At 36.5% G+C, this 72,089-nt stretch overlaps 1 pseudogene; it reads right to left on the bottom strand.

Annotated features, from left to right (window-relative positions):
• Positions 1 to 17,479: 17,479 nt before the first annotated feature.
• Positions 17,480 to 64,414, bottom strand: LOC101967406 (elongation factor 1-alpha 1-like; annotated as a pseudogene).
• Between the last annotated feature and the right edge of the window lie 7,675 nt (positions 64,415 to 72,089).

Genomic DNA, 72,089 nt, shown 5'->3' with positions numbered 1-72,089 from the left:
GTCTGTTGATTGTGCTTGACATTTATTATTTAATTATTTGTTTATTTATTGTTTATCCTTATTCAGGTTTTGAACTTAGAATATCTGCTGTCAGAACCAATCGGTAAAGTATATGTTTCCTTAATAACCTGGCTACCACACACTTCTTCCAGTTTTAATTGATTGTACTGAGGTCTTACTGTATATCAAGCCCTGTTTTAAGTATGTTAATCTTTTTCTGATTTCACCAATCTGTTTTATTATATTTTGACATAGTAGTTTTTAGTTGAACTTGTGTTTAGAGCTTCTTTCAGATATAATCTTTTCTTTTTAAAGATTTTTTTGGGGGAAATGCCTTTTACTTTAGTTATTGGTTTTCATGTGGTGCTGGATTTTATGGAACCCCGTGTCCCGTAAGTGCTAGGCAAGTGCTCTACCCCTGGCTATAGCCCCACCCCTCAGATATACTCTTAAAGTTTGGCATTTTTAATGCATTCAGTACCTAAAAGTGGAGATTGCTTCATGACAAGGGAAATATATTGTAAAGATGTTTATTAGAAACTTTAAATATTTAATATGTATAAATTAATGTACACCCAAGTATGAAACAAAGGAAATTTAACATAAGGTTCTATTTTGAAACCATTTATAAATTTCCAAATTTCTAAGTTAACATAAGATTGATTTTGTTCCGTTGGTTTATGTACAAAATATCCTGTGGAACATGTGTGGCTTATGATTTTGGACAGCATATATTAGGAATAAAATTGAGGCATGAAGTGATCCAACATGTTTAATCAAGGTAAGTAGTTCAAATTTCATGTAAGTTTTGTACTTGTATTAGAAAAATGAATAATTATAGACTTTCTCACTGATAACAGAGATTCTTTAAAAACATAGCATTTATTGTGAAATAGTTTATTAATACAACACAGTAGTAAGGTACAAAATATTCCAACCAAAGAGGCAAACCACCAAAAAATCTGGTTAAACTATAAGGCATAAAAAACACATTAGTGGTGTCCATTAGAGTCCGTAGAACCTGTGACATCTCTTTGTGAGTGTGTGTTACATAGAATGGATACTTAATAAATAGTGCTCTTTGATTAACATTTTCCTGCTTATGAGTATTTAAAAAATATACTATGTATACTCCATTTAGGGAGGCATTTGTTGAAATATCTGTTGAAACATTGGTTAGTCAGTAGTATATCTGTGACACACTTATTCATTTAGGAATATTTATTAGTCACTTTAGACAAAGGTGGTTTAGAACAGAGCTTCTAAGCCCTGAGCTAATGACGTTTGGGGCTGGATCCTTCTTTGCCGTGGGTGGCTGTGCTCTGCAGCCACAGATGTTAGCAGAACTGCCCAGTGATGGTGCTGATGGGGGCACAGGAGCCCACCTCTCTCTTTCCGGTTTAGAGCCCCTGCTTGACTTGACAAGGATATGGAAAGATGAAAGTGCCTTTTCTATGGTTTCTGGCATGCAGAGGATGCATGAGCAGATAGGACAGGACACACCAGGGAAGGCATTCCAGTGATTTCCTCTGCCATCAGAAAAGTCCACACACATTTCAATTTGTTTGAAAACTGTACAAACCTAAAGAACATGCTTTGTAACTCTACCCGTCTCTGCTACATGACAGAGGTCTAGTATCTCTGCTAGCAGAAAGTGGGTCAACTAGTTCTTTACAGAAGATGTTTTTGCGACGAGTAAATTATTGTTCTCCAAGAACATTTTTCTAAAGTGCTTCAGTGAAAACAAATCCACAAAATAGCAGAGCAGGGAGTAAGTGTGGGAATTATTTTGAGAGTGGCTCTTTGATGCCTAAGGTACATTTTCTGTAAATAAGGATGGGCAGAAGCAGCAAACAGCCCCGTGGACGCTCAAGTCATGGATGATAGTTGTTCATAAATTTCTTAAACGCCAGTGTAGTTGAGAATCACCTACTGGAAATTGTAAGACAACCCTGTGTTTTACTTTTAAATCTAATTAGATGAACACCAAAAGGACATCTGGTGGAAGTTTGAACCTGAGGCTAAGGCCAGCACCTTCGTCTTCACTTGAGGGATTCTGGTGGGTATTTAAGTACCACCTGTCTCCTCTGAATGGCGCCAATGAGAATAAAGATATGCCAGTGAGAATCGCTAACTGTGTAAATCTGCCATTTCAGGATGAGTTTTAAAAAGAGTTTGTTGTTATTTAAAGTCACTAAGTTTGGGGTGATCTGTAATGCTGCGATATGTAAGTGAAAGAGAGTGATTTCAGCAATGACTTCTGATATAATACTACAAAGCACTTTGCTTTTGTTTGAGTTGTGAGTGGGTTAAGGCTGAAAGAAGGAGTGATATCTAACTCTGAGCCATTAACAGAAGCTGGGGAATTGGAGGTCTGTGTCATGTGATGACAGGGAGATTAGCCAGTCTCTCACTTTCAGATACAAAATGCCCTGATGAACTACTGCATTTGGCTAAGGAGATATTCAGCCAGACTATCAGAAGTTATCAGTTGGCTCATTTTAGATGTAAATTATGACATTGCAAAAGAGAAATGAATTTTAAAAAGTCACCGGCCCATTTCTTAGTAAAACTTACAGGATACATAGAGGGTATAGAATAATCTCTTTGGTCAGAAAAACATTCTTTAAGTAAGAATTGGACTCTGACTCAAAATCAAGAGTATGTCACAGAGCAATTTAAGACAGTACATAAAAGAACCTCACAGTTACACAAAGGAGAGTTTGAGGATTTTAAGGGTATCATTCTCTAGTACCAGGCCACAGCTATCAAACTACAACATGGTCTGACTCCAAAAGAATTGTGGGTGAGGCTTTTTGTTTAAGTGTGGATTCCAAACTTAAAACTTTTTTAAAAAGGAGAATTATAACAGTGTGGAATAAAAGGGATTGAGATAGTTCAGTCTCTCGACCTACACTTCTAAAGGAAGGAAACAGATTGAATCATGAGAACAAGGAACATTTCTTAAGAAGAAGGAAAGATAACTCAGACATCAGAGTTGAGAGCCCAGGCAGAAGATCCAAGGGCCTCAAAGAATAAAAACAGAACTGCACCCGTGGAGCAGAGCCAGGTCCACATAAGGGGGCTGATACTTGGCAAGAGCCTGAGGTCCGCCAGGCGTCAGGGACAGGTGTGTTTCCCAGCCCCTTCCCCACTTCATTTTGAAGGGACAATCTCTTGCAATCACCCCGTTCCCATCTCACAATTATGTTTAGTGTGGGAGGATCAGGCAATTTTTAATTTTTAAGTTTCCAGGTCACTGGACCCACATGAAGTATACCTAAGGGGCCACCCCTAGAAACTAGAGTCAGCAGACCTCATCTGCATCTGGAGCTGAGTTAGGATAATGAAATCCAGAGCACCGAGCAGGTCTGGAGAGAGGTGGTTCATTCTTCACCGGGAACCAAGACTGACTATAACAGATACTTACAGTTCTCCACAATGAATTCTGCTTGTCCAAAGGCCTATACAACGTGGCGCTCACATTCCACTCACTGGCAGATAGTACCTGCTTCTCCACCTGCTTCTCTAATATGTGCTGGGTTTGGGATTCGGTTTGGCCCACAGAATGGGGTGGAGACATCACTGTGTGATTCAGATCTCTGCCTCGAAAAAGCTGTTTCCTTCCCAATTCTCAGAACTCTGAGACAACCACATTATAAACAAATCCTACTAAGCCCGCTAGAAGAGAACGGGGGCTCCCAAGCAGATAGCAGGCACAGGCTTCAGACAGGTAGGTGGGGTCGTCGGGAAACTTCTGCCACTCTCCAGGTACCAGCTGAGCAAAGCTGCCTTAATGAGCTTCAGTGGGACAAGCAGAGCCAGTGAGTATAAGTCCACAAAATGGTGTTGCCAAGTAACATTGTTACTTTAAACCACCCAGTGTGGGATAGTTTTCCAAGCAATGGTACATAATGAGAATATATTCAAGACTTAACAAATTGAGAATCAATATTGTAATTTTTAGGTTGGCACCAAAAGAGGGTAAGAATGTGTAATAGGTAACTACCCCAAACATGTAGTACACGTCTAGGTTTTGATAAGTGTACTGCAAAGGCCTGTGTGTTAGGGGATTGGACTCCAGTGTGGCACTAATGGAGGTGGTAAAACCTTCCGGAAGGCCCTAGTGGGAGGACCTTAGGTCATTGAGGTAAGCCCTCAAAGGAATTTTCCCTTTGTTCCTTGGCTTGTGATGTAAATGGTTTTGTTCCACCATACTCTCCTTGTCATTGCCATTGAATGCACTCAGACAAAGCCAAAAGCAATTTGTCTACACAGTTTTGGACCAGAAGCTTCAAAATTGTGAGATAAGACAAACCTTTTCTCTTTTTAAGTTATTTATGTCAGGTATTTGGTCATAGTGATGGAAAGCTAACAATTACACCATTAGTTTCCTAAAGTGCACTTAGATAAACTTAATTATTAAGGCTCCAAATAATGTTGGCTTGTTATATCACCAGTATTGAAATATGTTCTGTTGACTACTATATGGATTAATTCCAAGTACTAAAAGGAGTCACTGTCAGAAAATTTGGGAAAGTGGTGGACTTTGCACAATTATCTTAATTTTGTTGGGGACATAATTATTTATTTGACATGAATTTTCAGTTTTTTGTGAATTCTAATTTGTATTAGTTGTAACTAATAAAAGTACATAAAGTAAGATGATAAAACTTGGAATCTCAGAAAATGGAAGGAATACATGTGAATTGATTATTCAAATTAACATATGATTTTTTTACTATTTATAGATGATGAGGGAAAATAGAGTAGTTTTAAAGATACTTTCTCATCAGATAATCTTTATCAGAAAAATGTAACTACTTTAAACTAATAATTGACTATGAAGAAGGAAAATATTAAATATCTTTAAATTCATGACCATTTCTATCCTGTTTATGTGGTATTACATACAATTTCATCTCATCCTGTTTAAAGGAGAGTTAGAAAGTTGGCATAAGTTATATAATCAGCCTCCCTCTACTGGCACCTTTCTAAGGATAAGATGTTGGCTTTAAAAAAATAAACTTTGTAGGGTATTGGTTTAACAGACCTTCAGATGCTAATACAACGTTAGAGTTTTTAAATTTGATGGTTATCAGAGAGACAGGGCAGAATTTTTGTGTAATTTTTAAAAATTTTTTATATTTTTATTTTTTGATACTAGATATTGAACCCAGGGGTGCTTCGTCTCCATCCCTCACCCCTCCCTTCCGTGTGTGTGTGTGTGTGTGTGTGTGTGTGTGTGTGTGTGTGTGTTACTGGGAATTGAACCCAGGGGCACTTAACCATGAATCACATTCCCCAGTGTTATTTTAAATGAGAAAGGGTTTGGCTAAGTTGCTTAGGGCCTCACTAAGTTGTTGAGGCTGGCTTTGAACTTGTGGCCCTCCTGCCTCAGCCTCCATAGCTGCTGGGATTACCACCTAAACTGGCTCTTTGTGTAGTTTTTGAAGAAAGACATCTGAGAGGAATATTTAAATTTGGTTATGCAATGATACAAAGAACACTGACTTTATTGTGCATTTTCGTTTATATAAGCATGAACATATGAAATGTTTGCATAAACCAAATGCTTTCCATACCCCTCACCTTAGGTTTGTCCTTAATATATTGATGACAGAAGACTTTAAAGACTTTGGCAGCTATTCACAATTCTTTGTTATACAGTGTTCAGAAATGAAGATGAACTTCTTGGTTTCACAGTACATACACATGGTGAAGTGAATTGAAAATTGTGTTCAACTGCATTATAATGTTATTCAACACTTTTAATGTATGACTTGGACAAATGATTTCCTTAATTATTTACCTTTTGGTGTTTAGTTTTAGTGAAATATTGGTACTGTCAATACATTAAAAATTGAAAAAATACTGTTAGTGGCATTAATCCACTCTCATTTTAGGAAATGATTCAACCTTATATATTTAAGGATAGCTTAAATAAACTCCTCTTGCCCTTGTAAGTTGCAAGTTTAGAATCTGAGGCCCAGCGGAAGGGATTATGGCCTACTCTCTATAAAAAAGTGTTTTGTTATTGTCCACCCAATGTACAGTTTCATTTTCAGGAATGGCTGGAGGTGAGGAAGCGAGGCATTAGGCCTCAGAAACCACACACACATAGACCAAACTTCAGCGTGGCAGATTTCCTAACAGCTGTGATGTTTGTGAAGGAAATTCTGCTGGGAGCCCCAGACATGGAACTCAAAGGCAGTCACAGATCCCATTTAAAAAGCAATCTAAATACGAATAATTTTCTCTGAAGAGTAGAGCATGGAAGAGAAATTCTCTCTCGCCTGAAATTCTCAATAGTACAATGACGCATATTCCATCCTTGAGGGAAATTTGATGTATTGACTTGTGTACCTTGATATTATGTTTTTCTCTTAGCAGATAGCACTCATTCCCAAGACAATTTCTAAATAAAAGATCATTGGGAACCTGTTAATTAATTACCCCTTGAATCAAAGAGCTTCATTATCCCTAATTTATGTTCATTTGACCTACATTCCCACTTTTATTTTTTATAGAAACACTAAAAATGAAAACTTAAAGAAGTAGCTTTTCAATTCTTGATTAACCTTCAAATCAAGGAACACTAAATTTGTGATGAGTGTTTAAATGGCACATCTTCATTTGGTTCAAATAGAAAACTTTATCCACTATTAGAATCCAATTTCTTCTCATCTTTCACAAGTTTATAATCCATTTTTTGCATTGTCTATTTTGAAAGTATATGATTCAATCTAGCATTTTTTCAATCACCCATAAATAATTTCTCACTCAAATACCCTGATGCAAATTTGTATGTCTTACCTGTCAGGATTCCTTATATCCATATATGTGTTTGTGTGTGTAAAAGCATTAAAAATCTGTTCATTAATTACACCTCAAGCTAAAGTGCTTCATTATTCTTAATTTTTATTCATTTGATCTACATTCCTAGTTTTTACAGAAACATGGAAAACTAAAGTGCATATATATATATATATATATATATATATATATGCCCATATATATAGTGTGTATGTGTTTGTGTGTGTACCCACTCACATATATAAAGGGTTATCTTATTTTCATCTTTGTAATAACAGATAAAATATATCATTCATTTCCTTTTGTGTGTGTGTGTGGAGGGGGGTACCGGGATTGAACTCAGGGACACTCAACCGCTCAGCTCAGCATCATCCCAGCCCTTTTTTGTATTTTATTTAGAGACATGGTCTCGCTGAGTTGCTTAGTACCTCGCTATTGGTGAGGCTGACTTTTAATTTGAGATCTTCCTGCCTCAGCCTTCTGAGCCACTCCCAGCTCATTCATTTCTGTAACTCACTTCTTGGTTATTGTCTGAAGTATGTTCATTTCTTTCTTTGGTGAACACTTGCTGAGCAACTAATGTCTAACATATAAATGAAACATTTATTTACATTGTCCTTTACTTGTTATTAATTTGTTGAGGGTCACAGAATTTTGAAGAGTTTAAATAAAAAAATACAGCAGAGTGAACTAAAAGAATAGCTGAGCTGTGGGAAGATAACAATAAGCATAAAGACATAATTGAATGTCACCAATTCACCTTTTAAACCAGAGTCAGTACTTAACAAATATATACATAAGTTAAGTGGCACACACCTATAATCCCAGTGACATGAAAGACTGAGGCAGAGGACAAATCAGAGGCAGCCTTAGCAACTTACAAGACCTATGTTGAAGAAGAAAGAGAACGAGAAGAGGAGGAGGAGGAGGAGGAGGAGAGAGAAGAGAAAGGGAAGAAAAGAAGTAGTGGGAAAGATCTGGGTATGTGGCTTAGTGATACAGCATCCTTATATGTCCACATAGATAAGCACACACACACAACAGATGATTTTAGGGGAAAAAAAATCTAAAAAATTGACTTAATTAGTTACCATTCCGATTTTAGTCACAGTGTTATATGATCTTTTAACTTAAAGGGATTTTAGAAATAATGGAGTCCAACAGCCTGAATTTATTATACACCACAAATTATACACACACATAAATTATAAGTAATTATTAACTAATATATAATTATTAATAACTATTACTATGTGTATAATAATTAATCCTTTCCATACATTTTAATCTAGTGCCTATTCTGTGCCAGGTGTTGGGTTAAGTATACTCGAAGAGTCAAAGTTTAACAAAACAACTATGTTCTTGTATTTCTTGAACCAAAATATACTAAACATACTAATAAAAGGAAATTATGAGTGTACAGCAAGAATTACAAAGAAAATGAGTGGTGGTGGGCAAAGTGGTTCTTTTAGGATATAGTTTTAAGAGAGCCAATTTTGAGATCTGGATTCAAAAAGCAATTTTCAATATTATCTGTCTCCTAGTAGCTAAGTCAGGAATGCAATCCCAGTTTCTTTACTCAAATTGATTTATACAAAAATTTTTATTTCTCTTTGATTTGTGATACTAAAACTTAAAATGGATAGTAGTGGTAGGACATCTGATATTCTATACTGTCAATTCAACTTAAGTCAATATTAGAACATAAAGATTCAGAAAAAAGAAAATCCCAATTCTAGTCTGCCTTCCTTGTGAATGAACAGAGGTGTCTGTGCAGTGTGGATAAGATTTTTAGCCCCATGACTACAGAGAGTTGATGAGATATTTGTTCAAATTAAAATCTTTTTGGTAATCTTAATACATTGTCTCTTTCAATTTAGACTACTTTTTTTTTTCTTTTGTGTTTCCAATAGTATATTACCACGGCCCTCAATTTCAGAAATTCTCTTGATATAAAGTTCAAAATGCCAGAGCATTTGGTGCCATTATCTTGAAACCAGGAATTCATGACTTTCATTTGGGTTTCCTATAGCTATTTTCTTTTCTCCTTTTAACAATATAGCAACAAAGAAATTATGAAAAGAAAGATTATGAAAGGGATATTTCCATTATCACATATTTCTTTGTTGCTCTTCTTGAAGAATACCCTTCCCGGTACTCCTTTGACTTCTGTTTCCTTAGTCCAATTAGATTAGAGGCAATACAATAGGATGTCTTTAAGCCAGACAGATTAAGTTAAAAAAAATCATTTTCTTCTTAAGTGTACCCCATATGGTTTGTATTTTCACCATACATTCTCAAGGATGATCTTCCTTAATGCCTATCAAGACCATTAACACACTAGGTACAGAGTAATTGAGAGAGAGAGAAATCAGAAAGTTAACAAAAGATTGGATGAAGTACAGAAATTCATTTCATCCTACCAGGAAAAACAGGACCCTCAGGAAATTTGAAGCTATGCACCAAGGCAACGTTGTCTATATTCGTAGCATACCTCCTTATTTTCTCAGAGGGAAGATCAGTCATTTTGATTTTTTTCAAAGGAGAAGGGAAATGCAGACTGGAGAATAAGTTTTGGAACATGAATAACAGTACCAAAATAAAGTCATACATATTTAAGATGACTTATATTAGTAATGCTTGCTCATATACATTGTATATAACACTAATGCAAGACTGATTTTTTTTCCTCATGAGTCCTACTCTCCCAGAGTGGGATTATTACTTCATTAAATTATTTGAAGTTTGTCAAATTCCGTATAGAATGGCATCATAACCAAAAGTAGTATCTCAATTCTGGGGAGAAGTGAAGGGTAACGCTGCTATGATTCATACTTAGCCGTGGGTAATGCCCTGAGATGCATCATGCATACGTCTATTCGAGAGCTGGAATTACTCCACAGAGAATAAAGAACATTTGAAGAAGTGTGGAAAGCATGCTGAACTTTATAGGTAGGTAGCTAGAGTTAAGATTTGGCTGATTTCCATTATCAACATTTATTTTTCTGGAACTTATCACAGCTCTACCAATAAACCCAGCAGGAAAAAAAAAGTCTCTAAGAAACTTTAAAAGAAGTAACTTTTTAAGCGAACTTAGATAAATTTAATTTAAAGTGAGATTCTCAAAGAGAGACAAACCCATATTTGAGTTCTGTATGTGTGTGAAAGAATAGGCCAGACTGAAAATAGAGGCTCTGGTTCTAAGAGATTGAGGACTCCAACTCTGTTACGGAGCTTTCTAGTTGGTATATTAACAGATCCCACAAGCAGAGTAAGGAATGTAGTCGAGAAAATAGATAGTGTGAGTTGGCAGTGCTTTCCTTCCCAAACACTCTATGGTTGTTCATTGAAATCTGATGATCAACGCAACCCAACCAGGGTGAGATTCCTTCTAGGACAGAGAATTCGGAGCCAAACAGGCAGGGGATGAAGAAAGTGGGTATGGAAACTTTCATCTTCTTCTTCTTTTTTTTTTTTTTTTTTTGTACCAGGGATTGACTCAGTGGAGTTTATCCACTGAGTAATCACTGAACCACACCCCCATCCCTTTAAAAAATATTTTATTTTGAGATAGGGTCTCATTAAGTTGCTGAGGCTGGCTTTGAACTTGCAACTCTCCATCCTCAGCCTCCCTAATGACTGGGATTACAGGCGTGTGCCACTGTGCTCAGCAGAAACTTCCATCTTCTAAGGTGGCGCTCTTTGACACACTAGCCTCTAGCCACAAGCCCCATGTGGCTAATTCAATTCAAATAGATTAATACTAATAAAATTTCACATTGAGTTCCTGAGTTTCACTAGCTGAATTTCAAATGCTCAGTGGTTACGATAGCTAGTAAGCTACCCTCTGATTAGCACAGAGAGAAGAGCACCACCATCACAGAAAGTCCTGTTGGACATTTCTGTTCTAATGTAGGGCACTTCTTGCTCACCTACGAGATAGTTTCTGTGTTTTGTTTTTTGTTATTTGGCCATCATGTCTTCATTTCCTACTATGGATAATTATAAAAATGTAATACCAATGAATGTATCAAATTTATGCATATTATTTAAAATGTTTGTGGGCAGCACATACTTATTTATCCTTTGTAAACAGAGAGCAAAGTGATTCTTCTAACGAGCCAGAATCAAAAACAGGAGAATGGTAAAAATTAAGAGCCAATATGGGGATGAGAGGAGTCTACTTATACTCAACTCAGAAGAAATTTCTGAGTGTCACAGGAGTTCAAGCAGATTGTCACAGGTGATTTGTCTTATCTGAATTGACTCAATTTCCAATATATGTTGTATGGGTATTTCTCTTTGTTATTTGTCTTCCTACTAGGCAAAAATTAATTCTGTCTACAAGGGGAGAACTCTACATTTAAAAAACATTTGAGTTAGATTTTTAAATGAGATAGCATAAAGAAAAGCAGAATAAGGGACATTAAATATGCAAATTGTGATAGGGTAAATGATGACCCTCCAAGGGTGTTCACATGATAACCAATGGATCCTGTGAATGTGTTATGATACATGGCAAAAGGGACTTTGGTTGGTGTAATTAATGACACATACCTAAAGCAAGGCTTTATCCTGGATTTCGTGGGTGGGCCACACTAACCAAATCCTTCAAGCAGAGATGCTTCTCCAGTAGTAGACACTTCTCCAACAGAAAAGACGAAGAGGGACAGGCGGGGAGTCACAGATACTCCAAGTGCGAGGATGTGATTGATGGATGTGGTTGAAGAGGGAGATAGGAAACCAGGATCCAAAACTGAGAGTGACACAATAAAGCTGAAAATAAGATCTCACCATCCTCCAGCAAGGAAATAGGAACCTAAGTCAAACAGGTGTATGAAACTGAGCTCTGTCAACACCCTAAATAAGGCAGGAAACGGATTCCCTCATACAACTACCTGACAGCAGTCCAAGCTTGATTTTAGCTTGGTGAGCCCATAAGCAGTACGCGCAGACACATGGATTTCTAACCCACTGCCCTCAAAAATAATATGTGGATGTTGTTCTAAGCTGCAAATTTTGTAATAATTTCATATGATGACAAAAGAAATCTAATGCATAGGTAAGTGTGAAGTCCACTATCATATTTCTCTTGAATGCTCTCAAGTATGACAACCTGCCAGATTCACCATGAAGAAGGGCAGGGGACAGTAGAGAATTGTGCCACTCCTGGTCTGTCATCCATCTGTTGATTTGCAAATTCTTCTGTAACTGCTTTGTGTTTCCACTGAACTTGAAGGAGTCAATTCTTCTTATTCAAACATCGCCTTCCTCATGAATATTAGTGAGCATGAAGAATGTCCTAATATTTTACAGGGAAATGAACTTTTCTCCTATACCCATGAGAGCGCATCTCTTAGTTCCCTGCCCGCACGAGCAGCCTGCCTGTCTGGAGAGAGCCACATGCCAATTCACCTTCTTTGTTGATTTTTGTCACATGCCACTTTCCCTCCTGGGGGCAGAACTCCCTGCTCTTTGTCTTGGCACCAACCTCTCCACTTCTCCTTCTTTCTAGCTCAGAGATTTTCATCTGTCTCATTTGTTGTTTTTGGAAGAGCCTATTGTGAGAGAGAGTGAAGGACAAGACACTGCAAAGTCGAGAATTTTCTTGGTGATGCTCCTTTGTCTTCCTTTGCCATGGCTTTTTCTCTCCACCTCTCTTGAATGTGACTCTAAGTTCTACCTGTTCCTTTCCACCACTCTTGATGAAATTCAGCTCGCCCCTAAGTTGGCTGTTAATCTGCAAGTGCAATTCCCTGATTCCTACACCTTCCTTAACTCCTTCTTGCTAAAACCCTGAAAATATTCTACCTTTTCCCCAAGTTAGAGTATTGCTCTGGAGTTTCTGGTGCCTGGAATTAGTTTTGTCGGAGTTTTAACACCATGGGCTCCCTAGAAGGTCCCAGAAATCTCTAATACCTAATGCTTAGATAAATCCTGGGACTGCGAGTGAAACACAGGAGGAGCAGGAATGAGACTGAGCACTGTGCAGCAGTGTCCGGCCAAGTCCACAGCATCCAGCACATAGGACTGCTTTGGTGGTGGCTGGTGGCTGGTGCTATGCACGTAGCCATGGACCTTGAAGGTTGGGAGTTTAAGAGAAGCTCAAGTGGTGTTTCTGTGTCTGCCTTAGGTTCCTGCTAAGGGAATGTCTTACTGAAGTCTGGTCTTTATTAGCCTTTTCTTGTTGTTGTTCCGGGAATTGAATTCACAAGTGCTTAACCACTGAGCCACATCCCAGTCCCTTTTTTAAAAAAAATTATTTTGAGACAGGGTCTTGCTGAGTTTCTTAGGGCCTCGTTAAGTTGCTGAGGCTGACCTGGTACTTGCCATCCTTCTGCCTCAGCCTCCTGAACTGCTGGGATCACATGTGCCACCATGCCTGGCTCTTGTTGGTCTCTGAGTATGTTCTAGAGAGCAGGATTTTTATGTCTACTCATCTGCCTTATATTTCTGGCTTATTCTTTCTTTTTTAAAGGTTCTTAGAGGTTGCCTGGGGGAAATGACACAGCTCTTTGCTTGCATAACAAATTGACTTGGAATAAAGCTAAGGTGGGATCTATATGATATTTCACTTCAGCTATCTGAGCAATTTTAATGATGCAGGATGGTTGCTGAATCATTGGATTAGCAGTAGCAATTAATATAAAAAATCATAGACCAAGCTGTAGGGGATGTAAGGGCCTGTTTTGATTTAGTGGCCACGTATACATTTGACATTTATTGTAATGGTTTCCTCATAGCATCTTCTATCTTTCAACTCTGTCCCACTGCTTTTGATGTGATAATGCCATCTCCTATTCAGTTATTTATGTGTGAACACGAGCTTTTCATTCAAATTGGGGTATTTTTATGAAAACAAGGAGGCTCTAGTCATAATTAGTCTGAACCAACAGACATAAGACAGGATGAACTGGGAACACAAGAACGAGGGTCCTCTGACTGCCAACACATTCAAATCCTAATCCAGACCCTTGTTTAACCAGTTTAAGAAGCAGAAACTACAAGGCTGTTTCTAACAAGTGAAAATGTAATGTCATTAACTTCAAATTTAAAAAAATGCTTTGTATTTAGGATAAGTAGCAGGGAGACTAACCACAGGTGAGGTGTGACATCTTACATTGCAGGAAGGGGCAGAAGGGCCAGCCACCTGGTACAGGGTGGCAGTCTAGGTGAGAGTGGAAGGCTGTACTGGTCAAAGTTTCCTTTAAGTGAATAAAAAATTAATGGGCATGTTCTGGCAGACTTTGTGTATTTCTAATAGGAACGTCAAATATGGGTAATACTTGAATGTGTCTGATAATCACCAACTAATATTAAACTGACCATTTAAATTATGTGAATACAAATAAATGGAGTCAGCATTCATAAAAGGGTAAAGGTGGAAATAAGTGGTGACTACTTTGCTTGTCAGAGCATAGCTGGAATAACTGTTTCCGTGAAAATACTGAAACAGGTGTGACAGATGGGCCTCATTTTCTCACTTGCCTTCTACTTTTTCCCATTCTCTTTCCTTCCTTCCTTTATTTTTTCTTTTATTTATTTATATTTATTATTCTAATTTGTTACACAAGACAGCAGAATGCATTACAATTCATATTACACATACAGAACACAATTTTTCATATCTTTGGTTGTATGCAAAGTATACACACACCATTCATGTCTTCACACATGTACTTAGGTAATGTGTCCAGCTCATTCCGCCATCATTTCTACCCCCATGCACACTCCCTTCCCTCCCAACCCTTTGCCCTATCTAGAGTTCCTCTATTCCTCCCATGCTCCCCCTCCCTACCCCACCATGTATCAGGCTCCTTATATCAGAGAACACATTTGGCATTTGTTTTTTTGGGGGGATTGGAACACTTTACTTAGCATTATCTTCTCCAATGCCATCCATTTACCTGCAAATGTCATGATTTTATTCTCTTTTAATGACGAATAAAATTCCATTGTGTATATATGCTGCATTTTTTTAATCCATTCATCTACTGAAGGGCATCTAGGTTGGCTCCACAGTTTAGCAGTTGTGAATTGTGCTTCTATAAACATTGATGTGGCTGTGTCCCTGTAGTATGCTGTTTTTAAGTCCTTTGGGTATACACCAAGGAGAGGGATAGCTGGGTCAAATGGTGGTTCCATTCCCAGATTTCCAAGGAATCTCTATACTGCTTTCCATATTGGCTGCACCAATTTTCAGTCCCACCAGCAATGTATGAGTGTACCTTTTTCCCCACATCCTCACCAACACTTACTGTTGTTTGTGTTCTTAATATCTGCCATTCTAACTGAAGTGAGATGAAATCTTAAAGTAGTTTTGATTTACATTTCTATAATTGCTGGAGATGTTGAACATTTTTTCATATATTTGTTTATTGATTGTTTATCATCTTTTGAGAGGTGTCTGTTCAGTTCCTTGGTGCACTTACTGATTGGGCTATTTATTGTTTTTGGGTTTTAGCTTTTTGAGTTCTTTATATACCCTACAGATTAGTGCTCTGATGTGTGAGTGGTAAAAATTTGCTTCCAAGAGGTGTGCTCTCTTTTATTGTCAAAATGACTGTATTACCAAAAGCACTATACAGATTTAATGCAATTAAATCAAAATCCCAATGACATTCCTCATAGAAATAGAAAAATCAGTCATGAAATTCATCTGGAAAAATGAGAGACCCAGAATAACTAAAGTAATCCTTAGCAAGAAGAGTGAAGCAGGTGACATCACTATATCAGACCTTAAACTATACTACAGAGCAATAGTAACAAAAACAGCATGATATTGACACCAAAATAGACTGGTAGACCAATGGTTCAGAATGGAGGACACAGAGACTAACCCACATAATTACAGTTACCTTATATTAGATAAAGGCACCAAAAACATACACTGGAGAAAAGACAGCATCTTCAACAAGTGGTGCTGGGAAAACTGGAAATCCATATGTAACAAAATGAAATTAAACCCCTATCTCTCACCATACACAAAACTCAACTCAAAGTGGATCAAAGATCTAGAAATTAAACCAGAGACACTGTACCTATAAGAAGAAAAAGTAGGCCCTAATCTCAAACATGTTGGATTAGGCCCCAACTTCCTTAATAAGACTCGTATAGCACAAGAATTTAAATCAAGAATCAATAAATGAGATGGATTCAAACTAAAAAGTTTCTTCTAGGCAGAATAAAAAATCAGTGAGGTGACTAGAGAGCCTACATCTTGGGAGCAATCCTTCTTTTCTTTTCTTTTTTCTTTTTTTGTCATTTACCTCCCTAGTTGCATAAACTGACTGGGCAGAAAAACCACAAGTATTCCAAGAACAGTTCTTAGGAAATGGAGATCTGATAGTTACTGTAGTTACTGCAGTTACTGAAACATCAAGCATGGGACATGATGGGCAAAAACCCCTCACCTGAGTTTCAGATGAATTCCAAATGTGTCACCCAAGCCACACCCACCAGCATGTGAGCTAGAGAACCCTGACCCTGTTTCATCCTGGTCTCTCAGGCACCCTCATGCATATTAGCTTGCTAAAGCCTTTACCCTTCATCAATGACTGAGGTTCTGTTTTAAAACATTATGATAGGCTATCAGCCGTGTTTCCAATTAAACAGCTACTGGGACAGCCATCCTGAGATAGTGGAAGAAACTCCAACATTAATCTTTAGATGGGAACATATGTTGAAGAGCACAGAGTTGATTTGTTTTTTACTCTACAGATTAAAAACAAGAGAAACATCATAGAGATAAAAGCTCAATTGTAAGGCTGATTGAATATAGAAATTTCTTTGGAAGCAGCCAACTTTCCTTTTCTGTGAATGTTGGAGATGAGGTTGAATGACTAATTTTCAAAAAATATTATTGAATTGCTGCATTAGGAATGAGACAAAGTTTTCATAGCCATCGACAGACTCGTTTCTCTCCTATTATGTTCCTGTCATGTGATTTTTTAAAAAATAAGGACTTACTACTTCCTTTGAGAATGTTTACACACTTTTTCATTAATTAAGGAATAATTATTAAACATTTGCATGTATATAAATTTGGTGAGGATTTTTCAACTCAGGAAGTTGTTCTCATTTACTGCTAAAGAATTTTATAATGAGACACAAAACTCACAACTACATTCATTCTTGGGATATGATTTATGAATAAACATTACTTGAGGCACACAAAGACTGGTGACATCTGAGTCAGTGAAATTTTGTCTGTCTCTCCTTGTTTTTTGAGAGATGACAAAAGAGCAATCTTTTGGAGCTTTATAATGTTAAAAATTATCTAGACGTATTTTCCCCGGGGAACAACTGTGTTAGAACCCACTCTAATTCTCAGTCCTCGAAATGTATTTGCTCTTTTTTCAGGCTAGGTGATTGTGCATCCCTGGTGGACTATTAACCTAGTACAACAAATTACTGTAGATGAAACACTATGATTATTTCATTTAAGATTCCATATATATGCCTTTAATTAATTCCCATTCATTAGAAAACACTAATAACTCAAAACTGCCACAAACCAAAAACAAATGGTCCACAAAGCATTTTCTTTTTCTTCTGAAGCTCTTACAATGCACTGTTACCATTAACCAGCCTCTCTCTATTAAACTTAAGTGGCCAATTGAGATAATCCATTCTGAGTCTGTTCTTCCACCACTGATGAAGACTAGGGTGTCAGGGTTAGGGGTAATATCCCTTTAGCCTTCTGAGCTCTCTGGGCAGACTTGGGGACCTTGCCATCTCCAGCAGCTCTCCTGACCACTGCTTTGATGACACCCACAGCAACTGTCTGCCTCATATCCTGAATAGCAAAATGACTCAGAGGATGGTGGACAGAGAAGCCCTCAACACGCTTGTGCTTTTCTGGAACCTATTGATGATGGCAGAATCACCAGATTTTAAGAATTTAGGACCATCTTCCAGCTTCTTACCAGAAGGGTGATTAGTTTTTTCTTTCAGCTCAGCAAACTTACGAGCAATGTGAGCTGTGTGACAACCCAGGACAGGGGCGTAGCCAGCACTGATGTGGCCTGGGTGGGTCAGGATAATCACTGAGCAGTGAGACCAGCTGCGTCCATTGATGGGTAATTTCTGCCATCACCAGCAACTTTGCCACGGCAAACATCTTTGACGGATATGTTCTTGACATGGAAGCCCAGGAAGAGCTTCATGGTGCATTTCAACAGACTGTGCTTCAGTTGTGACATCAATGGAGCACAGGTGACCACCATGCCCATTGGCTTGAGAACACCAGTCTCCACTGGGTCCACAGGGACAGTACCAAGGCCACCAATTTTGTAGATATCCTGGAGGAGCAGGTGCAAATGCTTGTTAGTGGGAGGAGTAGGTGGCAGGAAGCAATCTAAAGCTTTGGGCAGCGTGGTTCCACCGGACACTGCCATCTTTATGGGTGACTTTCCATCCGTTGACAAAAGGCACATTAGCACTTGGCTCCAACAGGTTGTCACCATTCCAACAAGAAAGTACATTTTTAAATTCTTGTTTTCACCCCATCCGCCATTCCCCTTATATTTTAATAAAAGCTTAAAAGCATATGTGTGGTTTGAAATCAGGCTCTGTTCCCCATGGGGGACCAAGTTAATGTTGCAGCTAACGTATCTGTCTCTTTGCACATACTCTTTTCCTCACCAAGAATGCCTGTTCTGGTCTTGCTTTGCCTTTTCTATTGCAGTTCATTTTCCACCCCTGAAGTGTTCTTAGACAATGTCACTGAACTTTTATGTCATATAATTTGTGATCTTTTCTTGCCCATTTAGCGTCATATCCTATGCTTGTAGGTTAGCTCTAGTGCTCCATGTTCTCTTTGCATTTGTACATTATTTCCTCTACTAAATGATAGGTTTGCTTGTTTTGTTGTTCCAGGGCCTATAGCTTTTATTTCAATGCATTTCCCCATAGGGATAAGTAGCTGCCTTGACCATGTGAACACTGGGTAAGTGCTTGAAGACTAATTTATTTGAATATGATGGATACGTCAAGTTCAAAATATCTGCAGGAGAGGTTGGTTGAATGGACCTCAGCTTGCCTGGATTCCAGACGTCACTGGAATCCAGTAGGTGGATTCCTTTTGACTGAACTGGGAATGGGCAGGTTAGATGAGTCAGACTGAAATAATAAGTTTGTACTGATAAATTAATGCACTGGATGGGTCAGATTTTTGACTTTTTTTTTTTTTTTTGAGGAAATTCTGCTCCCCCTAGAGATCATTCAGGTCATACCACAGACATGTGCTCTTTATGTCTACACGGCTGAATGAGCCCATGTGACTGGCATAGTCTATCTTTAGTTGAATCAGTATGTTATCTCCTCAATTCTAAATTATTAGTACTGTAAGAGACACCAAAGTTTGAAAAATATCTTTTGTGAGTAGGGAAGGTAAATAAAAAAGGGAAAAAAGGAAGAGAGACATGATATATATGTAGTAATTTTAAATTAAAAAAAATGATTGTTGAACCCTATTAGTTGATATCTCCACAAATAGAACTCTAAAGTTTCCATCATAAAGTATTACTATAGCTTATTTTCACTAGTAGTCCTTTCCTATATTAAAGTTTCCTAATTTTTAAATAAAAGAATTTATACTTTTCAGATAATAAAAATTTTCATTTTGAAAGTAGACATTAGAATCTGTACAGTATTTCCTCAGATTCAGCTATCATTTTGTCTAGGTTTAGAATTCTACATGACTTCAAAAGAGAAGAGAACTTCTTTATATTACTTACACTCTCCCTAGAGAGTCTATTTGTAGCATTTAACTTAGTAGGTCTTTTTTTAAAAAAATATTCCCTTATAATCTATATTAATTTAAACAATCTCTCAAATAATGGTACAGTTATATATAAAACCTATGAAAACAGCCCTTCTGGCTGTCACAAATATTACTTTTAAGTTTTATGTTCTATAGAATATTATTTGAGCAAAATTTTCAGTTTTATACATAATGTGAAAAAAAGGAGCTGGTCTGGTGTCACCACCTGGCACATGAGTCAGAAGGTGCAAACCATGCTTGCAAGACTTTATGAAGACACTGACCCACTTACAAGGGCAGAGTCTTATTACCAAGACTTCCAACCCCATTCGTGGGAAGTAAGTTCCCATCTATAAATTTTCAGAGAGGACATCTTCAATCACAGTAATGAATTTGCAAAATTTACCTCTAGTTCTATCTTTACATTTATCTATCTATAGATTTATCTATCTGTCTGTCTATCTATCTATCTATCTATCTATCTATCTATCTATCACCTATATAGACTTGCTTTCTGGACATTAACAGTCAGGAACAACCTGATCTATTCCCCGCCCCTATTTTTGGACTTTTGGCTTTTGTATTTCAAAAGTCACATTTTTTAGATTGTGTTCTTTGCTCTGTCATTAAGAAGTACAGGCTTGTTTGTAGTAGAGTTAAATCTACAACCTATATTTATCTTTAAAGATAACCATTGGTTTATCATCCTTAGCAACTTAGTGAGACCCTCAGAATATAGTGAGACCCTGTTTAAAAATGAAAAATAAAATGGGCTGAGGATGTAGCTCAGTCATAAAGTGTCCTGGGGTTCAATCCCCAATACCAAAATTTATAAAATAAGTCAAAAAATAAAAGTAGATTAAAATAAAACAACCATTGAAATATATTGCAACATCTAAAGAAATCTTTATGTTCAAGATAACTTTCTGTAGTGATTTTTTCTCTTTGTTATAGAGTTAATGCCATTTCTTGTTCCACTAGAAAAAAGTCTCAATCCGCATATTTATTTTTCATATGTAAGAATTTTGCAATGACATATTACTAAACCAGGTTTCCTGACAGTGCAAAGAAAACGTGGTGTTTGATCATTACCAAGTGTGTTCTGAGGATCAATCTAGATTTAGGGCAGTGCCGCAGCAGAAAACAAATGTTCTTTTTATTACTCAACTTTATTAACAGAACTGTCCTACAGGTTTGTCTCTAAAAATATTCGGATCTCTCTTTAATCAGCAAAACAAAATATCAATACTTTAGTCATTTGTCATAGAATTCAATATTGGATTGACTTTGAATCATTACTTGCCAAAGGCTTAACTGAGGCATTTGATGTCTGGGTCTGTCACACGTGTTAAGTACACATTTCTTTAGGCTCTGTACTGACTGAAAGCAGTAAGCAAAGTGAAGGGACTATTGGATTTAATTTCCACGAGAAACGTTTTAATCATCACACTGTCTAATACATATGCAAGTCAGATTAAAACTTGGGCCATTCCTGGGATGAGGAAAGAGGAAGGAGAGGTATTCTATGCTTTACAATTATCTGCTAAATATCAAAAGGTCTCTTTGAGTCAGGTGTTAGTATGCTCATTTGCAAAGGAGTCAATTAAGACTCTGAAATCTGTAAAACTTTAAACACACATTCCAGTGAGCCATGATAGGCAGAAGGGCTCCTCACAGGTGCAAGTACCCAGAGCCCTGGAACCTGTGATTATATTACATGGCAAACGGGGCGCTGCAGATGTAATTGAGGTCGCAGAACTTTAAAGAAGGAGATTAATCCAGAATTATGCTGGTGGGCACAATGTAGTGAACTCTTAAAAACAAAAGCTGTTCTCTGCCTGGAGACAAGAGAGATGTAACACATGGAGAAGACACTGCAAGTGTCACCACAACATGACACTCTTATGTGCTTATTAATGGAATCCTGTATATTTTCTACTATACTATAACTTCTAGGTATCATGATTTTACCTTTCTAAAATTAAAATAATTTAATTGAGAAGGGAGCACCTTATTTAAAACTTTATGATCTCTAGTGTTAGATAAATTTTCAGATAAAATAGATGCAAATATTTGTTAAAAAATGTTACTGCTCTTGCTTTTGCTAAAAAAAAAAAATCATTAAAATAAATGGCTTTTTAAAAATCCTAGCCATGATTTTGCAATAATTTACAAAAGATAATACTATTGATTAATAAGAGTTATATATGTGTGTGTATATATGTACATATATAAACATATATATACATACACACATGTATTTATGTGTGTATTGACAGAGTGAAGGAGAGTTCAAAGAAACAGTGCAGATTTCCTCACAAGACAGAAATTTTATCAGATACCCATGCTCTGAATCCTCTCAGGGTGACACAAAAGATGATCCTATTTCATTTGCCCACACACTTGTCTTATGTTACAGGAAAGCAACCTCAAAAGTATGATACTCGGTGCTTACGTAGGGGCTGCTGGCAATCTGGCCTTCCTTCCCTCAGGTGAGACAGACTTACCTCACCTATAAAGTTAACAAACCTTCTCCAGGGAGTGGAGGACAATGTCCTCCTTTTTATTTATTAGTATAATAATAATATGCAGCAAATGTCACTGGGAAGATGCATTCCAAGTCTCTAACTTACCAGGCCTTGCTATTTAAACATTTTCCTCAGTTAAAAGGCTTGGACCAAGTGTAATCATGAAATATTCAAGGAAATCATATTTCAACCCACAGTCATCTTGAAAATGAGTGAACATACCTGGTTATTTTAGCTGAACTCGCTAATCAGATCTCCACAGTTATTTATACCCCTGCAATATTGTTTATTCTGATTCAAGTCCTTTGCCAAATCTCTATGTCCAGGTTTATTATTGGCTTTAGATTTTTAGCAGGCCACTTTTTTTACAATACCACCATGATATAATTGGGTTTTCACTACTGTTAGATTTAGGGAAAGGATTCAAAAACCAGGTTGTTGGGTATTTTGAGGTCCTTCCTGCATTCCTGATTCAAATCTACCTTCCTTCCAGAAGCAGTGTATTCAGTGTATTCTGAAGTGGTATTTACTCCAAAATAAATATGGGCATGGACTAAAAGATGATCAGAAATTCTACAAAGTGATTTCACAAATCTCCTGGCTGATTAATCCCTATGTTACTGTTATTGTTTGACTTTGTAAGACTGAGGGCAAAGAGGAACAATGATAAACAGAATCATCTCTAACATGTTTGAGATTTCGTATTTACCTACCCATGAAAGTTTCCCTTCTATCCCAAACTTAAAGAAGTTAGGGAATTTAATCTGCTCCTGCCTGTTTGAGCTATATGGAGAAACAAATTACATATATGTGTATGTGTGTACATCCATGTGTACACACACATATAGGGGTTATGTGTATATATATGCACATATATTTACAGATACATATATATTTCTGTAGTATATGTATAGAAAAAATTGTTTCAAAGAATTAGGTTGATAAACAGAATCATCTCCATAACCATGGAGGCTCAAAGGCTGGAAACTCTTTGGCATGAGATGAAGCCATAATCTTCAGGCAGAATTTCTTCTTCTTCATGGGAATCTAAGTTGTGTTCTTAAGACTTTTTTCAATTGATTGGATGAGGCCCATCTTCATTGCAAAGAGGATCTCCTTTACTTAAAGTCCACCAATTGCAAAACACAACATGGTAGCACCCAGATTAATGTTTGACTGGATAACTGGGTAGTTGCATAGCCAGATGATAGCTGAAAAGTATTAATCAGACCATTGCTTGGGATCTGGATAGAAGACCCATCTTGATACACGATTTACTTTATGTCGAAATTCCTGGTACTGTGATATTATACAGCATTTTTGTTGAGATTGCATGGTCTGTAACATTAGAGTGCTGGAAGCAGGTGACCCTGTCTGTCCTTTCCCTTTTATTTTTGTTTCCACACTTAGGTTCCCAGATATCACCCCCCAAAAAAAATACCATATCTGCTAAATAAGAAGCTAACAATAGGAGATATTACCTTGTTAAGAAGTGAAAGTTCATTAGTCCTTATGTACCATATATTTTTTAAAAATAATTAAACTCCTTGTTTTTTAGGATTTTTATTGATAAATTATAATTATACACAATGACTCACTGTGATACATTTGTACACACACACAGCACAGTCTCTTTCATTCTCCTGTACTCCCCTTTTCTCTTTCTTCTTCTCCCCCTGCCCAAACCCCTGGTCTCACTTCTACTTTCACAAGTTCCCTTTCATCTCTTTTCTTTTTTTCTCTCTAGCTTCTGCATATGAGAAAGCTCATACAACCTTGACTATCTGACCCTGGCTTGCAGCACTGAGCAGGATGATAAACCACATGTTCAGAAATGCTGTTCCACCTGTGTGGCAAGTGGGGAGAAATGCACAATACCTAATGTTTTCATGGTACAGTGAAGGTGAGTAAAAATTAGGAAGCTAATCCTTACAAGAACACTATACCAGTTCTTGGACAACAATTTTATACTTAAAAAAAAACAAACATATGACTCTTCTTTATTGACAGACAACATAGTATTTAAAATGAAAAGATCAGAATTTCTGTTTAATGTTGATCTTTTCTTCCTGCTCTTCCTCCCTGCTCTGTTCTTGGTTGTTCTCATTATATCAAAGAAGACATTTGGTATTTGTTTTTTAGGGATTGGCTAGCTTCACTAAGCATAATCTGCTCTAGTGCCAGATACACTAGGTGGGAGGGAAAGGGAGAGAAAAGGGAAATTGCATGGTAATGGAGGGAGATCCTCATTGTTATACAAAATCACACATAAGAGGGGAACGGGTAAATAAACAAGGAGAGAAATGAAATACAGTAGATGGGGTAGAGAGAGAAGATGGGAGGGGAGGGGAGGAGGGATAGTAGGGGATAGGAAAGGTAGCAGAATACAACTGTTACTAATAGGGCATTATGTAAAAATGTGGATGTGTAACCAATGTGATTCTGCAATCTGTATTTGGGGTAAAAATGGGAGTTCATAACCAACTTGAATCTAATGTATGAAACATGATATGTCAAGAGGTTTGTAATGTTTTGAACAACCAATAAAAAAAAAATAAAATAAAATATTTTTAATTTGTCAAAAAAAAAAAATCTCAAGAGTCCTTAAAAGCTTTGAACCCAGAAACCTACTATTAGAGATGACACAATATTTTTGTAGAATAAATGATTTCATATTATTTCTAGGATTCATATATTTAAATCACAAGAGAGGATAATTTTATTAGCATATACTCCATTTTACTTAATATTATGAATCACAGTATTTGTTCCAGACAAGAGTTGATGTAGCTCTAATTAAAGTTCTATTTTATATATACTTATAGCCTTCCTCTGTCCTTGTACTGCTAATTTTAATAATTCAAATATAATCTCTCCTTTATCACAGTCTTTTATTCTTTTAATATTATTCAATCTTAGAAGTAGTCATCTTTCTGAAATTTTAGTAACTTTATCATTTAATAATTTTATTGGAAGCTTGGTTATTGCTCATAAAATTCAGAAACTCTCATAAATAGTCCACAGCATGGCTAATATATATATTAAAAGAGGTGCACTCAGACTAGGAAACTTGTAATTTGTAATAATCCTATGAAAGCCAATAATTTATAAAGACATTTTATTACATAAAATAAACTTTAAAAATTTGAAAAAATAAATAAATAACTTTTTCACTTCTGGAAAAAAAGTATACCTAAGGGCAATGTAAATGAAACAAAATTTAAATATCAATTACCTTGTAATAAAGATTTCTATTGTAAAAGAGTTTTTTAAACACTAATCACTCCCAAAATGAAGTTATTTTAAAAATGCTGATTCACGTTTTTTTCTGATGTTGCTGGGTTCCTGTCCTACTGGACCACATTCCTTCATGCTATTTAATATAGTCAAATGATTTAAAAAATTCAATCGACTGCAATGATGAAATGCCCATGGTTGGTGCTTGGCCACTCCTTTTTGAGCTCTGAGAATCTTCTGTCAGGCAGCAAATGAGGGGAAACCTACCCTTGGCATTTGAATTGTTATGTTATGGCAGTAAATATTTCACTAGCTGTTTTCTTGTGATTGCTAATCTGTTATAGGAGAAAGCACTTGGGAATATAATAGAGAGACTATCTGTCCTATCATTAGGATGTGTTTTAAGGGTCTGGAATTATTAACCCACTGGCAAGTCTCTACTCAGGATTTGAGCCCTAATTTGCAGTCTAATGATGGACAAAATCCATTGAAGGGGGCTGGGATGGTCATAATACATTGAGGAGACAGAAAAATTAAGGCCTGCAAGACACACCAGGCTCCCCTCATACTTTTTTTTTATGAATGGCTTCAATATTTGTATCCCAGATACCTCAAATAAGTGCCATTTTTATAATGTAGATGGTTAACGCTCTTTTCTCTCCCTAAAATCCTGAGAGTTACATAATTATCACATCTTTCAGAAGTGCTCCTGAGACAGAGATTCCTGTGTAAATAAGTGAATTATACAGGGATTTCTCCCAGGAGGAAGCACAAAGGTGTGCAGGTCATAGGACAGGAAAATTAAAGCGAGAGTCTTGCATCAGTTAACACCTGTTGCCCAAACAGACAGAGCCAAAAGTCATGCCACAGTCTATCAATCTAAAACAAAGGTGATCTATTAGCCCATGATTGGGGCAGGGAGTGGGTAGCAGTTTCGTCTGGGCTCAGAGGAGTGGTTATTTTGCTGGGCTCCATCTTTGTCTGATTGGACTAGGGTGTGCTTACATGTTTGAAAGTCTTGTATATTGGCTGGTGGTCTGGCCCAAGTGTCTCCAACAAAGTAGTTCAGCTTTATTAAATGCACAGTGTTTGTAAGGTCCTCAGGAAGGACAGCAGAGGGCAGGTTTCTAAGCACAAGTATGTGATGTCTTCCAGTGCCCACGGATCACAGAAAGTTACATAACCAAGCCAGAGCCAGTGCATACAGTGATTATTCAAGGTCATGGACACAAGGAGAAGCAAATCATTTTAGTTCATTATTGCTATGATCTACTGTATGTAAAACACAAAGAGCAGCAAAAAGTAGTTCCAACCTCAGCTAAAGAGAAACTTGGAAGTGTAGGTTACAAATCAGAGGTGTGTGGTCCTTAGGCAAGAGAATAGGGCTCTAGATTCCTGTGGCGGCTAAGCAATGGAATAGGGGCTAGTCTCCTGGTCCCTGCATCTATCCCCTACAACCAGCAATCTGAGTCCTGGGGTGCTGGCTCCTGGAAGAAAAAATGCACTTTAGATGCAGAGAGGGCTTTAAGAGGAGACAAAGGAGTAGTAGACACGAAGAGCAAAAAGGCAACTGTATGAATCTGGACTAAGCAACTACATTGTCTGCCACAGCATCCCTTGACATTGGTCAGACTCCATAATGTTTATCAGTTAATGGACTAGCTGACATGAAGTTTTTAAGATGTTGATTTTCTGAAAGAAGCACACAAAACACAAAGAAGGATTAGCAAGGATAAATCCCATAAATGATTCTTAGCATAACTCATGTTCAGCATCTCATCCCTGTGCATCTCTTCTCCATGTTCAGCATACCTTCCCCAGTCTGGAGTACCACTTCCCTTAGCTATCCATTTTGCAGGACCATATGTGTTGCCTACTGGCGTGACCCAGACATTCATTTCTGAGGAGTCTGTGATCCTCAGTATCGTTCTTCAGTAAGGGTGTAATTGTTGTGATTCTTCCTTCAAACTAGGCATGATGATATTGAGAAAGGCCCTGAATGCCTGAATGACGGACATATTCCTCCATTCTTCTATTACACAGTTACAAGCCTATCCCATCAAGAGGATCAGTGTCAATCGTCTCACCCAGAACAAGTCTTCTCTTTGCCTTTTGGTTTCTAAGCACCATATAACAAGGTGGCAGCTGTAACTTTTGACTTAGTGCAACTTATATAGTGTTTCCTGGTCAAAGTATCCTCCCTCTGTAAACCAAGATCTCTCAATATAAAGGACCAGAAGGTGTGAAACTAGAAATCACAAGTGCTTCTATGTCAGTCACTGGGAGTAGTGGGGAGCAGAGCCACTTATTAAATCCACTGTCCCACCTGCTGTAGATACAGGTTCTAGATGGTTGGCACAAGGTCCATGTCCCATCTTGAAGGGCAGGACCTGATTCCCACACGGGAATATCTACAAGCTGGTGCCATAGCTGGTGCCTTTCAGCACTCTTTAGGGGATGTAGTTTCTAAAAATAGTGATGTTATAAATGAAGGTACCAATGAATCTTTGGTAATATGTCCATAATTTCTATTCTCTTGGTTTAAATTTAGTTAATTTTTTTGAGTGATGCTCTGCAGGATGAATCTTTCAATAAACAAGAGTCTGTGTCCACAGACATTGGTGTGGCAAAGACAGTGCGAGAAAAACCATTGTGCAGGGTCCTGATGAAAGCTCAGGTTTCACCAAGATTCACGTGGGAAGGTTGGTCTAGCTGCCATTCTGAACTGGCTGACAATTAGAGTAATGAAATTCTACCTTATCTTTGAATTAAATACGGCCACTTGTATTTCTGTCATCTTATTTTCACTTTAGACACTAGTGAGTCCAGTAGTGTTACCGTATCTCCTACAGTCATCACCACTCTAATGAAAATAGTCGTGATTGCTGTCTGATGAATTCTTTATCATCTTTGAAAGTAACGTGCCCTCTGGCTCTCTGCAGGATATAATCTTTGGGGTGGGGGTGGGTAGTGATTTTGAATCACTGTCCAATTCACCTCCATGAACCCCAGGGATACCTTCTCAATGCTGTGACAGGGCAAATACAACATCTCCACTTTATGTTATCTGAACCATATGCTATGGTTTAGATAGGAGGTGCCCCCCAAAAGCTCATGTGAAGACAGTGCAAGAATTTTTGGAAAGAGATAATTAGATTATGAAAATTGTAACCTAATTGGTAGATTAATCCACTGATTTGGATTAACTGGGTAGTTACTGTACATAGGTAGGTACACTGGAGGGGGTGGATCACTAGGGTCTGCCTTGGGGTTCATATTTTGCCTTGGTGAGCAGAGCGCGCTCCCTCTCCCCCTCTCCCACCCCCTTCCCCTTCCCCTCCCCCTCTCCTTCTCCCTCTCCCCTCCCCCTCCCCCCTCTTCCTCTCCCTCCCCCTCCCTCTCCCTCTCCCTCTCTGCTTCCTGACTGTCATTCCCTGAGCTGTTGTCCTCTCCCTGTGTTTCTGCCATGATTTTCTGCCTCACCTCAGGTACCAGAGTTTTGGAGTCAGTCAATCATGGACTGAATCTATGAAAACTTGAACCAAAGTAAACTTGTCTTCATCTACACTGTTCTTGCCAGGTCCTTTTGTCACAGTGGTGAGAAAGCTGAGTAAAGCACTGGCACTGCCAGAGTTGGGGTGCCATGAGAGCAGTATAGTAAGACTTGATGTAGGTGCTATGTCCTAGCATTGCCCTGAGTCCTCGGGAAGCCATCCCCAAACCCACACTCTCTTCCCTCTCCAGATTCCTGGACTGTTTGTAGAAAACCAGTTCCCTCCAGGTCTGTCCTGGACACGATTCTGACAGGTGGCATTCAGACATGAGCAAGGGGACTTGAGCCATGGGAACGTGAGACTGGGGGCATGTTGCGGTGGACTGGGCCTACTGTGCTCACCCCCACATGCTTTCTTGTGAAGGGCACATTGTCCAAGGCTGCTTTGGTCCTCCAGACTTAAGCCAATAGATGTAAGTTTCATTCCTAAGCAAACAACCTGTTACCTGCTAATTACTCCATAGAGTGTGGGGTGCTCTTTTCTGACGCTTACATGGATGATACTTAGGTACTCAGGGAGACAGGATAATTAGGAACAAAGCCCCCAGTCATATAATCTGTAAGAACAAATTCTGAATTCCAATTCCAGTGGGTGAGCCAGAATTCCTTTGGAAGGTGCTGTTGAATTGGAAGAGGGCTAGAAATTCACAGTAGGATAAAAATGGACTCTCATTCCCTAGTGTCTTATTGAATGGAACATCATCTTTATTACAAGTGGGAATTTAAAATCCACTTGCTCATATAAATGGTATTTTAATTATTTAAAAAATCGATCTAGTGCTACAATTGCCTATTCATATGACAAATGCATAATCTATTTGAAATATTTTATACCCTATTGAAAATTGTAAATTTTTGTAATAATGCTCTTTAATAATTTTAATGCATTGCAGATAATTCTGTTGATTGGTTCATTACTTAACTGTGGTTTTTCAAAATTCTTTCAAAAGAAAATGTGTGTGAATACCCAACAAATTGTTCATAAAGGAGTCTTATGAACGTCACTAATCCTGTTACATCTCTCTTGCTGTCAACAGAGAATTTGCCTCTTGTCCTTCATTGACTCCAGCCAGTGAATTTAAACAGTTGAAACAATAGATTCTGAATATCTTTCATTACTAAAATCTAATTTTTAATGAAACTTTGTAAGGTACCTTACATCTTGTTGATAAATACCTTTTGGAAGACATTAAGAAATTAAAAACTCAATTTGAGCATCCTAAAAACACTTATTTAATTTTTTATTCCCTATATTCAATATTAGTATTATCCAGGATGAATATAATAAGAGGACTTGATTATGTTCATGTTGCTAACACAAGGCAACACTTCTGGAAAGACACAAAAGCAGTGCCACCCAAGACAGACCATAACTGAAGAGTGTCAACTGTAGCAGGAGAGACCATGCACAGGCCTTGAGGTGAAACATCCAATTGCTTACATCATTTGACCATATTTGCTCCATTACAAAGTAAATAATATGATACTATAGAATTGTGTAGAAGACTTAGTGTGTCTACATAAAGGACATGATATGATAGCTCACAAGTAGGATAAACATCTTATGAAAGTTCTTGCTCTGCATGTAAGGTCCATACAAACTACACACTGCCACAAGCCATCCATGGGCGTGTGTGTGAGCTATGTGCATTTGCGTGATACGAAGGGACTGGTGTGACATTGCTGCCTGATTGGGCTGTGTGAGGCACATGTGTACCTTTTCTCTTGCTCTGTCTGTGATCCCACATTGTACCTGAGATGGGTGTGGCTTTCTAAAATGTCAATCAACCTGCTGACCACAAGACATCACCAAGCAAGACTCCACCCTTTAAAACCCAATCCCTTGCCTTAGTTGGGTGGGATATTCTATGAATGGGTTTTCCCCAATAAATAGGGGAATTTCAGGTGTGCTTGCTCTTTTGCTTCTTGCCTCCCTTGCTCCCCTGCCTTCCAGCGTGAGAGCTGACACCTGAGGTCACAGAGCCACCCCTGACCACCCCCAAAATAATTTCTGTGTTTGTGTGTGGTTTTTTAGTTGTCAGCCTGGCCCATTAGTGACAGCACACTACCTTGAACATATCAGTCCCTCGTCCGTGTGTGCTCACACACATACACACACAAACCCTATTCTCATACTACTACTACTAATAAAGCATATGGTCACACAGGCAAAGCTTTTAATTGTGTTGAGATATTGAAAAAAAACAGGCTTTCATTTTTAAAATCACATATTGAGATATTTTGGTCACTCTTCGTCTCAAAGAAAGAAGAAAGAAAATGTGACAATCTGAGGACTGTGTGATCTTGTGTCTCAGTATTACCCAGGTTGCAGCAATAAAGAAAACAGAGCTCTGTCATGGGTGGTCTGACATTTAAACCTCCCTGGCTTCTGTGTGTTTGCCTCTCAGTCTCTCTTATGTGTCTTGTATCTTATATGCATTTTTTCTCTATTGTTATGTAAAAAAACATGAGCCATAAACTTAGTGGGTTAATTAACAAGAATTTCTTTTTTAATCGGCTCACGTTGTTTCTATAGTTCACAAGTCTAGATGGTGGGCTTGCACCAGGTTCTCTGGAATGGACTCAAATTAGCTTTTCATACCCCATGTGTCCTTGGTCAAGCTGTATTCCCACTGGATGGTCTGGGGAAGAAACTGCTTATAAACTAATTCTGATTGTTAGTACTCAACAATTTTATTATGCTATATTTCATCACCTGGAGACTTGAATACTTGGATTTTCTGTTTACTTTCTTGCTGACTATCTGGCCCACTCTAAGGTCCTCCTTGCATTTTTGAGAAATGGCTCCTCCAACTTCAAAACCAGCAACCAGGGCTGGGCCTGTAGCTCAGCAGCAGGGCACTTACCTAGCATGCATGAGGCACTAGGTTCTATCCTCAGCATCACATAAAAATCAACAAATAAAATAAAGGAATTCTGTCCATCTACAACTACAAAAAGATAAAAAAAAAAAAGACAAAAACTCCAGCAACCAAACAGCTCCCTCACTCCCTCATATTAGATCTCTCAAATGCAGCTAGCTCTCTGATTCCATATCATCCCTTTTTGATGTGATAAAATTCTGTGCAGTGGGCTTGTTCCCAAGAGATTTGGGGATATGGTGAGGAGAATATTGTATCAGTGAAAAATAAGATAAAATAAATCTGCAGTCATGCAGCCCAAGACTTGCATCCAGCATGAACCACAGTGGATAAGTCTTTGTGGTTCACTCAGTCACAAAAGTGGAAAAACGTTATCTTCCATCAAATCTGAGAGTAACATTTAATTTACCAACAAAAAACAAAGAGAAAAGAAAATAATCAGGAAAGCATAGCATTCTACAAATTTTAAATGCCTATGCTCTGGATCCATTCAATATTAGTTAAATAAGAAAATGTCTCCTCTGTCCTCCCGGCTTAAAGAATAACTTACATACCCTTTACAGATTAGTTAATGTTGTCGTTCTCGCCCTGAACTTTGTGGAATTTTAGTTGTTGAGTGTTATTGTTATGGGTCTGGTTGCTACTTTTTTGGGTCTAAGATCATTTTCTCAAGAAATCGGAAAAATACTCCAATTGATCCTCTTTTCAATTTCTGGTTGTTGAGACGACTTTTAAGATCCACTGGAGGCAGGTTCCTGCCATGACAGAGCAGTGAAAGGTCGTGAGGGCAGGCAGTGACACTGGCCGCTGCCTGGTGACTTCTCCACTGGTTCCCTGAACATGCGCCTCTTTTCACTTTAACGGGAAGGCCTGTGCGGCTCTATTCAGGCCACTAGACAGAAGCACTTTCCACAGCTGGGCAGGTGCCACCCCCCTGCTTCATCACAGTAAGCTCCCTGGAGTCAGGGCCATTGCCACAGAGGATTTGCCCTCTTTGTGTGGAACAAATGGAGCTTCATTGTCGGATAGAGGCTAGGCCACGGGTTTAAAGCATCGCTGTGTAATCTTTAGCATCTGCTTGGAATTAGTATGGTAAGCTTTATCAAAAACAAACAAGCTATGGAGTTGGAGGTCTATGTCACCAGAATCGATTGATGAGGAATTATACGTAGTAGACTTATAGCTCAATCAATGTCTAATTTCTCATTAATTTTTTTTTTGGGGGGGGACGGCAGTGTTGTTGAATGGCAAATAAAAAATTAAATAAGTCAAACTTTGTTTCTTCTGTGCCTTTTAATTAAAAAAATATAGAGACTTTGGTGCTTCACTCTGGGACTCTCATGACATCATGCAGATGTTACAGAGGTAGAACATTAACGTGATTGCACAGAAAATAAAAATGATAGGTATTAGCTTTATATTATAACCCTTAGCAATATTGAATTTCCTTCTCAATCTAAATATGTGGTCATGAGTCTTAAAACATTTGCCCTCAGTGTGAGTTCAGATGTACCTACTTGCCTGTAGGGGATATTAAGGAAAGTTTTACTCTTATTCTTTGAAAATGATTCAAATTATTTTTTAGAAGTGGGTTCACACAGGTGGCAGGGAGATGGGAATGCTAGCTATTATCTACATCACACTTAGATGTGAAGGATTCAGGGACAAATAGGGTACTCACCTTATTCAATGGAAAGATGCTTAAGCCAGAATATTATGGTCTTTTCCATCTTATTGAGCACAATTATGAGCTCCAGACCTCAAAAAACCTAATTTCCTTGATTTGTACCTCTTTGTACTGGGCCGTTCTGACACTTTTCTGGCAGTATTTGCTCTGGCTCTTTGGATTCGTGACTAAGACAAACCTGATGGTGCTTTTAAAGATGCTACTTACATTTCTCTCCCTGTGCCTCCCTTATAAAATACTGCATTTTCTTATTTATTGTCAGAAAGTTTAGCGCTGAATCTAATGTTAAAGTGTCCTTTAACATTTTTCACAAATGGTGAGTATTATATCATTTTTTTTTCCTTACTGACTTTCAGCTGAATTCAGATCCACAAAGTAAATTGCACCTAACTTTGCATCGAAGCAAATCCGATCGCTTCCTGTGGTTGCTCATTCTGCTTTGATCCCTTTGCTACCAAGAAAGCGCACTAAACTCACTTTTGACGGGCTTTGGGAACAGCTTCACAAGTACTCAAGTTATATCAAAACAAAGAGAGTATTTTGCATACTGTGTGCTGTTTTAAATGAATTTGATCACACAAAATAAACCTGACAGGAAAACTTGTCAACAATTACCTCCAGCAAATCAATTACTATTAGGTAACTCATACGTACTGCAAGTTCTTTTAACTCCATTAGAAATGGCTGCTTACACATCAGCCATCACTGATGATCTATTTCTTCTTTAGAGTATGCTTTTTCTTCTTAAAATTCTAGGAATTGTGAAGATGTATTACTCACAATATTAGTATTTGTCCCGTAATTCTAAAATGACAATAGGCATCAGTGAATTGAAGTTTATAAAGCAACATCTAACCTTTGGCACTTTTTATGCTATGGATTCTATAAATTTTTTAAAGATTATATTTTTTTAGATTCAGTATTTATCTGCCTGTATTTATATGGCTTAGAGTGAAGAACTTTTATTGAGAAAACATTATATGCATTGACCTTCATTTGGGCTATCAAACACACAACTCACTCAATTCAAAGGTATTCTATTGTTTCCGTAAAGATGTGCTCAGTTCCATAGAAGGTAAATTACTGGGAAAAACATGCTGTGTATCCAAGAGCTTCAGGGAAATCTTGGTAATTGCGTTCATTGACAAAAAGGTTTAAAATGTATCTAACAAGTTGATCCATGGAAGTTCCCACTTAATGGGACAAAGATGTTTTACTCATTTAAAAAATATCAAGCTAGGCATGGTAGCGCACATCTGTAATCCCAGTTACTTGGAAGCTGAGGCTGGAGGATCACAAGTTACAGGCCAGCCTGGGAAATTTACTGAAAGCTTCTCTCAAAATAAAATCTAATCAGAGCTGGGGATACAGTTCAGTTGTGGACTTCTTTTCTTGTATGTGCAAGGCCCTGGGTTTGTTCCTCATTATCAAAAATGTGTAAAAAGTCAATATACTTGAACAATGTTGAGCATTTTGTAGATATATGACTTCAACAACTATTCATATACCTTAATAAAAACATATTCTCTTCAAAGCTCTTGGAATATCTCCTAAATTTAATGTAAATTTCCTAGACTGTTCCTAAATATTTCTTTACCTAGGAGAAAAACACATTGATGAAAATACATTTTTTTACTCACAAAAGTTTATATCATGAATTTAAATTTAAATTTAAAGAGAAATTTAGGGCTCAGAAAGACCCATTACAAAAGAGAAAAAGATCAAGCCATTTTATAAACTAAATTGATATCATTAGCCAAAAGTCATTAAAGAGAGTTAAAGTTTAAAATTTCTTTAGAAATCATCTCATGCAATTAGATAAAAACAACTGAAAAAGAGCAAGAAAGTCCCCAGACTCGAGGTTTGCTAAAAATAGCAGCATCTGTGGGCTGCACACAGATGACTTGAGCTCTATGTATTTTCTTGTAATTTCAGCTAATACCATCCTCTACCATTCCAAAGACATGTTAGACTCCGAAAATTAAAGCAGATTTTTATGATTTTTCTACTAAAATATTTATGATTTTTCTACTAAAATATCAAAGGAACACAAATAGTGTTACATCATTTAAGAAACTTCCATTTGGTTATTAGAAATAAAAAAGGTATTTATTTTTAATTGTTTTATTTGAGAGATCATTATTGCACGTTCATGGGGTACAATGTAACAATTCCATACATGTATGTAACGTGTAATAGTCAAATCAGAATAATTTGCATTTTCTCCTCCTTATGGTGTCTTCATGACTCTTCTGGAACCTCATAAAATATAGAATCTGAGAATTTAACAAGATAGAGCTGTACCTGGATTCACCCAACTGTTCTGTGGGACGCTAGAACTTACTCTAACTGTACTGTGGATGCTGTTTTTCAATCTCCTTCCACTCACCCTTTCTCTAATATCTAGAAAAATATTGATTGACTCTCTTTTTTTTTCCGAGGTCAAATTTTTAGCTTTCACCTAAGAGTGAAAATACAGAGCATCTATCTTTCTGTGTCTGGTTTATTTTACTTAACATGATGTCTTGCAGTTTCTACAGTTCATTCTTTTTATGGCTGAATAATATTCCAGTGTTTTTACTGTGCCTGATACTGGAAGCTCCGGAAATATCGAATGGAAGTGTGCGAGATGTTGTACAACATTATTTGCAACAAATTTGAGGACCACAACTGCAACCTATGTCAATTATAAAGTTATGACCAATTCTATGAACCTGTGAGATTTTTGGGCAAAACTATCATGAGGATATTGGTGATCATGTCTTCCTTTTCCAATTTATCTTTGAAATGAGCCAGTTACTTCCAAGTATACACTACTTTTAGAAACTGTGTGCTTTTAAGTTTCTGCATACTTAGGGCTTTCTGAAATTTTACTGGACTTGGTTTAAAACACAAGCCTTGGAAATTACTGAATAGATAGTAAGAGACCATCTGCAGAAATGCACCTGTTCAGAGGTATTGGTTTACATTCCAATCAGGGAACACACCCAGAAATAGAGTCAGCTTTTCAAACTGAGAAACTCCTCTTAACTTCCCTCTGGAAACATTTATTTGTATTCCAAAGGATTATTTTCTTTTCTATTCATAAAAAGAAATTATTTCTATGAGGTTCCTGTCATTCTCTCAGAAGTGGAGGAGGGATGGCCAGCTCTATCTTGTAAATTCTCAGATTCTGCTTCCGGGATCCTCTCTTGTGGTGTGACCCACATTCCTGCAATGTTGTCCATCTGGCTCTCATCACATCACCCCAGAAATTGAACATTTAGGACATGAGGAACTAATGTGGTTCTTACTCTAAGTAATAATTAATCTTTCTCTGTTCCAGATTTCTTATGCATACTTTCAGATTAATATGAATAAATATAGATGTAAAAAAAAAGCTGAGCTACTGCATTAGGACCAGCAATATAGCAGTGTCTGACCCACAGACGGAAAACTTTAAGGGATTTTTATGAATATGTTAACAATGGAATTGGGCTAATGGAGAGTTGAATGGAAAGAGCCAGATGCCCAAGATTCATGCTTCATGCTATTCCACTCCTGCTTTCTGTCCACACACACACAATATAAGTAGAAGGAGCAGAATAAGACAAATCAGTGGAAGAGAACCATTGACAGCCCACAGACTGGCAAAAGCCAAGTGAAGGACAAAGCAAGCACCAGCATGCATACCCTCCTTCTATCTGGTTGGAGCTGCGTCTCTGGGGTCTGCAACCCGCACAGGGGTTGCTCCAACAGAAGGGTAGAAGGTGCGTTCATCAGTGATTTACTCATACAGTCAGCACAGAAATAGCACTCTACCTTGGCTCTGCTAACTGAGACTGTTTTTCTTGCTTTTCAGGACAGAAAATATTCAACTGGTTAATTCACATTTGCAATAAATCTAAATCTAAACATCTTGCTCCTTAATTCCAGTTACACCTGGAAAAACAAGCATTCAAGTTTTGTGCAATGACTCACAATAACCTATGCTAGTATCCATCTCAAACACTCTCAAGGCCCTATCCTTTAAACATGAGCAAATCTGAAAACTTCAAGAACTGTAAAATTTTGGACTGTAGTCAAAGAGAATGAGGGAAAAATGTCTATGTATTCACTTCAGCAAGATGATCTAACTCAAGTGTCAATAACCTGAAAATACATTTGAACATTTATTGAATATTGATGACAATGCAAAGGGTATTTTTTAAGTGTTGTAAAATATTTCCAAAGTTACTTTTGGAATTTCATGGGGAAAAAAAAAACACCTTAGAGGTATTTTTTTCTTTTTGCTATTTTTGCAAACTTTATAAAACTGTTCAAATTTTTTTAAAAAGTAAAATTAACACATTCTCTCTTTTTTTCACATGTGCCTTTTCTGTTTTATTATCAACAATTTATTCATTCAAAACTAGTTTTTTGAGGGTACAGTGGTATTAGGTGTTGCCATAGGTTCTTTTACAAACATTAATATCAGTACTCATTTTCTTTCCATTTACTCTTCCTGTGAGTTAACATAATCTGGAAGTTGGCTGCGGGATATACTTATTAAATCTGAAACAAAAATTTCAAGTTTCATCAAAATCTTGGACAGTCTAATATTTCCCAATGAATTTCGTCCATCCCTTTTGAGGACTTCAAAATGGCAGAAGAGTGCCACCGGTTTAGTCCCATTGGCATTCTGGATGCAGATTGTGGGTTATTGAGGAGGTAGTTGGCAGAATGTCTGGCCTCTAATCCAACTCTAATTTTCTTCCTGAAAACTTCTTGGACAGAAGGGAGATTCAGGAATTGTAAGCAATTGCCTTCTGATATCTGATCCAGGTAGTCTGATCATTTTCTCTGTGTGGTTCTCCTCTAAGATTTCTCACTGTAGAGGTTGTGCCATGAGAGTGTTTGTAGCAAGTCTTTACCATAAACTGTGCTGCACTGTCTTAATTCAGTGGTTTGAAAATAAATTTCTCCTCCATCATTTCAAGTCTTTCTTCATTTGGTAATGTACAATAGCAATCCAATACCAGTTCAATTTGGATTTTGGGAACAGAGCAAAAGCTCAGAAGTGCAAACCCAACTACCACACAACTTGTTTTACATCTAAACGTGAGTACGAGTTCATTCTACTACATAATTTCTGAAAAACAAAAAAGAAAATTTTTTTTCAGAGTTATTTAATTTAATGAGCTTACATTATGTAAAGCTTAAATTCATATCTGACTCACCTATTCCTGTATTATACTTCTGCTCATCTATTGTAATTTTGATCTAATCAATATCTGCCAAGTGCTTGTGTTTTAAAGACTGTGTTATTTAAACTCTGATGAATAATGCTTGAAATTTTTTAATGAGTTTAAAACCCTAGCAGGGTAATTTGCTTAACTGTGGTTGGAGATTCTTCCCAGAAGAATCAAGGCACCATTTTCACTCTGTCCTGGGGCTATGAGCACATCCAACTTTCACTAACAGGTGTGGAGGTTGGAGCTGGGGGGCGGGGGATAAAAGGGCTCTTTTCTTTTTGAATCAGCAGTGCTGGTGTGTATTCATATCCTTATGTCCCTGAATCCTTTCTGTAAGTTTTTTGTTGTTTAGGTTCTTAATCTGTAAAATGAAGCCAATGCTAAAGTTTGCTAATAGGGTTATTTAAAAGAATAAGTGAATTAATGCTTGTTAAGGTATTTAGTATTATGCGGGCACATTACTAACACCAATTATTATGATTTCAACAAAGTATGCAGTGTCAATGTTTACTTAGCATTTATTTTCTGATTTAAGACTTTTAGTTAACACTAAAAGTTAATTATTGTTAATAAACAATAGTCATAGAGATCTGTAATGCTGACTTTTGCCAAGATATCTCTATATTTAACTATTAGATGGATGTTTCCACTTGCACTGCTGTTTTTGTCAGCCTTGATTATTTTGTTTCCATGTGTGTTTATCTGTAAACACAGGTTTTTACTCAGAATTTCCCAATTTTCACAAATTAGGCTGTGCTCTATACTTGATTATTCTGTGATAGTAATGAGAGATATCTTTACACAGTGAAAAGAACATGGCTTATTAAGTAAAAAGTGTACAGGTGTGGGAAAGTCTACCTTTGTACCCACAAGGTAAGGAGACCAATTCTTCCTAATGGGTGATAAGATAGCATTTTGAACATTTTTGGGTGGAGGGATGGTTCAGGGGATTGAATACAGGGACACTTCACCAAAGAGACACATCCCTAATCCTCTTTTTCTTTTGAGACAGGGTATTATTAAGTTGCTGAGGCTGGCCTCGAATTTGTGATCCTGTTGGGTGACTGAGATTATAGGTGTGCTCCATCATGCCTGGCTACATTAAGTATAATTTTAAAAATAAGTTTATATATCTTTCAGATTATATCTGTACATTACATTTTTATTACTTTTAGATAAAATCAGATACAATTCTTATTAGACACAGATCTCAAAATATATATTACTTTAGGAATGAATTTAACATTCAACTAAATTTAAATTTGTCAGTTTCATACAATACTATAAGGCACACTACTCCCTAAAAAAATAGTTTGCAGGCTATTTGTGTAAATAAAGTTTTATTGAAACATAGACAAGTTCATTAGTTTGCATATTGGTTATGGCTGCTTTTTCTCCATAATGTTATAATTAAGTAGTTATAACAGTGACTATGTGGCATATCTGTAGAAAATATTTATTCTCTGTTCTTAAAAATAATGTTACTGAATCATGTAATAAAAAACATATTCATTTTACAGGATGAGATTATAAGTGTATCTCTACCATATTTTTAAAATGTTTAAATTGCTCACTTTAAATTATAAATAATTGATTTTTTTATTGTATAAAATTTCTGGTATTTTTGTTAGTTTTTTTTCTTTTTATAGAATGAGAGTTGTTGCTATTTCAAATGAGTTTTTTGTGGTTGTCTTATTTTCCTTTTGGGCACCAGGGATTGAACTCAGGGGCACTTGACCACTGAGCCACATCTCCAGCCCTATTTTGTGTTTTATTTAAAGACAGGGTCTCACTGAGTTGCATAGCATCTTGCTGTTGCTGAGGCTGGCTTTGAACTCACTGTCCTCCTGTTTCAGCCTCCTAGCTGCTGGGAATACAGGCATGTGCCACCACACCTGGCTCAAATGAGGCTTTGACAGAAAAGTTTACTTTGTTCCACATACAGTATGTGCTATAAATTGTACAAAAAACTCAAATATCAAAAGTAAAAGAGAGATTAAGTTTTTCTGTTATTCTATTTCATAGCATTATGAAGCTTTTATTTGAACATCAAAGTTTTGGATATGTATGTCTACATGGAATAATAGGCATATATACATAGGAGCCTATCATAGCTTTCATGTTGTTTTTGTGGTTTTGCATAGAGCACAGTAATGTGCACATGTGTATAAGAAGTACCCATTCCTTCTGCATGTGCCATTATATTAAAAGAAATTTGCTATCCTTAGTTATTATCTACTTATGAGCCCTTGCTCATTTTTTTTAAATCATGTAATGTCATTGTAGAAAATACCATAGGAGATTTATGCCATATTTTGAGGTTGATTGTGACAATGTGGTTGTCTACCTAATATGCCTTCTTCCATGTTGTTGGCAATATTTGTGGAATCCCATTTCCACTCCTGGGAGGAAACAACACTCTGCTTGACAGGGAGGTGAGCTCAGGTAACCATGCCGACAGTTGCAGGCGGACATATTCCTGGACCAGGTGGCCTGTTCAGAAGGGATGAGTCCATTTGAATGGATAGGCTAGGACAGGAGCTTTGCTGGCAGAACTAGAGGTAACGTTTTCCACTCCCCTGAAATAACTAGAAGAAGCTCACATTTAGCATCCTGGAATGTTGTGGTCTACAGAAGGAAAGCCAGAGAGGAAAGTGGACCTGGGAGGAAGTCTGTGTGGAATGTGGAGGGAGGTGCATTGGAGTCCCTGCTGACTTTACTAGATCCTGGATCAACCAAAACCAAACATCTTTCTGACTTTTCATCTTAAATGAGCCAACTAGAACTTATCAGTTTCGTCTTATTTATTTTGTTTTGTTTTGTAGTGCTGGAAATCCAACCCAGGGTCTTCCAGGTGCTCGGTAACCTCTCTGCACCCAAGCTACATCCTCAGCCCACACTATTGGTTTTAACATGTTTATCATAACTTCTGTTTTCCATTCAGATGTCCCAAAGTACTACCCATGATGTGCCTGATGATCTCATATTCAGATTTTTTTTTTTTAAAAAAACAGTCTTTATCTGTTTTATTTCTTAAATTCCCCAAGCTTTGAAAAATAAACTTGAGATAAACTTAGACTTTGTCTGGTACATTGGTCCAAAATGCAATGTTATAAATTAGAGATAAATTACAAATTCACTCATGTTTGAAGAAGCCTTTATTAATCCTGTATTATCATTAAGTCAACGTATCACTGGAGGGAATTCTTTAGAAAGGAAATAAGACTTTATTCATGAATGAAGTTCTCACCAGAACAAATGCCATTACTATGATTCGGATAAGTGTCCTCCAAGGTCCACAAGCTAAAGGCCTTTTCCCCAGCCTGTGCTGTTATTAAGAGGTGGTAGAACCTTTAAAAGGACGTCTTCCAGTCAAATAAGGGTGTGTGTTCTTGAAGAATATATTGGGGTCCCTCCTCTTCCTGTTCTCAATTCCCAGCTGTGGAAGGTGAATGCCTTGATCTTCTGGGTGTTCAACATGATGTACACCACAGGCCTAAGGCAATGGTCAGTTCGTCATGAACTGTGACCAAAATAAACACATGCACACTACTGTGCTCTATGCACAAACACAAAAACAACACGAAAGCCATGATAGGCTCATATATATACATGCCAATTATTCCACGTAGACATGCATAACCAAAACTTTGATGTTCAAATAAAAGCTTCATAATGCTATTAAATAGAATAACAGAAAAACTTAACCTCTCTTTTACTTTTGATATTTGTGTTTTTGTACAATTTTATAGCACATACTTTACAGTAACATAAATCTAACAGAAATTTTGTACAATTGAGGAATAGGCAGATCAATGTTAGCATAGAGAGCAAGGGTTAGATCTGATTAGTTTGAGTTTCCTCCTGGTGCCATATGCAAAATGAGGAAAAAAAAATCTCCACCTCCATTTACTAACGAGAAACTTCAAGAATATAAGGTATGTAAACTCTAAAGAAGCAGAATTAGTAATCCTGGTCTTTCCTATTGCCTCTCACTTCTCCATTCCTGCTATCAGTAAGTTACTTCTAGTTAGAGGTCATCATGCCCTTCTGCTTACCAAAGTGTTAAATACTTTCCAGTTAAGGGCTTTCCAATGCTACAGTATTTGCATTTTAATAAGGAACTATTGAAGATTGAAAAACCTTTAGAAATTTAAGGAAAACAATTCTAATACTGAAAGAAGAGGCTCTCGAAATTTAATTCACAGTAAAACAAAATTCAGGATGTGGTTAAGTGCATAATTTAACCTTGTGCAATGCCAATCCTGTGTGACTAAAAGGAAAATGAAGGACTTAATAATACTTCCAAGTTGACTTTATTTCAGTCTCTTCCTAGATCAAGTTTTCAGAAAAATTTTCTTCCCCAAACCAGTTTATTAAAATTTTACTCCAGCCAAGTTCTTCAGACTAAATTATATATTTGTAGACACAGAAAATAACAATCATGTCTCCACCCAGAGCAAATCATGCTCTCGTTTTCTCTGCTGGTTGAGTGTGCAGAATACACGGTGCCCCGTCAGTGATCTGAACAAATATCACAATCAGTACCCTGGTGAAGGGCACCTGGCACTGACTTGTCTTTCAAATAGAGATTGCTAACTGTCTGAAAGGAGCACTCCCACCATCATCTTCTCCCAAAAATAATTCAAGTACTAAATAATTTAAATATGAATGCCTTGCGTATGTTTGGTCTTATCTTTAAAAAAAAAGAAAAGCTGTATAAATTCCATATAGGTTTTAAGGAAATGAATCAGATGACAAGTTGTAAAGAGGTACTACAAACATCACAGAAAGAGAAATAGGATTCAAGTGAATGTTGGACTTTAAAAAGGAATAAAGATGGACAATAATAATAAAAATGGGTTCAAGTAAACCAGGTAAACTGTGAAGTCTGCTTTGCAAAGTCTGCTCATAAACTGAAGAGGAAACTAAGTATAGAAGAGAATGATTTTATAAGACATATAATTGAATCTCCTTTTTAAACATTAAAATGATTCTAAAAGGTGCTTAAATGAGAGCATCCAACTGTTATTTAGGGGATGGATTTCACTAATATAATACCCAGACAAGATCCAGATCCAATAGTAATTCAACATCACTTATTACTGTGAACAGCTTAGGGCTCTGTTGCTTAGAAATATTTAAATATAGCAATTGCTTACAGGTTAAGAAAGACAAAATTTTTCTTAGTAACTGGCCAGAACCCACGAGGAAAACACACAGACAAGTTTGGTAAGACTGGCCTTATCTAAGTCACCAGGAATGAGATGACTTTAGCAAACTATTGGATCCTATCCATGTCCTTCCAGTGAACTAGACAATTATTTTTTTCATCTAAAGGTTTAAAGTAATTTTTGGTTGACAAATAATTTTCTACCCAAACAAAGGAAATATCTAATTTTCAGAACATTATGTAGAGCTGAAAGTCTTCAAATAGAGATCACTGGTCACATTCTAAGTTTGTCCATGTCACACACCTATCTTCTGCAATTGTAGAATCTTATTTTTCTTACCACACTCTATGATTTTTTTTAATTCCATAGTTAAATCTGAGGTTTTTAAGTATAGTTTGTTAGCAATTCAAATAGTAAAAATCAGTTATGTCAATTAATTTATTGTCAATTTTCTAGGAAAAACATCTTACTTTAAAAATATTTCTGGGGCTGGGGATGTGGCTCAAGCAGTAGCGTGCTCGCCTGGTATGCACGGGGGACGCTGGGTTAGATCCTCAGCACCACATAAAAATAAAATACCAATGTTGTGTCCACCAGAAACTAAAAAATAAATATTAAAAAATTCTCTCTCCCCCTCTCTCCCTCTCTCTCTCTTTAAAAATAATATATTTCTGATCTCCATCTGATTCAAAGGTATGATATGTCAAAGTCATTGTACTGTCATGTGTAACTAATTAAAACAAAAAAAATTTCTGATTATGTAGATGAGCTTGTTGATCAATCTGTATTATTTAAAGATTCTGATAAAAATAAAGATGAATAATAAACAACCATACGTTTTGCTCTGGGCATTTATAGCAAGATTTTTTTTATCCCAGTCTTTTGAATTATTTTCTTTTAAAAGGAAGCTGATTCCATTTTCATCTATATTCTTTCTAGGGATTTCTTTTTTGATAAATCTTACATTGAATAGTATTTTCCAATTTTACTAGAGTAATACTACTGTGTCACAGGCAAGCTGTTACTTAAGTAAATTACAAAATAAAAATAATCCCTCATAGGCCATTTGAATTTAAAATTCTGAATTTAGTCATCATATTACTGACTCAATGACAGTATTCTGAGCCAATCCATTATTTAATTATGAATCTATTCTGGACAGAGCCTCTATCAGGGCCTTCAGCACCCTGAGATTCTTGCGTAGTAGCCAAGTTGAGAAAGAGGACTTTCCATTAGATTTAGTATGTCACTGACCGAACTGGATTTTGATTGTTTAGGCATTTCCTTGAGTTCCTTGTAAAAGTCCAGTGTGCCAGCAACTATTTCTTCTTGTTCTCCAACAGATTCGTTATTCTTGGTACTAATGCTAAAACACAGTAGGTCTCTAAAAAAATCTTTGTTAAGTAAATGAACTGATTTTCCCCCAACAAGGTGAAAAATAGAGGAGTAAAAGGCAACCTCTGTAGTACAAAGCAGACATGTTCAACCACACCTATTCCAGATAGGTCAGGAGCAAAGAGAAAAAAGCAAAAGCCAAGACACAGGCAAGAGAAAATACTGCATGATGTGTCACTTAATGGTGTCAGGAAGAAACAAAACCAACAATCCTCTCATTTTTAGAGGCTCTGGTGTGTGTGTGTGTGTGTGTGTGTGTGTGTGTGTGTGTGTGTGTGTGTGTCTGTGGCAGGGGTTGCTTGGGTAACTTAATCTGGGGTTTCCTACATGCTAAGCACGTGCTCTGTGCTCTGTCCCTGAGCTCCATGTCTAGTTCAGAGTTAAAGATTAAAATTAGGACGGGAAAGATGCATATAGGCAGTTTTAGTGGTCAATAATCCTCAAGTCTTAATTGGATAGTAGGTTCATGATCAGTTTGCTATTTTTCAAAACTTGCATATATGCTTTATTTTGCATGTGCCAACCATTGCAGATAATAAACTATTCTAAGAAATATATAAAGTATTCTAGTATCTTATGCCTTAAAAAGATTAATTAGATTGAGAGCATATACACAATGTATACCCCATGTTGACCTGAAACGTTTCTCATTAGGGAGAAAATCATTGTCAGAAGGTGGCAGTGTAGCACTTTCTTTCTTGAATGAAAAGAAAAAGCTGATATATTATCAAAAGGTAGCCCCTTCCAGATGCAGGCCTCAAGGCCACACTCTGTCCTGAAGCTCACTTCTCATTGCTGGAGATGTCTCATTAGGAGATCAACTGTTTAAAATGCACTGCTAACGTGAAATTTTTAATTGGGAAATAATGTGCATATTAAATTAATCTTAGGAACATCTATCTAGAATTCCTCTTTCCACTTTATGATGTTTAGCATTGTTAACTATTGTAGACACTATATGTGTCTGTAGATAATAAATTGTTTATAGAATACGAATGCCAATTTACATGTTAGGTATTTGTTAAATTCGGTCATAGTGTATAGTTTTAGGATAAACCAAACCTATATCCTTAGTCACTAATTATGAAATTAAGTTAAAATCTTTGGCAAACTTTGAAACTAAATTGATTAGGGAAAAAAAATCCACAAGGAAGAGAACAGAGAAGTCAAGTTTGGTTTCCTAATTGGTAGAGAGTGGGGCATGTTTGGTGGTAACACTCAAATGAACAACAATTGGCTCATCTCTTTATCTTGTAAATCAATTTTGCACTTGCATTAATAGAAAAAAAAGGAAAATGCAAAATTTTATACTATCTCTTAATATTTATTAAAATAACTAGATTTGTTGAAAATATGATCACATAGACATGACTAGAGATTGCAATTTTAATTTATAAGAAAATAAGTCACATTTTTATTGCATTTAATTACGGTATATGTATTCACACTTAAACAACTCTCTATCACTCTCCAATTGATACCTACACTAATTTTTAAAACTTCAAAAGCAAATTGAATTTCAATATGGCATTAGACATTCTGGTCTCAAGAACATACAATTTATAATGAAGTAATTATAATATATTGATATTAAAAATATACAATACATCATTAAATTTTTAATAACATGTATTTCTGTTTGTTAAAATTTAAAATGACAGAGGTTTTTACATAAATTGTTCTTAAGGCAAGTCATGAACATTTTTAAAAAATGTAGATTGCTTAGAGCATAAAATGGATTTGCCAAATATGCATATTGATCAAATTCTAATTATTCTTATATAATAGCCGTGTAATGAATGAAAATGGGAGGAATCCTTCTTTTATTTCGTTTGTTATTTTATTTCTTGTTAGAGTTCTACTAATGGGCCATTTTTATGGAGATGGTCAGAGAGAAGATATACTCCATGCCTTTTGAGAGTAATGCTTATAAAATAATTAAGAAACACAGTAAAACAAGAAATTATGCACTGGGTTTCCAATGGGGAATCAGGAGCAGTGGAGAAATGAATCAGGAAAGAAAGACATGTGTGTGAAGCATGCTTCCTCAGATCCAGCACTAGCCAAGTCTCTCACTAAGGCTTGATGACCACCTACACTTTGTTTTATTCTTATTTTGCTGAAGATCAGAGACACCACAAAGGAAAATTCATTTCCAGAAAGGAAGATGGGATGTGGACTCCAGGAGGCCAGCACTCTGTTTTCACTCTGCACTGCTCTTGTCTGATGTGGAGCTCTTCCTTTTTTTTAAGCTAGCAGGACATGCTACATCAAATATGGGAACATTGATATGCAAGGTGCAGCCTAGCAGCTAGTGATACATGAAAAACAAGACAGCAAAGTTCCTCTTCCAAGAGGTTCTCTAAATTGGCCCAAGAGATTTTTCAAGTCTGAGATAGCCTTGTCTACTCTTCACCAGAAAACGTGCAAAATGCTTCTTCTAACTTTTCTGTTCCACCTGCCACCTGTCAGTCATATTTCAAAAGTTTCATAAGTCATTTTTTTTCCCACTGATACAGATTTGTGAAATCATTTTGCAGAAACACATGTAACAGCAGCACAGAGCACTGGCTAGTTGAAAGGCAAATGCAAAGCTCAGCTTCAGCAGGGATGTGATGTTTAGTTTGTTCTTTTCCTTGACATTTGAAATATTGGTCTAAAGAAAATGAGGGGTGGGGGGTTCTCTTAGCAAACAACAGCAATGTTAGAGAAAGATTTCATCTCTTGGTGATGAAAATATTATATTCATGCTTAATGCCATCTGTTCACAGACTTATTTACTCAAAGCTCTCCAGAGGCAGCTCTGTATCTATAAAATGTCCTTCAGTGCTGGATTTTGGTGGACTTTTTCAATTGCCAGCTTTGAGAAACCAGTCTGATGCAGCAGACACGGAGGAACATAAATTTGTCAGATAAGGTTGATATTACTTATGCTCAAAATTTGGCCTACAACTCTCTACAACTCTCTACTATTTTCTATCCCACCGAAAATAGATGTTATAGACGGTTTTTTTTGTGTGTCCCTCTAAAATCTACACCCCCAGTGTGACTGTATTGGGATATGGGGCCCTTGAGAGGCAATGAGGTCACAAGGCTGGAGCCCTCAGGAATGGATTAGTGCCCTTGAAAGAGGACAACAAAGAGGTGACTCTGTCACGTGTGCATCCCAGGAGAATCTGACAGCCTGTGAGTAAGAGAGATCCCTCAGCAGAACTTGACTCTGTTGGCAAACTGGCCTGAGACCCAGAGTCCAGAACAGTGAGAAATAAATTTCTGTGGTTTGTAAGCCACAGCATCTATTGTAATCAACACAGTAGGCCCCCACTGACTGGGACAATAAAGTGTTCTCATGAATTTCGAGATTTTTCTCCAATAATATGCATAATTATAACATTAAGATGTCGCAATAAAACTTTTTAGTAACTTTGAATCATGGCTGTGTTGTCATGTGGTTCAGTCACAGTCAATCAAGTATTTTTTTCTTCAGATAACTTTGAACTGTAAGATTCAGCATAAGTCACCCAGAATTTTAAAGGAGTGCTGTGATACTTTCATTTTGGTGTTGATTTGGTTTATAATAGCTAATGTGATGGTGCATTTTACCAATTGTCCTATTAGATTGATTCATTTATTCATATTTCATTGCAGAAGAGATGACATCACTAATGATATTGAAAAAAACAATGAAGATCACCTTCTTTCTTCTTATTTATTTCATAGACATTTGAAGATGAAGTTCTACCTTTTAAACCAATACATTACTATTGCGCACATACATACACCTCTCTTTCATATGCCAACTCTTGTTTTGTTCTCTTCGTGATTATACATATTTTAGTTTCTGGCTTTTAAGAGATTATAAGGCAAGTAAGACCCATATTCCTTCTGAAAATATTTTTGTATGCAACTGCATTTCTGTAAATACTCTGTAATTTCCATGATTTTTCAAAATTGCTTTTGTATTGGGAAATGGCATTTTTGTACTGTTCTAAAACATTTAAATTTTCTGAGAAACTTTGAATGCTGACTTTGATTAAGTTATTGCTGAGATTGTTTTGTAATCATAGGGCATTTTAACCCAATTTTAAAATTATGGAACAATTTCAGTTTCAGTTGTATTTATGTAAAGTTTCAATCTTACACAAAGTCAGGACTGTCAAGGGTAGGTAGCAAGATTCTGATCTCGAGTGGAGTCATGAGTTCCAAACTGAGGCTTAATGATCCATGTGGTGGTCTGTCTATGACTTTGCAAAGATGTTCAAACCTTCATCCCCAGAAACCTGTGAATATATTATTTGATGTGGCAAGCAGGACTTTAAATGCATGATTAAATTAAAAATCTTGAGACCCAGAGCTAATTGAAGTAGGGCCAATGTAATTGTAAGAGTCTCTGTAAGAGAGACCAGATAGTCAAAGTCAGAGCAGAAGGTGAGGTGACAGAAAGGGTTCCACAGTGATCCTGCTAGGAATATGCAATGCCGGTTCCTATAGAAGGTGGAAAAGATCAGGAAATGCTTCCTTCCTTAAAGCCTCCAGAAAGAACACACTCCTGGTACTTTAATTCAGGCCAGCAAGACACATCAAAAACTACCCCTCCTGATCCATAAGATTAAAACTTTCATGTTGCTTTAAGTCAAAACATTTGTAGAAATTTGTTATACCAGCAACAGGAAACAAATACAATTACCTCCAAATTCAATCTACACATGGCTCATGAATGATGTTTAGCCATATAGTGCCCCTTTCTCTTTTCTCTTCCTGTACATATTTTATTCTAATTCTAAGCTTAAGAATAAATTTTTCTGTGATTGTTATGGCTGACAGCATCCTACACAAAATAACTCCTAAAATGCTACTTATTCATCAGATACAGAGTGAAAGATCAATTAAATGTCAATAGTCACTAATAATCATCTAAAATAAATAAGGTGGATTTACCTGTTACATTTGTAGATGGAATTCTTAGTTATTCAGGGTATTAAAAATACTTTTTATTAGCAGTGGAGAGGATGTAATTAAATTTGTTCTTAACCTGTCATTAGACTTTCTGAACTGGGAATTGAACCCAGAAGCAGTTTACCACTGGGCAATACCCCTTGTCATTTTTATTTATTTATTTATTTTTAATTTTGAGACAGGGTCTCATTAAGTTGCTGGGGCTGGCCTCAAACTTTGTGATCCCACTGCCCCAACCTTGAGTTTCTGGGATTACAGGGATAGGACATTGCACCTGTGAATATACTTGAAAAGTTCGAAAAGGTATGAAAAGCATGAAGAACTCCCGGGTTACCACGTGTTCACTGTCTCTACAATACAATGTGAAGAACAAACACTTCCCTGGCTTGATTTAGAAGTTATAAACTCTGTGATGATGTAAAAGGGATGTGCATTCAGTAGAAACCACACTGAGTTTTTAATTATGATGTTATTGGCTAGTGATATGCAGGTTGTCACAATGTTGGGCGGTGGCAGGAAACCAATTACCTGGTGAGCCCAGAGACCTGAGGGCAAGGAAACAGCACTCCACAGTGCACTGTGGCTAGCATGCCTTTGGAGACAGGCATTCATAAAGTCACACAAGAAACTCAACACTGCATTATAAAAGGGGTTTTGTCTCTTATGATTTTGAACAACTGTAGGCCAAGTGTTCTGAACATTTTGAGGTGGGCTAGGCTAAGCTGTGAGGTGCTGTAGGTCAGGTGCAATAAGTGCACTTTCCACTCGAGTTATTTTCAGCTTATGGTGGATTCACTGGGATATATCCCCAGGTAAGTCCTGTGTTGACTCTGTGAAGGCAATACTCCTCCACAGGGACTGTTTCTCTTATTGGAAGGTCCCTTCTCTCTCTCTTTTTATGAATACTGAGGTTTGGAACTGTTTTCCTTATAGAGGAAATCCAGAAAAGCAACATATATTGAGAAGAATATCTTTAAACATAGGATAGTACTTTCAAAGAAATTTCCCAGTAGTTTTTAAGTTTTTGCTTATTTTGTTTTTGTTTTGATTTTTGTTTTATTCTCATAATCCCTTCCTTTTTTTTTGTTATTGATGATTTAAGCCAGTAAGTCTTTACCACTGAGTTACATCTTCAGACATTTTTACTCTTATTCTATTATAATTATTATTTTTTATTTTGAGACTGGGTTTCACTAAGTTGCTTGAAGTTCCCCTTATAATACAGACATGGATATCACAAGGTAAGACTGAGCTAATTTGGATATTGTTTCTTGCACTTTTAAATGACTCCTACTCTGAACTTTCTTAGTTATAAATAATATAAAATATTGTGGTTACCACAGCCTCATTTACTTTAACACTTCATTCCTTGGACCCTACTGTCTCTGTGAAAATGTCCCCTGTTCCCCGTACAAACAAACAAAACAGAAGTCTAAAATATACAAGGGAAAAGGCAAGTTTTTCATGCTACCTCTTTTGGTGTACATATGCTCTGGAATTTGGCCATACTGTGGACTAATTTCCAAGCTATACGACTCCCTGTAGCTTTCTATCCACAGTCCTCAGTTCTCAATTGTCTTTGGAATAACATTTTCATTGCATTATTTTACTAAAATCAAGAACTAAAAACATACACACAAACACAAACACACGCAATGAGTTCACCCCAAACAACTTCCAAACAACATTCTGCTCTCGTGGTGTCTACGTCCGTTAATGGCGTCTCATGGAGTTTGTATCTATCTTTCCTGTCCTCTGGAATGCATCTCATCCCTGGCTGTGCGCCATTCATTGTGGTTTTTTTGTTTGTTTTGTTTTCCTCTTTCACAGAACACTTTTGATGTCTTTGGCCTGGATGTGTGTGCCTTAGGTAGTTTTCTAAAGTCTGATCATTCTAGGTGTTGAGGATAGTTTAATCTCAAGACCTTAGTGTTCTGATGAGCTCAGGTCACTACTTGGCATTTAGTTATATTTGGATTTTTAACAAATATGCCAAATAAAATATGATAAAAAGCACTGTATTTTTTTTCTCAAGCTTGCTTCTTTTTCATTTTCTATCAGAATTAGTTACTAATATTCATAGAAGTACTCGAGCCAAAATTCTGATACTTACTGTTGATCCTTTCCTCTTACTAGACACTATGTCTGATCTACCTCCAAATTTTCTTGGCTTTCCCTGGTAGTTTATTTACTCCTCTCCACCTTTCACCTTTCCCCCAGGGTTCATGCCACTATGGTCTCTTACCTAGATCATATTAAGAACCTCCTTTTCTGTGCTCCCTGCACACACCACTACCTTAAAAGTATTTATCCATACAGTAATCAGTACGATATTTAAAAAATCAAATCATATTATATCACACCTGTGATTACAAATCTGGTGAATTCTCATCATTCAAATACAAATTTAAAAGCCTACCATGGGCTGAAAGGATCTAGATGAACTGACTTCCATACACTTATCCAGAATAATTTCTTGTATTACTCTGTCTTTCACTCAGTTCTCTCTCTCTTCCAGTTTCTCATTTCCTCTTGAAGGCTTTTGCTATTACTAATTCTTCTAGGAATCATCTTCTCCTTCTGATATTTACATGACATTTTCCTCGAGTTATAGGAATGAAACACATGTTGTCAAAGAAGTCATTCTCTATCACTCCATATGAAATATCTACTTCACTTTTATGCAATTTAGAATGCATTGAGTACAATCTGGCTTTCCTTCAAGGATGCATACCAGAGAAAGGCAGGTTCACCTCTGGTTCATGGTTCATCCTGAATTTCAGCACCTAGGATGTTTCAATGCCTTAAAGGCACACAGGAGTTATTTAGTAAAAGAGAAAGAAAATTTATATTTAATTAATTGAGTAAGCATTAAATAATAATCAAATTTCTGTTATAGGCATAATAATACTGAATTATCGTCTGATTTTATTCTAATTTTCTTTCTGACTCTGAAATATGTCCTTTGAATGGAATAATTTAAAGGAGGAAGTGCTCTGAACAAAAATTACTCATTTAATTTGCTGGATATATAGTTTGTTTTGAATAAATGCATTCACATAAAAATCAGTATCTTGAGACGAAGGTCATTCATAGGTGCACTTATAAAATTAAGAATTTGAATACAGAGTTATAAAAAATTGTGCTGTGAATGGATAATTATGATTGTAATGCATTCCACTATTGTCATGTATGTAAGAAAAAAAAAGAAACTAATAGTGCATTGTACCCATGCCCTGAATTAAATAATTTGTGGTTAGGATTAAACCACTCAACACAAATTAATCACAGTTTGGTAAATGCTACATTTCTACTTCACATGCAGATAGGTGATCTTAAAGGAAGGTTAATGGCAAGAATGTGTCAGTTTCATCTCTGTTACTTGACACTATTGGACCAAAGTGTTAGATACAATTCTAGAAAACATTCATTGTATGTTGTATAATCCAAGCCAATATTTTAATGTAGCATTTGTATTTATGTATCTGCTTTCTTAACACACAGGTTAGTGGTCCAATTGATAAAAGAAGGAAAAAAATAAATTCTTCATTAATTAAAATTAAAAGAATTTGGAATTGAAACATTGATTATCAAATCTCAATTCGCTATTAAGAGTCTAGCCTAAATATCAAATTAGTTTGTCAGCACCAGAGACTTGAAGTAAGAGAAAAGTGTGTAGTCACAAGAATGGAAAAAGAGTGTAGTTACATGAATGAATGTCATGCATTTTGTTTTTCAATGTTGGTAAATATATATACTGTTCAAAGCTTAATGATTACCTGTGAGTAACTCTGAGTCAAACAAGGTAATAATTTTGATCATAGAAAAAGAACTATTTTAATAGATGTTATTAAAAATAATCTATTTTATTTTATGTAGATATATAGATATACATAAATATGAGAATATATATGGCAGATTACTTTACAGACACTGGTTAATTCAGAGTTGTATTTCTTGACTTATTTTTGGGCTTAGTTCTAATTCAGTTGAGCTGCAAATACTCAACTATTTATATTGATATTTTTAGTCACTTAATTAAAATAACAAGTGCAGAAAATTTAAATTAATGTCTCAAATCGATGAATGTTAAAATCTCCCAAAGTGAAAAAATTCATACATTCAACAGCTATACTAATGAATAATAATAAAATCAATTCTAAACAAAGAAATTGGATGTTAAAATTTTAATCATCATTGAAAATAGACTTAGCATATATATTCTGTGAATATTCAAAATGCACTACTCTCTAGAATCTATTAGAATGATTTAAGGTTAACTCAGACAAACATGTTCTACCTTATGATTTATAGGTACAACTTGTCCTATGTATTTCAATCTTCTCATCAACAAAATGTGGATACTGACTATACCCACTTCATGAAGTTATTATTGTTTTAATTAAAGAAGTTAGTGTGCCAATTTGTTTAAATATGCCTGGTATATAGTATGTTTTTAATAGTTTTCTTCAAGAAATATATATTCCTCCCAGTCTATTAAATAAATATTTTCATTCCTGAGAATGATTAAAATGTTTGTCATTACCATGTTCACTAGTGTAATATTTTTCATTTTTCACATTCCAAAGATTTATCCTGAAACTAGAGCTAAAGAAGTCTAACATTTTCACTGAAATCTTTTTTGAGGGATCTTGGTTCTTTCATCAGGATGGGAACTGCATAGCTTCTTGTCACTGTGACCAACTTGAAGGATGAAAGATTTCTCACAGTATCAGAGGTTTCAGTCCAGGTCAGCTGACTCTGTTGCCTGAGGTGAAGCACAATGTCACAGCAGAAGGGAGTGGTGGAGATCTGTTCAGCTTATAGTAGTCAGAAAACGGGGGGGGGGGGGTGGTGGTGGTGGTGGGGTGGGGGGTGGAGACAAAGAGAGAGAGAGAAAGGCCAGAGACAAGAGAGACCCTTTCAGCCTTCCTCCAGCTAGTCCTGCATTCCAGTAGTCTGTTCAATCATCAACGCATTAATCCACTAATCAGGTCAGAGCTCTCATAATCCAATCACTTCCCCAAAGCCTATAATCTGAACATTGCTATATTGGAGACCAATCCTTTATTAGGGACATGAGCCTTTGGGGATACTTCATATCCACACTGTAACAGGGACTTTGCAAAAATCACCACACAGTATTTTCTAAGCATTGAATTGGGTATGTAATTATGTTAACATTTTCATAAATTCCTCTCCATCTATTCTCCAAAGATTAAATGTGTAAAATCCAAGGAACATATGAATAGACCAAATATATTGGATCAAGGAAAGTGTAGAGAAAAAGACCCTAGTTTCAAATGCATATTATTTTTCCAGCAATATGAAATTAGGTTAAATGTAAAATGTAGATTCTAATGTTTATAGTCCAAAATCTAGTTAATATCTGCTTTAGTTCCCTTTGAAATCATTATATTCTAAATCCCATTTAGGTTTCTTAACATTTTCTTCTGGTTTCAGATCAATTCTGCATAGTTCATTTCTAATAACTTTTCCCCAGTATTATTGAATGAATGTTTTCTGATGCACAGCTTTGTGCTCTGGTTATTCTAGACTTTGGCCTGTACCTCAAGGTGGCAATATGTGTCTTTTTGCATTTTCCCCATATGTATGTCATTATATACAATGTATAAGACGCTTTTAAGTGACTCAGCATTACTGCATTGTTATTTTGTATTGAATCAAATTAATCACACTTGAATAACTTTTAAAAACTATGCCTCAAGAGATGTCAAACTACTAAATATTTTTCTATTATAAGGACTGAGAATTGTTCACTGCAGAGAATAAAGTACCACTTTTGCATATATTACACAAACATTTTATGCTTCGTAAAACCACAATAAATTTTCTTGCTGATTACTCATGTAATCTAAGGATCTCCTGCTGTTTTATAGAGTCTTATTAATTTCATTCAAGTAGTAAAATTAGCACCTGTAGAGAACCCTTTATGATTTCTTAACTTTTATCATGCTAGTAATAACCTACTTCATTTATCATGGAACAGCTGCTTTTCTCTATCTATCTAGCTTTGATGTGCTTTGCATTTTCTTGTTTTTTAAAGAAAGGAGTATTGGATGCAGAAACCTTAGCATTCCACTCAATCAGCTTTAAATAATCCGGGCTCTGAACTGAGCTAAGTTTTCCAGATATTAAAAGAGAAAATCTTCTTTTCCTTTGATGGATAGCAGAGGTGGTTAAAACTTAACACACCTGTGGAAGGACTTACTAAATAGTAAACTCTTGGCTTGAACAAGTTAATGAACCCTTTTTTTTTGCCAATGAGTGAAGGAAAGAGAGGCATTTAGTTTATTTAGCATGTCCCTTAGGAACATCTCATATTCAATTGGTTTGTGTGTATTGGTTGTGAACATTTTTTGGAGTGAGCCAAAATATGCTCTGAGACATGTTTGTTGCTTATTCATGCTGCATTCTAACCAAGTGCAGTAGCAAGAGTATGAGCATGGATTCCAGTCTTCAACCTGGATCTACAGGAGCACTGAGCAAAGGGTCCGTCAGCTGGATTTGGGTTTAGAATGGGCTGTAGGGCAAAGAAGGAGATGCAGAGTTACCAAAGGCTGTTGCCAGACACACGCTGGAGTCTGGCAGCTAGTCGGGAGTCCAAGAGGGCAGTCCTTAGTTTGTTCAGCAAGACAGAATTGAAACCCAAGGCTAAGGATAAGGCTAGTTTCTTTCCAACAAAAAGCATTTTGTTTCTGCACAAGTGGAAGTTGCCTCAGAGAAAACCAATGGAAATTCCATTTTTTTTTTTTTTTGGTGGCCTTCCAAGTAAAGATATGTTTTGTTTGCTTTTTTTCCCCCTTGTTGCTTTCTCTGTATCTTCCTTTCTCTTTATATTTCTTTGAATTTTCTTTTGATTTCATTCAAACTGTGTCATTTCTTTAGGCTGCAGTGGTAAAGTGGTATGCATGTAGAACGCACCTGAAAATTTCGTTGAAGAAAATTCATTCTGAGACTTGTTAAAGCAACGAAGATGGCTGTGTTGAAGACTAGACGGGGGAAAGCCACAGGCAATAGGGGAGAGAGGTGGGCTCCAGCTCCCTTCACAGCAAGGACACGGGCAGGTTCAGGACCAAACACAGCGGGGGGAAGGGAGATCCGTGGGTGAAAAACTGCTAAGAGGAAACATCAAGGATAGAAGGAACTTTGCTAAACCAACGTGTAAGGATTCTTGCGAGTGATTGGATAGGAAAGGTGGGGGACAAAGATTTGATCCGACAGAGTTGATGAGATAGCAAGGGTGGTGAATTATCAAAATCAAAATAGAATTTAGCAGGAGTTTTACTGCAGCAGGGTTATTCAGGCCCAGTAAGGATGGAACCCAAAGCCAAAACTTTGTCAAAAGAGAGAGAGAGAGAGAGAGAGAGAGAGAGAGAGAGAGAGAGAGAGGAAGAAGAAGAAGAAGGAGGAGGAGGAGGAGGAGGAGGAGGAGGAGGAGGAGGAGGAGGAGGAGAAGGAGAAATAAAGGAAGGAAGGAAGGAAGGAAGGAAGGAAGGAAGGAAGGAAGGAAGGAAGGAAGGAAGAAAGAAAGAAAGAAAGAAAGAAAGAAAGAAAGAAAGAAAGAAAGAAAGAAAGAAAGAAAGAAAGAAAGAAAGATCCGAAAATTCCTTTCTAAAGGTTGCTCAAGGAGCAAGTGTTTGCCAAGCAGTCTTCTTGTTCAAGGACAGAACACACATTGCATTTTTGAAGGTCCAGCTGAATCTTTTACTAAGACTTGAGAGTAGGATAATCAGGAAAGGTATAGAGGTGTAGATGTTCAAAGATTCCTAAGTAGTTGACAGAGCAGCAGCTCTGGGCCCAGAGATTACCTGTCCTCCACCATCAGCTTGCAGGCTTCCTTAGATCCTATGGGGAAAGTCACCTCTCAAGATAGCCTCCCAGTAAGGATCTGGGCAGGACGTGCTAAGAGGAAACATCAAGGATAGAAGGGAAGTGGGGAAACATGAAAATGCTTCTTGGGATTAATAGTGAGATATTGGGGAGAGCTACCAAAGTTAAAAATTTGGTAAGAACTGATAAAATATCTAAGATGGTAGTATCTAGCCCAATTACTTGAAGACAAAAAATAGCACTATAATGACAAAGGGTATGCTGTGGTTTTCCATTGAAGCATAACATTTCTTTCTATGGTCACCTCCTTTTTGATAATCTGTTTTATAAACTAAGTATTGCATTTTTAGGTTTGGCCTGTTTATATACATGCAGCAAAAATTGTTATTGATCCAATTAGCCTTTTAAAACTTGCTTTGTTGGAACTTTTCATTAAAAACAAAAATGGTTATACTTTAAATGTCTCTTGAGGCTGGAGGCCAAGCCAAGAACTTGCTACCAGTCTTCTGCAATAATAACAGATTTGGGCAAACTCTCCTGGAGTTTCCTCAAATATCCTCAGTTCCCTAAACCTTCCAGGAAGTGAACTTTCTTACACATGTATGAGGCCCAGAATTATGATGGGTAACAGACCAGTATTTTCAAGGCTCTGTCAGCCTTATTTCTATATAGCCCATCTTATTTCCTTATAAATCAACCAGTTACACCTGTTCTTTGTACATCATTCTCAAATATGACACACAGAGTCTGAGCCTTAGTTATATAATCAGTGTATCCAAAGATGTCTCATTATATTGGAAAGATTCTTATTGATCTGATGCAATAAGATGATTCTTAAATGATGATTCTTAAATGTGGAAAAAAGAACATTAAAAAAATCAGCAAGCGCAAGTCCTGAGATGAGACAATCACTCTTTGTCAAGTTATACTTAATTCTTGCTTTGCTTGAACTTGGATAGCAGTTTAGTGAATACCTCAGTTTCTCCATTAATGTTCTGGACATACTTAGCCCAGTGATATAATCTCAAAGCCACCTAAGCAATTTCATCAGAAGCCTGTATCACAGATACCTGTTATGGTCCTTTCCAAGTGTCTTAGAGACAGTCTTTTATATTAAAGATGAAGCACTCTGGCCTGGAACTGATTGTAAGTTCTTTCAGGAAAAAAGAAAAAAAGAGAAAAAAGTAAAATAAAATTTACTTAGAATAATAGCCATAAAATAGCCATGACAGAGATCTAATGAGAGTTTATTTAACAAGGAAATGTAGTTAACTCCTGAGGCACACAACATTTTAAATTATAGTTAGATTTGCTATCATTATCAGGAATATCATAGGTGGGTATTGGTAAATTTCTAGGAAGTTAGCACAATTTACAAAATATTTATACAGATTGTCATGTACTGCTTAACAACAGGATATGATCTGAAAAACACATTTGTAGGTGAGTCTACCATCTTGCCAACATCACAGAGGGCACTTACACAAGATAAAATGACCACAGCATCACTTGGTTGTACAGTCTCATGGACCACCATCATATCCGTGTCCCAGTTACCAGAACAGTGGTATACTGCATGACTGTATGAACAACAGTTATCCACTTCTGTGCTTGAAATGTGTCCCCCAAAGTGGATGTGTTGGAAACTTAATCCCAGTGTGACATTGTTGAGCTGTGGGGTTTATAAGAGGTGGGTAGATCTCATAAATGGATTGTCAGTATCAGAGGAGCTGTTTCTTTGTCATAGGAGTTTGTTCATTAGCATGAGTAGGCTGGTTACAAAAGCAAGTTTGACACTCTCTCTCACACTCTCCCTTGTTTTCCCTTTCACTTTTAAATATGGGATGGTGTAGCACAAGGACTCTTGCCAGATGCCAGTGCCATGCTCCTGGGCTCCCAACCTCCAGAGCCATGGGCCAAATAAACCCCTCTTCTTCATAAATTAATCAGTCTTGTGTACTCTGTTATAGCAGCAAGACATGAACTAGTACACACACATACACATATAACCCCCCCCATAGACACATATAAACTGTGAAAAGATGAAGCAACTTTTCTTATTAGATAGTAATTTTAATACAATTGAACATATCAAATAGAGCTAATTATTTTTTAACAATTTTGTTTTTACCAAGTGAAAGAACAAATTCCTTGAAATTTTAGGTGCCCTCTGGGAAATCTCAGTGTCAGTTCAGGATCAAGATTTTATTTGATTTGATGTTGAAAAGGCAGAGTTATTAAAACTGTCAAAAGCTTTCAACACTTAACAGAACAAATTCTTAGGTTATGTGAAACAAAACTTTACTACTTATTTAACCAAATTGATGGTGGATGAATTCAAAAGTTAGCGTTAAGAGGCATCAGAACTGTAAAATTCCTTAGCTTTTACTTTAAAATGTTAGAAGGCTCATTCTCTTAAGTAATCAAAGATGTGGAAAGTTTAACATAAAGCAAAGGGAAATCTAAGACAGGGAATCTTCATTTCCCAGGAAAATCACTTCAAATTATTTGAATATCAGCAATATTTTCTTATATATTTCTTACATGTAAGAAAATAGTTTACAATATCTTAAAAGCAGACCAGCAATTGAGAAAAATGTGACTTTCAAAGAAAAACCAAACTCCAGTTTTAGATGAATGTACTTTTTATATTAAAGTTCATTTTGGGGACTGGGATGTAGATCACTGGTAGAACAGATACTTCACATGTACCAGGCTCTGCATTCAATTCCTAAACCAGAAAAAAATAAAGCTATCAATTAATTGACCAATCAATCCAATATTTTTTATCTTGTTTATTTATTGAACAAATCACTGAATATACATTTGATACAGTTTGACCTTATTAGGTGACTGACATTATTACCTACAAAGGGGTCATAAAGAATCCATCCAGTAATGGGACCTGGAAGCCAGAGGGTGAATTTCTGAGCTTTTTAGATATGCTGACCAGTCCCAAGCTGATGGTGACAACAGATGATTCTTCTTTTTTTTTAAATTTATATATGACAATGGAATGCATTACACTTCTTATTACTCATATAGAGCACCATTTTCATATCTCTGGTTGTATACAAAGTATACTCACACCAATTCATGTCTTCATACCTGTACTTTGGATAATAATGATCATCACATTTCACCATCATTAATTACCCCATGCCCCTTCTTTACCCTCCCACCCCTCTGCCCTATCGAGAGTGTGTCTATTCCTCCCATGCTTCTTCTCTCTATCCTAATATGAATCAGCCTCCTTATATCAAAGAAAACATTAGGCCTTTGTTTTTTTGGGATTGGCTAACTTCACTTAGCATTATCTTCTCTAAATCCATCTATTTACCTGCAAATGCCATGACTTTTTTCTCTTTTATTGCTGAGTAATATTCCATTATGTATATATGCTGCATTTTTTTATCCACTCATCCACAAAGGGCATCTAGGTTGGCTCCACAGTTTAGCTATTGTGAATTGTGCTGCTATAAACATTGATGTGGCTGTGTCCCTGTAGTATGCTGTTTTTAAGTCCTTTGGGTATAGACAGAGGGGAGGGATAGCTGGGTCAAATAGTGGTTCTATTTCCAATTTCCCAAGGAATCTCCATACTGCTTTCCATATTGGCTGTACCAATCTGCAGTCCCACCAGCAATGTGTGAGTGTGCCTTTTTCCCTACATCCTTGCTAACAATTATTGTTGTTTGTATGCATAATAGCTGCCATTCTGACTGGAGTGAGATGAAATGTTAGAAGTAGTTTTGATTCACATTTCTCTAATTGCTAGTGATGATGAACATTTTTTCATATATTTAATCATATATCCTCTTCTGAGAAGTGTCTGTTCAAGTCCTTGGCTCATTTATTGATTGAGTTATTTGTGGGTTTTTTTTTTTTGGTGTTTAGTTTTTTGAGTTCTTTATATACCCTAGAGACTAGTGCTCTATCTGATGTGTGAGGGGTAAAGATTTGCTCCCAAGATGTAGGATCTCTATTCACCTCACAGATTACTTCTTTTGCTGAGAAGAAACTTTTTAGTTTGAGTCCATCCCATTTATTGAGTCTTGATTTTAATTCTTGTGCCAAAGGAGTCTTATTAAGGAAGTTGGGGCCTAATCTCACACAATGGAGATTAGGGCCTATTTTTTCTTCTATTAGATGGAGGGTCTCCGTTTGTATTCCCAAATCCTTGATCCATTTTAAGTTGAGTTTTGTGCATGGTGAGAGATAGGGGTTTAATATCATTTTGTTGCATATGGATTTCCAGTTTTCCCAGAACCATTTGTTGAAGAAACTATCTTTTCTCCAATACATGTTTTTAGCACCTTTGTCTAATATAAGATAATTGTAGTTTTGTGGGTTACCCAGTGGTACAGAATAGAGAACACAGAAACTAAGCCACAAAATGACAATCAATCCATTAATCTTAGTCAACTTTGAACACACAAGTTAAGATACCATTCCTAAGATTCATTTCTCCAAATTTCAACAATGATTTCTATTCAAAATTGTTCCATATGTCCTCTTATAGAACAATGTTCCATTTTACTTGAAGAAAAATCATTCTCTTTCCCCTTAACAAAACCACATCCTATAGAGTTTTCATGCAAAACAATTTCCCTTGTAGCCTTTTTATTTTAATAGTTTCATTTGTACACATTAATTATAGTTTTTAACTATTAGTAACATTCTTGCGATTTGTCTTTCACATATCAGAATTCTACATCAGACTAGAAAATTCTATGAAGATACTATTTTATGATTTTTATAGGGATATACTCTCTCAAAGTAAAATTTTTCAATGTGGCAGAAAGAACATTCTTATTAACACACTTCAATATATTTAATCCCTTGTACTGTATAAACATAAGAAGCCAAAAGTATACAATCTTAAAATTATGCTTGGCAATTAATGCTTCAGTAGTTTATCTTACTTAGAAATCATTTTGAGGTTTAATGAATATCTATTACTTAATTTAGCATAAGTCTAGGGTTACAAGTTACAAAAATATTTTGGAAACTATTTTGAAGCAGAACATTTATAACATTTAAGAAAGCTAGCTATCATTTCAGTTTTTCCCCCCATATTTATAGTGCATCCTTATTAAGCAAGTAACACAAAAGCAAAAACCCAGACATAGGGTTATTTGTTTGCTGTTTATTCCTGCACTTGATATGCTGATATGCTCATATGCATAAGTGACTCTCTTATTAACTGCATCTTTACCTATATACTGCTTTTAGGTTGAATTTACAATGTTTATGATCTTGAACATGTGGTAGATGTAATGTTACCTTGTTTGAATAGTAAACCCAAGTAGAATAAAATTGTTTGCTTTTATCACATTTGATGTTGATAATTCAAAAGATTTATCCAATTTTATTGAACCAATAATACTAAACTAGTTTTATTTTCCAAAACATATGCAATTCATGTGAATTTGAAGATCATTTGGGTGAGTTTCCATATTTCTCGGAGTTTTAGAAATATTTAATTTGTATAAATGCTTATTTATCTCTAAAGCAATTTGAATAGAGCTCCTACATGGGATTTTATGAATTAATGTGGTAATAGTATCCAGAAGTAGAACAACTTACATATGTATAGCATGTAAACTTGTATAACTTAGAAATAGACACAAATAGAGACTATATAGCTTCTACTCAGAAATATTAGCCGTGAGTCATGTAATCAGAGTAATACAAAAGTCACTGAGTTAAAAAATAGTTGACTATCATTTTAACTTGATTTTATAGTTTTAAGTGAATTGTGTTTGTGATAGATAAAAAATTAGATTATTTGCTCAATATGTGGGATAAGGCATTTTACTAATGTATGGGAAGAAGATGTTTAGTGATTTCTTTTCCTCTGATACGTAGCTGCTTTTGGAATCCCCAATTCCCTTGAGAGACACAGAAGAAGACAGGGGGCAAAGGTCAAGTGACTCTGGGGGGGCTGTTGGGCAAGGAGAAGAGAAGCTCCCTGGGATCCAAGATGCCACACCTCAAAGTGTTCGGGAACTGAAGGGAAGGTCAAGGGGGAAGAAGACTACAGGAAAGGGAAGGCAGAGGTCTTGGAGGACCCAATTTGGGGGAGTTACTGAAGTTCCAAACTGCTATGGTCTGAACATTTGTTCAAAATTCACATGTTGGAATCCGGGTCTCCAAAATGAAGGTGTTAAAGTGGGATTCTGGAAAAATGATTAGAGCCTGAGATTAGTGCCTATAAAGGAGGCCTAAGGAAACTTGCTCACTCCTTTCGCCTTGTGGGAATACAGCTGGAAGACCCTGTCTGTGAGGAGCAGTCCCTTACCATACTCCAAATCTGCCTGCAGCTTGACCTTGGATTTCCCGCTCTCCATAACTCTGAGAGATAATTTCCTGTTGTTTACAAGATATCTACTCCACAGTATTTTATTACAGCAGCAGCTGGAAGAATAAGCCACAGATGATCCTAAGTCATGTCATGCTAATAAGAAAGGAAGCAGACAGAATTAGTGAAGCTTAGAGCCTGTAGGAATTAGGAATCTTGAGGCTGAAAATCTGCCCTCACTGTGTTTCAGTGAATTGTCCTCCAGAGCAGGAGTCCACTCACATGGGATCCAGGATCCACCAGGCTGAGTGAAGACGTGTCTTCAAATGTGAACCGTTGGGGTCCTATGTGCAATGTTAGGGACTCTGTGAAAATGCTGGCACCATAACTGTAAAAGAAAAAAAATAAATTCTGACACTTTCAAAACAGTGAGGAAAACTTCATTCAGGGTCAGTGACATAAGTGTCCAATGAGTTGCAGCCAGCAGGCAGAACTGGACTCCACTCCACAGACCACAAGGATGAGGGGGGACATGTAGGGAGGAAGTCAGGGGATGGGAAATTACAAGAGGAAACAAAGGGTGGCAGAATTCTTGCTAAATTGGCCTAACAGATTTCTTGCTAACAGGAAAAATCATACTTGGATTTTTAATGAGATGGTATAATTGTGTGCTTTGTTTGGCATTTATTTGGGTATCAACAGTATCTGTAAAAATCAATTATTAAAAGTAACTTCCCAGATTACCATATTTTCAGTATAAATTTTAGAATGTAATCTATTTGTAATTTGATTGAATTTATAAATGCAAAAGCTTTATTATTGTCCCATTATTATTTTATAACCACCAATGACGGGGTCCTAGTAGAATATATTTTTAGATGAGTCAAAGGATAAGGTGTTTTCCCATCTTTAATATTTACTAATTAAATGGATTTATAAAACTTGTTGAATCAAAATAATTTGAAGCTTTGCTTTAAGAAAAATGTTGGTTTCTTTTTTTCTTCTTGGAACAATTATGGAGTCTGTACTTTGCGCCAGACATACATGAGTTAGGCACTGTGGAAGTTATTTGATAAATATGACATGATATCTACTGTGTAAGTTGTCATAGTCTGTAAGTAAGCATACAGTAGTCACCATATAGTTTCTCCTAAAATATTTCACCACAAGTTACTTTTAAATAACATAGAAGGAAATATTATGTCTTTTCCAAATTAATTTCACATTTCTTTCTAGAAATAATAATATTTATAAGTACTGCTTAACTGCTTGATTTAAAGGAACAACATGGACCTGACTCAGACATAATTATGCACCTGCTGCTTGCTTTGGAGAAAGCAGAAGATAAGGGAACCAGCCACACGTGGGTCCAGTGAGGAGGCTGAAGTTCCACTTCCCTTTCATGGTGTGCATAATCTATATAGCATAATGATCTATCAATGATGTGTGTAATATGACATTCAATCACCTTCTAGTTCTGTAGGTTTTATATATCATGCTCCTCTACCTTAGAAAAATACAAGTTTTGGATCCAAAAAGCTCTGGTTTATCAGAAGTCAGGTGGGAAGGTTACATTTGGTAGCTACCCCCAAGTATATGAACAATTCAAATAGTATATATTTGATAACTTCATATATTTGTAAAATGTTTACATTTATAAGACACGATAATGCTTAATTTCCAGAAATGCAGTTTCAACTATTCTTTTTAAAATGAAGTATCCGAGTTTAAGTTCTTGTCATTTCTAAACCAGTTTTATGGCTAACTTTTGAGTTGGGTTAGAGTTAGCTACAAATTTTCCAATCTCCAGAGAAATTAATGTAAAGAGTGAGTTCATGCACAGCATGAACGAGCTGGAAACTGGATCAATTTTTCCTAGATTCTCTAGTGCCATGGTGAGATACGTGTTCATAATTGCTTTTGATGAAATTCAATACTTTAGCAATGTACAATCCAGCAATTATGAAGGAAAGAACTGCTGAGAGAAACTTAAAATTTCTGTACACAATTAATGTACTTTTTGTCGTTCATTGTGTTGCATTTCACTTTCTCTGGGTCAAGCAAACCTGGTGAACTTCATAGTCTGTGACTTGGCAAAAAGCATTTCAAATATAGTATTGTTGTTTAATTGCCAGATGTGTTCAAGAATATAATAACATGTTTCCAGAATACTAAATATATCAGAATAGAAAATAAAATACATATGTATATGCAAATAATAAATTACCAGTACCTTTTAATTGAAAACTTTAAATGCTTTTATTTTGCATTATTTCTGTTTTAATTATTTTGGGTTATCTATTTTGCAAATTACAAAATTTATTTTGATGTTTGGAAAGTAGTCCTGTTTGTCTTTGCTTTCCATATAATGCATTATTTATGCCTCAATGGAAATAAGTAAACACTACTTAATAAATTTATGAGTGAGCAAATTTACTCCATAATGTAGATTATTGTTTAGTTTAGAGAATAGCATGGGTAGCCAGTGAATTAATGCCTTTGCTAAATTCCTTTCTTGTGGTTCTGTTTGCTGCTCTGGAACTTTTACTTTGTAAGAGATTTAGATTGTCTTATTCCATATTGGTTAACATCCTGGTAATGAATGATTATCCAAAGTGTCAGCTGGATTTTGCTTTTACTGGTCTGTAAAGAAAATGGTGATCTATTTAGATTGTGCCATTATACAGAAAAATGCACAGGTCTTTTTTTTTTCTTTTTTCAAGTTTTGCTAATATCCTTCTCTGTGGGAAAAAAGAGACAATATTAAATTGATTTCAGATGGTGTTCATAATGAACTTAAATATTACAAATGATATTTTAATTTAATATACAAAGCACAGAATTACAAGTGAAGATATTAAATGCTTTCATTTACATTTCTGATATTGGGATAAACAAAGCTATTGCTTTGAAAACATTGAAGTAGAAGTCAGAATTACCAACATGATCTTCAAAATATCTCTCTCTTCTAATGAACTTATTAATGAATATTTTCAGGATCCTTTTAAAGTAGTGAGGGATGTGTAATTCTTTTTATTTATTTATTTTAACTTTTCATGCATGACAGCAGAATGCATTTCAATTCATAGTACTAATATACAGCACAATTTTTCATTTCTCTGGTTGTACACAAAGTAAAGTTATACCATTTGTGTCTACATATATGTACTACGGTTACAATGTACATCTCATTTCACCATCTTTCTTACCCCCGTGCTCCCTCAATTCATTTCCCTCCCCTTTGCCCTATACAAAGTTCCTCCATTCCTCCCATGCTCTCCCCTCACCCCCATTATTATGGATCAGCATCCACAAATCTGAGAAAACATTCAGCCTTTGTTTTTTGGAGGATATTGGCTTACTTCATTTAGCATGATATTCTCCAACTACATCCATTTACCTGCAAATGCCATCATTTTTTTCTCTTTTAATTCTTAGTAGTATTCCATTGTGTACATATATACATTACAGTTTCTTCATCCATTCATCTATTGAAGGGCATCTAGGTTGGTTCCACAGTTTAGCTATTGTGAATTGTGATGATATAAACATTGATGTGACTGTGTCACTGTACTATGCTGTTTTTAAGTCCTTTGGGTATAAACTGAGGAGTGGGATAGCTGGGTCAAATGATATTTTAATTTAACATACAAAGCAGAGAATGGTTACATTCCAAGTTTTCTAAAGGAATCTCTATACCGCTTTCCAGATTGGTTGCACCAATTTTCAGTCCCACCAGCAATGTATGAGTTTCCCTTTTCCCCCATGTTTTCTCCAGTACCTACTGTTGTTTGTGTTCTTAATAGCTGCCATTCACGGACTAGAGTGAATGAAATGAAATCTTAGAGTAGTTTTGCTTTGCATTTCTCTAATTGCTATAGATGTTGAACATTTTTCGCATATTTGGATCAATGGTATATCATCTTCTGAGAAGTGTTTGTTCAATCCCTTAGCCCATTTATTGATTGGGTTATCTTTTTTTTTTTTTCTGCTAAATTTGAGTTCCTTATATATCCTAGAGATTAGTGCTCCATCTGATGTGCCAGTGGTAAAAATTTACTCCCAAGATTTCGGCTTTCTATTCATCTCACTGATTGTTGAAGAGGCTGTCTTTTCCCTTATGTATGCTTTTTGGTGCCTTTGTCTAATAAGAGATAACTGTATGTATGTGGGTTTGTCCCTGTGTCCTCTATTCTCTACCATTGGTCTAAAAGTCTATTTTTGTGCCAGTATCATGCTGGTTTTGTCACTACTGCTCTCTAGTGTAGTTTAATGTCTGGTATAGTGATGCCACCCATTTCATTCTTCTTGCTAAGAATTACTTTAGCTATTCTGGGTCTCTTATTTTTCCAGATGAGTTTCGTGACTGCTTTATCTACTTCTATTAAGAATATCATTGGGATTTTGATTATAATTGCATTGAATCTGTATAGTGATTTTGTTAGCATGGTCTTTTTGACAATATTATTTCTACCTATCCAAGAACAAGGGAGATTTTTCCATCTTCTAAGGTCTTCTTTAATTTCTTCCCATAGTGTTCTGTAGTTTTCATTGTAGAGATCTTTCACCTCTTTCATTGATTTCCAAGCTTTTTTTTTAAAGGCTATTGTAAATTGCATAGTTTTCCTCATTTCTCTTTTAGAGGATTTTTCACTGATATACAGAAATGCCTTTGATTTATGGGTTGATTTTGTATCCTGCTACTTTGCTGAATTCATTTATTAGCTATAGAAGTTTTCTGGTGGAATTTTTAGGATCCATGTGCTGCTGAGAAGAAAGTGTATTCACTAATTGATGGATGAAGTATTCTATATATGTCTGGTAAATCTAAGTTATTGATCGTATTATTGAGTTCTATAGTTTCCTTGTTTAGTTTTTGCTTGGGAGATCTATCTAGTGGTGAAATGGGTGTGTGAAAGTCACCCAAAAGTTGTGTTGTGGTCTCTTTGACTCTTGAAATTTCGGAGAGTTTGATGAATGTAGTTGTTAAATTGTTTGGAGATTATATATTTATAATTGTATGTCTTCCAGAGGTACGATTCCCTTAAGCAGTGTGAAATATACTTCTTTATCCCTTTTGATTAGCTTTTGCTTGAAATCTACTTTATTTGATATGAGGATAGAAACTCCTGCTTGTTTCCACAGTCCATATGAGTGGTAGAGTTTTTCCCAATCTTTCATCTTCAGTTTTTACCCTATAGGGTTATAGTGTATCTGAAGAATTCTAATACCTCTCCTTTACTGAGGAGAACAATATTAAACAGATCCTACTGCAAACAATATACAGCCTTAAACCAAATAGCTGCTCTTAAGACATTTACAGTTTTGTCACAATATACAGAAATGGTGAATTCAATTATTATCTACAATATAAACAGTGTGTTTGCAAGAGGGTCTACAGTTTCTGATGGTAAACAAAGAGAGGACTGGGGCTAGGGTGTAGGATGAGCTGTTAAGAAGGCTGGAGGTGAGGCTATAGAGTTATTAGATCTTAGGACATGTGAAAGAGAAATCTAAAGAAGTTGCCTAGTAGCAGGAGAAAAGAGAAAAAGAGATTTGGGAGAGACAAGTAAGTGGGAAGACAATAGGGAGAGTGCAACAAACAAACATAAAAATTAAGAAAAATTAAAAAATGTAAAAACAGAAGATAAAAGAATATACAATACAACTGGAATATACTGTCCAGACATCCTAGTCTTCTGTAGCCTAATCTATGAATAGTACTTATTTTCACAAATGTTAGGAAAGTTAGGGTGGGAGAAGAAAGAGAGAGAAAAGAAAAAAAAAATCTCAAAGGAAAATACAAGGATTATTTTAGTTGGAGATCAGTATCATTCCTGCTTCCCTTCTCCTCCAATAGGTGGGGTTGTGTGTTGTTTGCTAGTGTCTCCATCCTCAGGATGGTGAAGGTTATTAGAGTGGGAGGGTTGGTCTGGGGGGCGAAACTTCTGGAGGTGGGGTATAACACTTGCCATTCCCGATGGGATACTGCACCCCAAGGATCTCCTTTGGGGTCCACTCATGTGATGTGGGTGCCAGGTTTTATCTCCTTATATTGCCTGTAGACCTCACAATTTCTGGTCTCTAATTTAGTCTCTAAACTGTATCCCACTCACCTGTTTCCTTTTCTACTTCCCAATCAGGAACCTCTCTCTCCAGAGGACCTGTGGACTGTGCACCTGTTGTGGAGAGCAGTTTGGGGAAGTTCTGGATCAGGTACTGGGAATTACAGACCAGGTGCATAGCCACAAGCACTGTGCAGTGTTAATGGCTGCAGGGGAGATGGGGAGGTGGGGACTAAAGATACCTTGATGTTGCTTCTAAGCCCCAGCCCATGTCCCAAGCTTGGAGCTGCCCCAACTAAAGATGACAACAAAGGTGTCCCAAGATAGAGGCGGTTGCTTTCAGAGATAGGGTGTGGGGTCAGATGGGGCCAGGTGGTGGCATTGGGCATTGTGTTCAGAGATGCAACTCTGTGGAGTGGCATCTGTCTCCAGACCCTGTCCAGTGTCCCCAGATCAGGCTACTGTGTGTAGGGGATTACAGCAGAAGTTTTAGTGTCCCAAGAAGGAGGCTACCGGGGAGCCTCTTGTCAGTAGATGGGGGTCCACATGTGAGTGGCAGCCAGAGTCATGCCCGTGGGTAGCAGCTGGGTGTTCTGCATGAGAGCAGCAGCTGGGATACTTGCACAGATGGGCAGCCAGGGGTCCTGTGCTGACACTGAGGCCTAGGGACCTGCATAGGCATGGCTGCTGGGAGTCCAGGGCAGGAGTAGCTGTTGGGTGTCCTCTAATAACCTGCAGAGAAAAAGTATTCCTACTGCTGGAATCCCAGGTCATGGAGCAACACAGAACGTAGCCTCCCTCAAGCCTGCCATCTTGGATCTCTTTAGGAATGCGTAATTATACACCCTAAAAATAAAATTCATTTACCATTACAAATCTGACACTACTTATTTTTTCCTCAGATGTAATAAAATGGCACATTGAAATATATTTTATTTATCTCAATTTATATTTAATACATATTTAAAATATTAATTGCACGTAATTTTATAGACTATTAGAACATTGGAGAACTGGGTGTGATGACTCTAATCTTAGAGACTCTGGAGGCTGAGGCTGGAGGATCACAAGTTCTATGCCAGTCTCAGCAACTTAGCAAGGCACTAAGCAACTTATTGAGGTGCTAAGCAACTTAGTGAGACATCACCTCAAATAAAAAGTAAAAAGTGCTGGGGATATAGCTGGGAGATAGAGTACCTCTGGGTTCAATCTCCAGTACCAAATATAATAGAGGTCACCCACTTTTGTCCTTCACTAAAACTTCTTCCTATGCTGAACCTCCCCAAAGTATCTATAATTTCCTTAGATTGTTAAATGATAAAATTAATTTACTTGCTTAAAAAAATACAAGATTCATTCTTTAAAACTTTTTTTTTCTAATTTTAATTTTAATCTTTATATCTACTTAAAATACCATTAAGAAGATAAAATTGTTTTTGCTAAAGTCAAGGGGGAGGAGGGTGTTATTTTAAAATGAAGACTCAACTGGTATTTGGTATTTTGGTTTTCCTTTCAACATTGATTATTCTTTGCTTTATAAACTTGTCAGATCTCAAGGTGAACAATCGGACATAGTGCAGTGTTGGAACTGGCATTAGTGGGAAAAAAAAACTCGAAGAACAATCACAACTTAAAGAAAAATAGAAATAAAAAGAAGAA

The sequence above is a fragment of the Ictidomys tridecemlineatus genome, chromosome 9, assembly GCF_052094955.1.
Source record: "Ictidomys tridecemlineatus isolate mIctTri1 chromosome 9, mIctTri1.hap1, whole genome shotgun sequence".
In the NCBI taxonomy this organism is placed as follows: domain Eukaryota; kingdom Metazoa; phylum Chordata; class Mammalia; order Rodentia; family Sciuridae; genus Ictidomys; species Ictidomys tridecemlineatus.
The sequence above is the reverse complement of the archived record's forward strand: the minus strand, read 5'-3'. Positions and strand labels throughout refer to the sequence as shown.